Below are 72,089 nucleotides of genomic sequence, written 5' to 3'. Positions count from 1 at the left end.
CTAGGCTTGGTGCATGGTAGTCTTTCTATCTCTGTAGTTACTGTATGGTACCATAGCAGGTATCACTCTTCGAGTGCATACAGACAGAGCATGCATAGTCCAGGCTTAGTTGATGAGAAAAGTTTCAAGAAAAGAAAAGATAGTCAAGCAAAGAAAAAAAAAATAAAAGAGTAAGTAACAGTTTTAAGCTTAAGTATGATCATGTATGGGATGTATCAGGTACACAGAGTTGACAGTAGGCTTACTACGGGTCCCGGCGGCCTTAAGCCGATCTGGATCCTAGTGCCGGTGATGGTCCGGTAAGCGGGCTGTTACAACGTCCTTGGGGCATTGTAGTATCGAACAACTGTTGACTGCATTAAGACTTAGAGAAACCCAATTCTATCCTTGCCAACCGCGTGGTCAAGTTTAGATTATGCAATTTGATTAAATGTGTATTTGAACAACCTAAGCAATTACGGACCTAAATCATTCAAACAATATTACTTAAGCAATTTAAAAGCAATGGGCCCTTATTGATTCTAAAAGCAAAGTAATAATTATGGAAAGCTCAAATTGCATAATTATTGAGAATAAATAGAAGTTTGACAATGGAGATTTAAATCTCCTAATTCATAACAAAATCTGAAATTCACCAACTTCAACTAGAAAAGAAAGAGTTTAGCCACTCATGGTGGACTAAATACACAAAAAGATGAAAAGAAAAGAAAAGAAGAAAAATGCTGGAGAGTTTCTGGCGAGTTGAGTTGCTGATCACCAGATAATCTTTGCTGGTTTGGGGGCTCTCCTTTTATAGCTGCAGATTTCCATCCATCTAGGGTTTCAAAATCCCTTTTTGATTTGGTGTTTGACTCCTCTTTTGATGTTGATTTTAATTGCAATTGGAATTCCTTGGATGAGAGACTCTTTCGTGGCTCTTGGTTTTGTGTTGGAAGTGATTGGATTGGATTTGGACTTCTGAAAATTCGGATTTCTGTTTTCTGCCCATTTTCCCGCTCTGCTGTAAGTTTCTGCTGTCAAAGTGATTTGCCCGGTGATTTGAGTATTTTGGGCAAATCACTGCCCCAATCACTTCTCTGTGAGTCAGTCCTCTATGTCTCTGCGAGTGATTTGGCCAGTGATCTTCGAGTGTCTTGGGCAAATCACTTGCCATATCACTACTGCCTGTTGCCTCCGGGTTTCTGCTTCAGCTTGATCTGGGCAGTGATTGGAGCAGATTATCTAGTGATCTTGGGCAAATCACTGGGCAAATCATCCTTTTGTAAATTTTCTGCACTTTTTCTCTCATTTTCCAATTTCTTCCTTTTCTGTAAAAACAAGATAAAAACCATAAATTAAACTGAAAAATGTGTAAATAAGCAATAATAATTATGATAAAAATGTGGCTAAATTATGCTTGATCAAATACCCCCACACCTAGCTTTTTGCTTGTCCTCAAGCAACAAATAACTTAGCCAATCAAGCCTCCTTTTTCCTTAGAGCCTAAGTACCACTTAATCAGCCCCCCCTAGACTCCTAATCTGAATTATCACAGTATAGAGTACATGCACTAAGGTCATCCTCTCCTTTCCTTGTTTCCTTTCACCTACCATGGTCAAAAGAAAGGTTTTTGACTCAATCATGCTTGTTCCTTTATGTTAGTTTTAATGCAACCCCTAGGAGTGACTTGCCCCTTTTCTTCTCTCTTTCTTTTTGTTTTTATTTTTATTTTCAGCAGCATTTATTCTTATCCTTGCCTGAAAAAGTCACTAACCTTTTTACGCGATTGTGTACATAGGTGATACACCCCCGGTTACTCAGTTAGTCACTTGTTCAAGTGGCTACTAGCTCTGTTCATAGTCTAGACCATCAAAACTTATTTGCTTGAAAAAGTTACTGACCTTTTTACGCGATTGTGTACATGGGTGATACACCCCCGGTTACTCAGTCAGTCACTTCTCCAAGTGGCTATTAGGCTCAGTTCATAGTCTTAGACCATCAGAACATGTTTATGATTTGTGCTTTATGCTGGTTTTTCATGATATTTTGGGTAAATCAGCTCTTAGGGAGTTACACTAACTTTGTGTTTGCATGTATTTGTATTTTTATTTCCCTTGACCTTAGCAAATTTGAGGATTCAATTCAAGAGAAAAACTCCCTAAGTGAAGGTAACATACTGTGAATGATTCAATTTAAGCTTAAAGGGGTGGCAAATCAATGGGGTCATGAGATAAGGAAGCTTTTTTTTAACCTTGTTATCTATGCTGAGTAGAGCAAAAGCTAAGTCAAAATTCTGTGTGTGTGTGTGCAAAAAGTGAAAAAAATGTGTGAAAAAATTTTGGTGTGTGTTTATGGGGCAAAAAGATGCAAAAAGAAATAAAAAGAAACAATAAGAAACAAATAGAAATCAAAAGATGGTGTGATCAGTGAATAAATACTCTCCAGTACCCCCACACCTATCCTAAATATTGTCCTCAATGTTTGAATATATATATATAGAGAAATGAAGGAGAAAAGGGAAAGGGACTTCCTGGCCTGTGGGTGATTTGACCAGTGACTTGGGCAAGCACTAGGCAAATCACTGGGCAGATCGCTAGGTGTATCACTTGGCAAGTCCATGGGCGCATCAGTGGGCACATCGCTGGGCATAGCGCTTGGCACATTGCTGGTGAAATCACTGGGCGTACTAGTGGGCGCATCAGTGGGCAAATTGCTGGGCACATCAGTGGTTGCATCGCCTTCCTCATGACCTGCGGGATGTGTGGCAATGGTGGTTTCTGGTTCTGGCTCTGATCTCGGCGGTGGAGGTGGCGACTGAGTTCTTGGCCGTTTCTGGCCGTGATATGTCTGGACGGCCGGTGAGTCGGTGCGTCCTGTTGCTGTTTCAGTAGCCGGTGGCGTGTCGGTGCTGGTGGTGGCCGGTGGAGTGGTGTCCCACGTTTCATCTTCACTGTCAAAGGGGATGGGTTTCGGCAGCCCTAGTTTCTTCCACATGAACGGTCCACCGGTGGCCTTCATCTTAATTCTTACCATGGTGGTCTTGGGTTTGCCGGTGGGTCAGTGGTGGTCGGAGGAGAGAAATCTTGAAGAAGAAGAGATAAAAGACAATAAGTAGCGTAAAAAGTAAAAAAAATAAAAGAAAAGAACTACTTAAAGTGATTTGGGTATGTAAACTGCCCTGATCATTTAATGCTGGCCCTCTGGATTCTTGACAGGGTGATTTGACCAGTGATTTGGGCAAGCAGTGGGCAAATCACTTGGCCAGATCGCTTCTCCTTTGCAGTTGCTGGGCTGGTACTGTTCACGCCCTTTTCTGATGATGTGCTTGATTTTGCGATTGGACCGGTGATCTTGGTCAAATTATCTGGGCAATTGGGCAAATCACTGCCCCGATCACTTGTGACTATGGTATATTCAGTCGATTTGCCCGGCGATTTGGGCAAGCAGTGGGCAAATCACTGGGTAAATCACTACATCTGGGCTGCCTCCCAGTAGCGCCCTGTTTTCTGTCTTGGGCTGGACTTCAGTGTCTTGCTCAGCAGTCTTGGGAAGGGGGATCCAAGGGAACCTCCTCCACAACATGGACAATAAAACCTTCATAGAATCTCTTCAAACGATGCCCATTAACCTTGAAAACCTTGCTTGTTTGTGGACTCCGTATGTCAATAGCTTCATGTGCTGCATCCTGTCTCTGATTCTGGTGAGATGAGCCTCCACCGAATGGTCTTGAGGTGCCTTTTATGTCCTCCAAGGTCCACCCAATTGCTTTTTTGTGCTTCTTTAACACATCAAGGAGCTTTTCCTCTTCTTCTTGGCTGAGCTGGTTAGAAATAATGACTGGAAGTGAATTTCCAGCTCCCAAGTAGGCATATTTGAGGTGGCTTGGCAATGGTTTCAGTTCTGGTGCAGTTGCTGTCTGTGCTGATTTCTGCTGTTTGCTGTCTGATTTGGGCTGTGATTTGGGCAGATTATCTGGTGATCTGGGCAAATCACTCTCTGTCAAGTCTGTCTGCTCCAGTGATTTGGTCTGTGATTTGAGCAGATTATCTGGTAGTCTGGGCAAATCACTGGGCAAATCACCCACATCCAGCAAGTTACAGCAGTCTGCTGTTTTTTCTGCTTCATTGATGTTGCTGTCCACTTCTCCTTTCCTGCAAAGACCTTCATAAAGTAAGTTTTCTTGATCAAAATCAAAAATTTCTTGACTTAAATCATCAATAACATCAAGGCCATAAACAGGAGAAACATCATTGGGGAATTTCATGGCATCATAAACATTAAATTTGATAACTTCCCCTTCAAACTCCATAGTCAATGTGCCATCATGCACATCAATTTTTGTTCTTGCTGTGCTCAAGAATGGTCTCCCAAGTAAGATGTCAGAGGTGATTTTGCCCTTATCCTCCTCCATGTCAATCACATAAAAATCTGCTGGGAAGACTAGTTGGTCAACTTGTACCAACACATCTTCTAGCACTCCCTTGGGATGGACGACGGATCGATCAGCCAATTGGATCACAATACTGGTGCCCTTGAGTGTACCTGCATTCAACAAGTTAAAAATGGAAAGTGGCATGACATTTATTGAAGCTCTAAGGTCACACATGGCCTTCTTTATTCCCACATTGCCTATCTTGCATGAAACCGCGAACATCCCTCTATCCTTGCATTTGGTTGGAAGTTTCCTTTGGATTACAGCTGAAACACACTCTCCCACACTTACCTTTTCACGTTCAGCAAGTTTCCTTCGGTTGGTGCATAGCTCTTTGAGAAACTTGGCATACCTTGGAATTTGCTTTACAGTATCAAGTAGGGGAATGTTGATTTCCACCTTGCGGAGTGTCTCCAATATCTCTTTTTCCTCTTTCTCCTTTTGGGACTTTGCAAATCTCTTTGGGAAGGGAGGAGGTATCTTGAATTTTTCTGCTGGTTGCTGTTTCTGCCTTTGACTGGATTCTGCCTTCTCTGGTGATTTGGGCAAATCACTTTCTGCCTTCTCTGGTGGTTTGGGTAGATCACTACTGGACAGCTCAGTTTGACCAGCGATCGGGTCAGTTTCTACTAGTGAACTGGGCAAATCACTGCCCTGATCACTTTCTGGCAGAATTTCTTCCATGCCCTGTTTTTGCAATTTTTCAGCCCTATTGTCTTGCAACTCTTTTCCACTCCTCAATGTGATGGCACTAACATTTTGTCTTGGATTTATCTCAATTTGGGAGGGTAGCTTCCCTTGAGACTCATATTTGTTCATTGAAGTGGCCATTTAGCTCACTTGTTTCTCAAGATTTTGCACGATACTTGCTAAATTCTTCACAATCTCCTCAAGAGGTGCATTGGAGTTCTGAGATGCAGCTTGAGCTTGATTGTTTTGCTGGTAGTTTGGATATTGATTTTCCCTTGCATAACTAAAATTTGGATGGTCCCTCCAACCTGGATTATAAGTATTTGCATAGGGATCATACCTTCTTTGCCCATTGAAGCCTCCAACAGCATTGACTTGTTGGTCCTCCTCTTGAAGGGAAGGACATAGATCAGTTGGGTGGTTGTTGGCACATATTCCACATGTCTTGGGCTGCTGAATCTGCTGGACTTGTTGGGTTTGACTCACAACAAGGCTACGGACAGCATTGGTGAGTTCAGAAAGTTGGGATGATAAAATGGAATTACTCACCTCATTTACCCTTCTTGGTGGCTGCTCTTGATCTCCAAATTGCTGAGAAGCTGTAGCCATGGTGGAAATTAAGTCCCTCATCTCTCGAGGTGATTTTCTTTCAATTGACCCTCCACATGCTGCATTAATAAATTTTCTCTCTAAGGGTAGCAAACCTCCATAGAAGTACTCAATGAGAGATTGGTCAGAAATATCATGTTGAGGGCAGCTTGTGCACAACTTTTTGAACCTCTCCCAGTACTCATACAAGCCTTCAGAGTGCTTTTGCTTTATGCCACTTATTTCTCGGCGGATGCCTATGGCTTTTGAGGTTGGAAAGAATTTTCTCAAGAATGCTCTTACCATATCAGCCCATGATGTGATGGATCCGGGTGGCAAGTAGAATAGCCATTCTTTGGCATAGTCTTCAAGGGAAAAAGGGAAGGCTCTAAGCTTGATATCGTCTTCTGGAATGCCTTGGGGTCTCATGGTTGAGCACACAACGTGGAATGCCTTCAAATGCTTGTGAGGATCTTCATTCTCTAGGCCTCTGATGTAATACCCGGCTAGACTCCGGTACTGGAATTCCTACCGTCCGGTGGAATTTGGGTGTCGGAAACCTCTAGAAGGGTAAAAGCATGTTTTCATGTTTTTAATGTTTTAAGTATGATTTTAAATAAGTTTTTGCATGAAAATTCTTTAAGGAAAAACTCAGGTTCGGCCGCCGAAACTCACTTTCGGCCGCCGAACATGCATGGACTTTGGGAGGCACGTTAGGCCCCCGAAAGTCTAAGAGAGGGAAGTGCAGGTTCGGCCGCCGAACCTTATGTTCGGCCGCCGAACATTGCATGGATGCGGAGGCACATTCGGCCCCCGAACGTGGCCTGGCCAGCCACTATAAAAGGGTCCCCTAGGTCCGCACGGGCGAGCTTTTTCTCTCCCATTGTCGGCCAAGGTGAGTCTCCACCGCTCCTCCCTCGATCTTGAGTGTTTCCTTTAGATCTTTCATGGTTTTAACGAGTTTATAACTTCGTTTTGAAGATTTGTGAGCTTTGAGCAAGTTTTGAGCAAGTTTTGAGTGCTTGGAGGTTCAAAGAGCTTAATCTCTCCATCTCCAAGCTAGGATCACTTTCCTCTCGTTTCTTCAAGAGGTAAGGGTCGATCTTGAACCCTTTTTATGTTTTAAACAAGTTTTAAGTAAGATCTATGGGTAGAAATGCACGTTAGGACATATGTTGAGTTTATGGGTTATGTTGAGATTTTGAGCAATGTAGCTTGATTGTGTGTGTATGAAGTGTTGTAGATGGGGTATATGCATGTTTGAGGCCCCTAGGAACTTGTATGTATGTTTTGGTTGAGAAATATGCATGATCTGTGGTTTTGGGAGGCAGGAGGTTCATTTGAACCAAGTTTCTGCCGTTTGGCAGAAACCAGGTTCGGCAGCCGAAGGGAGTTTCGGCCGCCGAACCCCTCTTGTGAAGGCAGCTTTCGGCTGCCGAAGGTGCCCCCGAAAAGAGACTTTCGTCTCTGTCTGGCACTTTCGGCCGCCGAAGGTGCCGCCGAACCTAGCTGAGTTTCGTCTCTGTCCAGGACTTTCGGCCGCCGAAGGTGCCGCCGAAGGTGTCCTGTTCAGCCATTTCATGCATATTTTCTGTGAATGTTTTATCATGTTTCATGCATCATGACTATAATATAGGATGTTTGCATTAGAATCACGAATATGCTACATTGCATTATTATATTGTGGTTGATGAGGATGGACATTGCACGACTCACTAGCCCTGTGTACGAAGTCCTGTGGTGCCCATAATAGGGCCGGGCAATAGCTCCGAGTTACGAAGTCCTGTGGTGCCCATAATAGGGCCGGGCAATACGAAGTCCTGTGGTGCCCATAATAGGGCCGGGCATGGAGCTGAGGAATTTTTGAGTCAGTCCGTCCATGATGTGAAATGTTTGTGCAATGATGCATTCCATTATAGCATGTTTTAAATATTCTTTTTATAGTTCTACTCACTGGGCATCTAGCTCACCCCTCTCCCCTAATCCCCAGGTTTGCAGGTACGGGATTGATAGAGAAGAAAAGAAGAGAAAAGTCATATGTATGTAATAGTTAGATTGTGGACATGACAGTTGTATTATGATGAAATGTAAGAGTTTCAGTATGTTATGTAATGAGATTTTGAGGTTAGAATTGTGCTTGACCATAGTGTATTGCTAATCCCTTTTTATATACATGATCTTATGATATGATGTTTATGCAAAACTAACTCAACACATGATGTGTAGCCCTTCGAGGCTTTGATGAGATCCCACAGAGGGACTTTATTTATGTATATGTTCAGAGCATGCACAGGTTGAGTTGGTGATTGATCACATGTATAAAAGAAAAGTTTTAATTTTTATATATGATGGTTGATCATGTATGGGATTAAGCAGGTTTACAGGTATATGTTAGGCTTGCTACGGGTCCCGGCGGCCTTAAGTCGACCCGGATCCTAGCGCCGGTAGCGGTCCGATTTTCGGGGCGTTACAGAGTGGTATCAGAGCCCTAGGTTCATATGGTCGGACCTACAGTGTCGGGCTCATAGAGGTTATAGAAGGTCAAGCACAATAGGAAAGGTCATGTCCACTAGGATAGGATGTAGGGTCCTGTCTTGCTATGATGATGTGATATGCCATGACAATATGCATGCGCATAAATGATATGCTATGTTTGCCATGTATGTGATGTAGGTTCATGTGTCTCCACATGAACCATATGATGCTAATGCTTGCGAGTTATGTGCTGTTTTTCAGAGAACAGAACGAGAGGAACTCGTCGATCTGCACGATTGACAGGAGTCCCACCAGAGGATGAGGGCACGAGCGCCCGTCCTCCCACATTGCCTAGGGCAATGTCATGCAGAACAAACAGAGAAAGAGTATCAAGGGACCCTAGAAGGTCTTTTGATACTAGCAGAAGGGGGACAGAAAGAGGAGGAAGTTCTTCAGATGTGAGGGAGGTTATGGAAGAAGATCAGAGAATGGATGGGAATCTGGATGTTGGCATGTCAGAAGAAGGGACAGGGGAGTCACAAGGAGGCACTCAGGCCTCGGGGTATGGTTTTCCACCCTATTACCCACCCTATGCACAGAGTCCCGGGTATCCGATGGGAAGTACGTCGGATTACTCCAGCTTTAACCTCTACCCTACTTACATGCCTTATCCACCTTTCTATCCACCGTACCCACAGTATCCAGCCTATCCACCCTCATCCTTCCATCCTCACCCAGCAAACCCCACCTCGGGGAATGCTGCATCCCCACCTCCACCACCTACAGAACCAGTAGCCCTAGTTACTCAACCTCCTAGACCTAGCTCAGCCAGTGGGAGTAAGGTGAAGATGACAGCTTACCTTAAGCTGGATGCTCCTAAATACAAATCAGGAGATGATCCCTTTGAATACCTGAGGGCAGTGAAGATGATCACTGATGAGCTAGGGGCAGATGATAGAAGAGCCATTGAGATGGCAGGGTTCACTCTGAAGTGCAAGAAGGCAAGGGAATGGTTCAAGTGCTATGTAGACCCGAGACTAGACAGTATGACATGGGAGGAATTTGCTAATGAGTTTGCTGGATGGGCATTTCCAGATAGCTCCAGAGAGCTAAAGATGATTGAGTTTGAGCAACTGAGACAGACAGAAGACATGAGCATAGAGGAGTACACAGATAAATTTCTGGAGCTATTACCCTTCTCAGGGCAAGCTCTAGATACAGATGTGAAGAAGGCCAGGAGATATGTTATGAAATTACAGTCCAGGTACTCCTCATTGATTCAATCAGCTGAGAGGGAGAGTTTTCACACAGTGGTAGATATGGCTCGAAGAATGGAGGCCAGTGCCATAGTTGAGGGGTCAGTGAAGCAATCAGTGACCCAGTCTTCAGGGGTTAAGACCCCAGGCAGAGGAGGGCCAGGACCCTCTACTCAGAGTTCAGGTAGTAAAAGATGGAGTAGCACTAAGAAGCCCAAGAAGAACAAGTTCTGGAACAAGCTGAAATCCGGTCTAGGATTTGGCGGTGGCTCGAGTTCAGGCTCAGATGGTGCAGAATGCCAAAGGTGTGGGAGGCCACACAAGGGAGCGTGTCGATGGGGGACCAATGCATGTTTCAGATGTGGCCAGGAGGGACACATAGCTCGGGATTGTCCTAGAGCACCTTTCATGGGCCAGCCCCAACAGACAGCTTCGGGTAGTGTGGCACAACCAGCAGCTCCAGCCACAACACAGGGCAGTGGCAGAGGTAGAGGGAGAGGGGCAGCCTCTTCTTCTGGTTCCCGAGGTGAAGGTCCATCAGCTCCAGCCAGGATCTTCACAATGACTCAGCAGGAGGCGAACACATCCAACACCGTGGTGTCAGGTAATCTCATCATTGGGTGTTCTGATGTGTATGCATTAATGGACCCGGGTGCATCTCATTCCTTTATCGCTCCGAGGGCAGTTGAGAGGTTAGGGTTGATGGTCTCTGGGTTAGAGTGTCCCCTATGGGTCAGTGGACCCAAGTGTGACCCGACGGCGGCAGGGTCAGTCTGCCGGTATTGTCCAGTGTTTGTTGAGGGAAGATGCCTCTCCGCCGACCTTGTGGTTCTAGATTTGACAGACTTTGACGTCATTCTAGGGATGGATTGGCTATCTACCCATGGTGCTACCTTGGACTGCAGGGACAAGGTAGTCAGGTTCAGAGATCAGAACGGGTCAGAGGTTGTCTTCAGAGGAGACAAGAGGGGTACGCCTAGAGGTCTGATATCGGCCCTACAGGCTCGTAGGCTGCTTAGGAAGGGATGTCAGGGGTATGTAGCTCACGTGATAGAGCTAGATAGTCAGGTCAGGGAGCCAGCCTCAGTGCCAGTTGTCAGAGAATTTCTGGATGTCTTTCCAGAAGAGCTTCCAGGACTACCACCTGCTAGGGAGATAGAGTTCGAGATTGAACTGATGCCTGGAACTAGACCGATCTCTATCCCTCCCTACAGGATGGCACCAGCAGAATTGAAGGAACTGAAAGAACAGTTGCAAGATCTGGTAGATAAGGGCTTCATCCGACCGAGTACCTCACCTTGGGGTGCTCCAGTGCTTTTTGTGAGAAAGAAGGATGGATCCCTCAGACTTTGTATCGACTACAGGCAGTTGAACAAGGTCACTACCAAGAACAAGTACCCATTGCCAAGGATCGATGATCTATTCGACCAGCTAGCAGGAGCGGGTTGTTTCTCCAAGATAGATCTGAGATCAGGGTACCATCAGCTGAGGATAAGGGAAGAAGACATACCAAAGACAGCTTTCAGGACCAGATATGGGCACTATGAGTTCCTTGTAATGCCGTTTGGGTTAACTAACGCCCCTGCAGCATTCATGGACCTCATGAACAGAGTATTCAGACCATACCTGGATCACTTCGTTATTGTCTTTATAGATGATATCCTAGTGTATTCCAGGGATGCAGAGGAGCATGCCCAGCATCTGAGGATTGTATTACAGACCTTGAGGGAACATGGCTTGTATGCCAAGTTCTCCAAGTGTGAGTTCTGGTTAAGGAGCATATCATTCTTGGGGCATATAGTGTCAGAGAATGGGATAGAAGTGGACCCCAAGAAGGTTGAAGCTGTGACTAACTGGCCAAGACCCACCTCAGTGACAGAGATCAGAAGCTTCTTGGGTTTGGCTGGCTACTACAGGAGGTTCGTTCAGGACTTCTCTAAGATTGCAGCTCCTTTAACCAGATTAACCAGAAAGAATCAGAGATTCGAGTGGACCGATCAGTGTGAAGAAAGCTTTGAGGAGCTCAAGAAGAGGTTGACTTCAGCACCAGTGTTAGCTCTGCCAAACAGCAATGAGGATTTCACAGTGTTCTGTGATGCATCCAGAGTAGGCCTGGGTTGTGTGTTGATGCAGAATGGTAAGGTGATCGCTTATGCTTCTAGACAGCTGAAGAGGCATGAGTTGAATTACCCCACACACGACCTGGAAATGGCAGCAGTTATCTTTGCCCTCAAGATGTGGAGGCATTACCTCTATGGGGTAAAATGTGAGATCTTCACAGATCATAAGAGCCTGCAGCACATCTTGAACCAGAGAGAGCTGAACTTGAGGCAGAGGAGATGGGTAGAACTGTTGAGTGACTATGATTGCAAGATCCAGTACCATCCGGGTAAGGCTAATGTAGTAGCTGATGCCTTAAGCCGGAAATCACTTGGCAGTCTATCCCACATCACGGCAGAGAGGAGACCGGTGGTGAAGGAATTTTATGAACTCATCAATGAGGGTCTACTGATGGAGTTGTCTGGTACAGGTGCTTTGATTGCACAGATGAAAGTAACACCCGTGTTTCTGGAGCAGGTGGCTCAGAAACAGCATGAGGACCCAGAGTTAGTAAAGATTGCCAGGACTGTTCAGTCAGGCAAAAACAGTGAGTTCAGGTTCGACAGTAAGGGGATCCTCCGCTATGGGAACAGACTATGTGTACCAGATGACATCGGGCTAAAAGGAGACATTATGAGAGAGGCTCATAATGCAAGATACAGTGTTCACCCTGGAGCCACCAAGATGTACCAGGATCTGAAGAGAGTGTATTGGTGGCCAGCTATGAAGAGGGAAGTGGCACAGTTCGTGTCAGCCTGCGAAATATGTCAGAGGGTGAAGCTGGAACATCAGAAGCCGGCTGGAATGCTTAACCCACTGCCGATTCCAGAGTGGAAATGGGAGAACATAGCTATGGATTTTGTAGTGGGGTTACCGGCAACATCCAACAGACTAGACTCCATATGGGTGATCGTGGACAGACTCACCAAATCTGCTCACTTCATCCCTGTTAGGAGCAACTACTCTGTGGATAAGTTAGCGCAGGTTTATGTGGATGAAGTTGTCAGGCTGCATGGGGTCCCAGTTTCTATAGTGTCAGATAGAGGGCCCCAGTTCACCTCCAGGTTTTGGCGGAGTCTGCAGAATGCTATGGGTACCAGGTTGGATTTCAGTACTGCCTTCCATCCCCAGACTGATGGACAATCAGAGAGGACCATCCAGACAATAGAGGATATGCTCAGGATGTGTGTGCTAGATTTTGGCGGTTCTTGGAGGCAACATCTACCCTTGGTGGAGTTCGCCTACAATAACAGCTATCATGCTAGCATCGGGATGGCTCCATATGAAGCTTTGTATGGAAGGAAGTGCAGGTCACCTGTTTGCTGGGAAGAGGTTGGAGAGAGGTCCTTAGCAGGGCCTGAGCTTGTAGAGATCACCAGCAGAGTTGTGCCCATGATCAGAGAAAGGATAAAGACTGCCACAAGCAGGCAGAAGAGTTATACAAACATCCGCAGGAGACAAGTAGAGTTTCAGGAGGGGGATCTAGTATTGCTCAAGGTGTCTCCAATGAAAGGGGTGGTTCGGTTCGGAAAGAAAGGTAAGTTAGCTCCACGGTACATCGGGCCCTTTGAGGTCTTGCAAAAAGTTGGGAATGTATCGTACAAGCTGGACTTGCCTGCTTCTATGGAGAGAATCCATCCGGTTTTCCATGTTTCCATGTTGAGGAAGTTCGTGTCAGATCCGGGCAAGGTTCTTAGTGAGCCTGATGTGGAGATCCAAGAGGATCTCACTTATGTTGAACAGCCAGTGCGGATTCTAGACACTCAGATCAGAAAGCTAAGGAACAAGGAAATCCCGATGGTGAAAGTCCTTTGGAACCACCACAATATGGAAGAATGTACCTGGGAGACACGGGAGTCCATGCTCCAGCAATATCCCCATCTCTTTTAAGGTTAGTCTCTATGTGTTTTATATGTATGTTATGTTGTTTTGCTATGCATGTGCTAGTTGAGGAACATTCGGGGACGAATGTTCTTAAGGGGGGGAGAATGTAATACCCGGCTAGACTCCGGTACCGGAATTCCTACCGTCCGGTGGAATTTGGGTGTCGGAAACCTCTAGAAGGGTAAAAGCATGTTTTCATGTTTTTAATGTTTTAAGTATGATTTTAAATAAGTTTTTGCATGAAAATTCTTTAAGGAAAAACTCAGGTTCGGCCGCCGAAACTCACTTTCGGCCGCCGAACATGCATGGACTTTGGGAGGCACGTTAGGCCCCCGAAAGTCTAAGAGAGGGAAGTGCAGGTTCGGCCGCCGAACCTTATGTTCGGCCGCCGAACATTGCATGGATGCGGAGGCACATTCGGCCCCCGAACGTGGCCTGGCCAGCCACTATAAAAGGGTCCCCTAGGTCCGCACGGGCGAGCTTTTTCTCTCCCATTGTCGGCCAAGGTGAGTCTCCACCGCTCCTCCCTCGATCTTGAGTGTTTCCTTTAGATCTTTCATGGTTTTAACGAGTTTATAACTTCGTTTTGAAGATTTGTGAGCTTTGAGCAAGTTTTGAGCAAGTTTTGAGTGCTTGGAGGTTCAAAGAGCTTAATCTCTCCATCTCCAAGCTAGGATCACTTTCCTCTCGTTTCTTCAAGAGGTAAGGGTCGATCTTGAACCCTTTTTATGTTTTAAACAAGTTTTAAGTAAGATCTATGGGTAGAAATGCACGTTAGGACATATGTTGAGTTTATGGGTTATGTTGAGATTTTGAGCAATGTAGCTTGATTGTGTGTGTATGAAGTGTTGTAGATGGGGTATATGCATGTTTGAGGCCCCTAGGAACTTGTATGTATGTTTTGGTTGAGAAATATGCATGATCTGTGGTTTTGGGAGGCAGGAGGTTCATTTGAACCAAGTTTCTGCCGTTTGGCAGAAACCAGGTTCGGCAGCCGAAGGGAGTTTCGGCCGCCGAACCCCTCTTGTGAAGGCAGCTTTCGGCTGCCGAAGGTGCCCCCGAAAAGAGACTTTCGTCTCTGTCTGGCACTTTCGGCCGCCGAAGGTGCCGCCGAACCTAGCTGAGTTTCGTCTCTGTCCAGGACTTTCGGCCGCCGAAGGTGCCGCCGAAGGTGTCCTGTTCAGCCATTTCATGCATATTTTCTGTGAATGTTTTATCATGTTTCATGCATCATGACTATAATATAGGATGTTTGCATTAGAATCACGAATATGCTACATTGCATTATTATATTGTGGTTGATGAGGATGGACATTGCACGACTCACTAGCCCTGTGTACGAAGTCCTGTGGTGCCCATAATAGGGCCGGGCAATAGCTCCGAGTTACGAAGTCCTGTGGTGCCCATAATAGGGCCGGGCAATACGAAGTCCTGTGGTGCCCATAATAGGGCCGGGCATGGAGCTGAGGAATTTTTGAGTCAGTCCGTCCATGATGTGAAATGTTTGTGCAATGATGCATTCCATTATAGCATGTTTTAAATATTCTTTTTATAGTTCTACTCACTGGGCATCTAGCTCACCCCTCTCCCCTAATCCCCAGGTTTGCAGGTACGGGATTGATAGAGAAGAAAAGAAGAGAAAAGTCATATGTATGTAATAGTTAGATTGTGGACATGACAGTTGTATTATGATGAAATGTAAGAGTTTCAGTATGTTATGTAATGAGATTTTGAGGTTAGAATTGTGCTTGACCATAGTGTATTGCTAATCCCTTTTTATGTACATGATCTTATGATATGATGTTTATGCAAAACTAACTCAACACATGATGTGTAGCCCTTCGAGGCTTTGATGAGATCCCACAGAGGGACTTTATTTATGTATATGTTCAGAGCATGCACAGGTTGAGTTGGTGATTGATCACATGTATAAAAGAAAAGTTTTAATTTTTATATATGATGGTTGATCATGTATGGGATTAAGCAGGTTTACAGGTATATGTTAGGCTTGCTACGGGTCCCGGCGGCCTTAAGTCGACCGGGATCCTAGCGCCGGTAGCGGTCCGATTTTCGGGGCGTTACATCTGAATTTAGGAAGGAGATGAATCAGACCTGTCCTTAGCTCGAATGGTGCTGTCAATAGGGGATATTCAATGCATAAGGGTGCTTGATCTCCTGCTGGTTCAGCTAACTCTCCAAGAGTTCTCTCCCGTGGCTGTGGTGCTTGGATGGGCACGTTTCTTGCTTGATTTTCAGCTTCTACATGTGCAGCAGGTGGTGCTGCCATTGCTGGATTTTCTGCCATGACTAGAAATTCAGTTTCTGGTAAAAATTCTACTGTAGCAGGTGCGGTGGTGGAAGTTTCTGCTGGTGCAGAAATTTCTTCAGCAGGGGCAGTAGGTGGTCTGTGAGATGGTGTTGTTGATGAAGATGGTCTTGAGGATTGGTTCCTCAAATTTGCTTGCTTCCTTAAGCTCTTGGCAGTTTTTTCAATCTCTGGGTTGTAAAGAAGATTGTCTTTACGGCCAGACCTGGTCATAAAGGGAAAATACGTTAGTTAGATCAATTCCCCGGCAACGGCGCCAATTTTTGATAAGCGGTTGTCGAAGCCGTCAAAAATAAACCTATTAAACAATCAACAATAAACTTGTAGATAGTGGCAATAGGGTCGAACCACAGGGAATTGACACCAATGATTTTCCTAATAATGACTAGGTCAAGTAAATAACAAGTAATTAAAAGAGGGAGGTTTTGAGTTGATGGATTAACACTAAATAACAAAAGAAAGCAATAATTTAAAGATGAGTAAATCAATAAGAGAAAAGCTTCTAGTTGAAGTATGGATCTATTTCAGATTGTTTAGAATTGATCATTGATTCTTTAATACTCCTATTTATCTCAATAAATTAGTTTAGGATGTGGAAGACGCTTCTCACAATCCAAATTCCTCCTTAGTTTTAGTTTGATTAGGAAACGTTCGCTAATCAAACACTAATCAACAAGTTGCCAAGGAACGTCCTTGGGGCATTGTAGCATCGAACAACTGTTGACTGCATTAAGACTTAGAGAAACCCAATTCTATCCTTGCCAACCGCGTGGTCAAGTTTAGATTATGCAATTTGATTAAATGTGTATTTGAACAACCTAAGCAATTACGGACCTAAATCATTCAAACAATATTACTTAAGCAATTTAAAAGCAATGGGCCCTTATTGATTCTAAAAGCAAAGTAATAATTATGGAAAGCTCAAATTGCATAATTATTGAGAATAAATAGAAGTTTGACAATGGAGATTTAAATCTCCTAATTCATAACAAAATCTGAAATTCACCAACTTCAACTAGAAAAGAAAGAGTTTAGCCACTCATGGTGGACTAAATACACAAAAAGATGAAAAGAAAAGAAAAGAAGAAAAATGCTGGAGAGTTTCTGGCGAGTTGAGTTGCTGATCACCAGATAATCTTTGCTGGTTTGGGGGCTCTCCTTTTATAGCTGCAGATTTCCATCCATCTAGGGTTTCAAAATCCCTTTTTGATTTGGTGTTTGACTCCTCTTTTGATGTTGATTTTAATTGCAATTGGAATTCCTTGGATGAGAGACTCTTTCGTGGCTCTTGGTTTGTGTTGGAAGTGATTGGATTGGATTTGGACTTCTGAAAATTCGGATTTCTGTTTTCTGCCCATTTTCCCGATCTGCTGTAAGTTTCTGCTGTCAAAGTGATTTGCCCGGTGATTTGAGTATTTTGGGCAAATCACTGCCCCAATCACTTCTCTGTGAGTCAGTCCTCTATGTCTCTGCGAGTGATTTGGCCAGTGATCTTCGAGTGTCTTGGGCAAATCACTTGCCATATCACTACTGCCTGTTGCCTCCGGGTTTCTGCTTCAGCTTGATCTGGGCAGTGATTGGAGCAGATTATCTGGTGATCTTGGGCAAATCACTGGGCAAATCATCCTTTTGTAAATTTTCTGCACTTTTTCTCTCATTTTCCAATTTCTTCCTTTTCTGTAAAAACAAGATAAAAACCATAAATTAAACTGAAAAATGTGTAAATAAGCAATAATAATTATGATAAAAATGTGACTAAATTATGCTTGATCAATATTCAAATTTTGAATTTCAAAATCCAGCTTATTAAGGAAGCTAAATCCAAAGATCACATGCTTGCCACCTCATGCTTTGCACATTCAAAATTCAATTTGCAAAAGGAGGCTCCACCTTCCTTATTTGTGCATGGGCGGCAAGAAAAGTGTGAAGAGGAAATTGGGCAGCAACTCAATACATGAGCAGCATCTTGGAGACACATGGGCAGCAAGTAAGAGCAAGGACCCCACTCCTTGCACTTGAAGACCAAGCACACGCCTCCCCCACTTCACATGTGCATGGGCGGCACAACTTGTGCAAGCAACTTGGGCAGCACTTGGGCAACACGTGGGCAAGACTTGGGCAGCCACTAGGTCATCATCTAAACTCTATTTACACACCTCTTAACCAGCCGCACACCCCTTGGACTTTAATTCCCCATTCGGCCAAGAAGGGCGCAAGGTTCTCCAAGCTCTCCAATCGGTTCCTTCTTCATCTTTCTTCTTTCTTTTCTTTTATTTTCTATTTTGGTTCAGCCATGAGAGGCTGAAACCTTTTATTCTAGTTAAAGATTGATTGAAACTTTGGTTGTTTTATGGATTGTGAGATCTAAATATACGTTGTTTATCCTTTGATTATTCAATATTTATACAATTTCATACTTGATTTCATTATTGCTTTGTTATTATGATCAATGTGGCCACTTGATTCTTGATTGCAAGATAATATATTGTTAATTTGAATAATTTTGAGTCCGTAATTGCTTGAATTGTTCAAACACAAGAACACTTGGTGTAAAAAACTAAGGAAATTGTATGATCTAGTAACATCTCCATGCGTTTGGGTAGCTAGGATTGGATCTCTCTATTTCTTAATGTAATTGACAGTTGTTTTGATGCCTAAGGCCCAAGGACGTTCCTTGGCAACTTGTTGATTAGTGATTAATTAGATGACGTTTCCTAATTTGTTTATGATTAAGGAGAGACATGATGGTGAGAAGCGTCTTTCATCTCCATAACTAATCTATTGAATCTATCAAGGGAAACTAAGTGTCAATGATCGATCCCAACAACTAAAGTGGATCCAACTCTTCAACTAGATCTTTCTTATTATTGATTTCTCTTTATTTTTATTATTCGCTTATTTAATTATTTTCAGTAGTTGTTAAATTGAATCAATCTCAACCCCCCCTCCCATTTTACTTTCAGTTTATTTGCTTTCAGTTTATCTCGTTTCAGTTTATTTCTCTTTCAATTTATTTTTGTTTCAGTTAATTCTCTTGGTCTTGATAAGAAAAATAGGTAAGTTCTCAATTTTCTGTGAATTCGATCCTTTCATCACTATTTACAGTTATAAGATTGTTGATAACCAGAAATGTTATTTTTGACCGGTTTCGACAATCGCGAGTCAGTGCTCAACTTCTTGTTTTTGTTTTAAATAAAACATTTAAATCAAAATTCATTTATCAACAATAAATCAAACAAATAATAATAAACTATATAACAAATAATTTGAAATAATTCTAAATCATATTATTATTTCACATATATACAAATTTGAATTTCATAGTCTTTTTCTTTTTCTTCAGGTAAAAAGTTTTGTTTTCTCTTAATACTTTTATTTATTTATTATTTTTCTTTTGGCCCCTATAAATTTAAATGGGACTGTTAAGTCAGATAAGGAAACTGTATCTGTAGAGCACAAAGTGTCAAATAACTATATGACTCAAAAGCCGAATTTATAACTGTAGGGTACCTCATTGTATCCCAAAAATCAGTGTAACTGTAGCGCAGTACTGTAAGATTTGTATATGGCATGTCATACCCTTAAACTAACTCACAATTTCCACCAAACTTACTAGGGCCAGACTTTAAATAATTTATACATTTAAATATGGAGATAAAAACTTTCAATACAGTGTAACTTTCAATTATTCAAACTATAATACTTTATCATATTACAACTCTGCCTTTAAACATTGTCATATCATGTAAATCTATTAATTTAATTCTACTACATAAATTATAAATTTATAATTTAATCCTTAATTAATTAGCTATTATTATTTTTATTATTTTTATTTTTTTATAATCTAATATTTTTTTGTATTTATCACGATATACCATAGCTCATTTTTCTTTTTCTTTTAATTTTTATTTCTATCCAACAACTTTCTTTCAACCCTAATTTAACTAATTTACAACGCTTAACATAGTATTCCTTATTTAGACTAATAATTCATTTTTATTATTATTATTACTATATCTTAGCTAAATTACATCCTTAGAGATATTCCACTTGGTCCATAACTTAAATTTTGTTCAAATTACATATTAATTTTAAAATTTTCTATTTATCAAATTTATCATTTCTTCAAACTTTAATAATACTATATAACTAAAATATTATTCACTTGATCTAGTTCTACTAAGGTAATAAAATTTTCAAATAAAACCTAATTAACAAATTATTGAATTTATTCAAATAAAGTTTAACACAAACCTTAAACCTTCCAAAATCTTCCATAAACTTAAAATTTTCTAATCTTCCTTTCCTTTTCCTTTAGAGTTTCCACTCTTCCCTTCCACTTATTCTTCATGAAAAACAAACAAATAAATCTTATTAATACAATATTCTTTATAAATATTCACATAAAAATGATAAGAAACATTCCTACATCAAAACTCCTAACATACCTTTAAATTTTCAAACTCTTGGTTACTATTCACTCTCCCTCAACCTTGAATTTTCTCTTTGATTTCTCTTCTTTTCTTCAAATTCTACTTTGAAAATGTATTGGGAGAAAATGGGGAATTGATTGGAGATGAAAATTTGAAGGAATTTGATGCAGAAGAGAAAAGATGGAGAATGAGAATTTTTTTTTTTTTTGGTTCACGGCAGAGGAAGGAGAATTGAAGAAGATGGGTTCTTCTTCTTCTTTTTTTTTTTTTTTAATTTATTTGGTTAAGTGGCTAGCAAATTGCCACTTGTCCTTAAATTAATTTAATTTTTTTTTTCTTTCTCTCTTTTTTTTTATTCTTATTCTTTTTTTTTTTTGGATGTTACATTTTGAAGTAAGTTGTTAGATGGTTTTATGTATTTTCTTGATGAGTATGTTATGTTTGCTTGTATGGTTGAACATTCGAGGACAAATGTTCTTAAGGAGGAAAGAATGTAATACCCACATAAACTCCCGTGTCAGAATTCTAACTTTCCAATAGAATTTCAGTTGGAATTTGAAATCTCAAAATCAGAAACTTTAGAAGGGTCAAATGGGTTTTTATAAAATGAATTTGAAGTATTTTATGATATGTTAAAAAAAAAAAGAGTTTTTCAAGTCATTAGGATTCACCTGTTGAACCTCTCATATTCGATCGCCAAACATAAGCTGGCAGACCAAACTATAAAAGGGCCTCAACTCGATTTTAAGAGAAGTTCTTCTCTTTTCTTCCTAACAGAGGTAAACCTAAAGCCTCATGTCAATTTTTGCTTGAGTTTTCTTCAAATCTTCTAAAATTCATGAGTTTTCTTTTGTTTTGAAGAATCAAGCTTTGATTTCTGAGTTCTAGCTTTCAATATCTTCGAAACTCATCCCTTATTTTGTGAAATCTCTTCATTGTTGCTATGGTTGCATATCTTTCAAGAGGTATGTTGTCTGTCTCAAAAACTCATTGATTGTTGGGGAAAATGTGAGTTGTGTGTGTGGTTTGAGTTGATGAAATGAGAATGCATGCAAAGTTTGTCTTTTTCCCATTTTGTTTTGAATCTTAAATGCTAATGTGCTATAAGTGATTGCATATTGTTTTTGGGGAGTCTTCTTGTTGTTTAGAGACTCCTAAGTTGTTTTGGAGTATTTGTGAGCTGTTGCATGTAAGTTTGGGTGTGTTTTGGTGGCAGTGGATTGAGGTAGAATTAGATTTTGTCTTGCAGAAGAACCCACAAAGTCAGGTTCGGCTGCCGAACCTGCCTGTAAAGGCTGCCTTTTGATCGCCTAACCTGCCTTTAAAGGTTTGACCTTTGTATTTGTAAATGGACTTTAGGCCATCGAACCTGCCACCGAAAGTCCCCTATCCAGCCTTTTTCAGCTTGTTTTCTACATATTTTCTTATATGTTTATAGGGGTTTCTTATGTTAGTTTTAAGTGTTGCAAAAGTTATATTTGGTCCCTCATTTAAGTACATATGTGTAGGATCGAACTTGGGAGACCGTAGAAACTTGCAGTGAGATAACCACTTCATAGTTAGGCTTACGTCAGCTAGAGGTGAGTAGAACTAAACTAATTTATTATTTAAAGAAATCAAACGTTTTAAGCATGCTCATGCATCTCGAATGCTATATATATATAATTAGGTTGTTTGCATTAGAATTCACGAATATAATGCATTGCATAATTAGTTGTTGTTGTGGATGGACGATGGATGACCCACTAGCCCTCGACTATGCTAGAATATGTTATAACGGATATATAAAGACCAGGACTTACCCATTCTACACCCCTAGAACTATGTAAGGGAAAGACTAGGGTTGCCCATTTTACGCCCCTGGCACTATGGGTATGTTATGTATATTTAAGAGGAAGTTATGAGCAGCACCCGTTATGGGCCAGACACTATTGGAATTATGGAAGGTTACTGGTGACAAGTCCAGTTTGATGTGAATTGTTTGTATTGTGATACATTCATACGATCATATGTTTTATTAAACTGTTTTTGTTTATGTTTTTGCTCACTAGGCTCTTGTAGCTTATCCCTTTCCCTTAATCCCAGATTTGCAGGACCAACATTAGCTCGAGAGGTCAATAGAATTGTTTGGTATAGTTTTAATATAATAGTTAGCTGTGAACATGTAATTCTTATTATGGATTAGAATTGTGTTTTGTCCGAGATTTCTTTTATAATCCCTTATTTATGATCTTTTATGTAAAAATTTTAAAATTTAAGTTATGTTGAACCAAGTTTGAGGCATATAATGTTGACTATACTGAAGCATTTGATGAGGGCTCTAGTATGTGTTTTATGCTTTTCAATTATGGTATATGCGTATGTCGAGTTTCGGTTCTTGAGATGAAAATTTTTTTATATTTTTTTTAGGGAGATTTATAATTTAGTCCCTGGGTATTGCCATTATTAACAAGTCAGTCCCTGTATTTTTAGAAACCTATTAAAACGTCCTTATGTTTTCTCTCCGTCAACGAAATTGTCCTTCTGTCTATTTTTGCAATTAAAAATATAGTAAAATACTAAATTACCCCCAATTATTTTTCTCCTCCTCCTCCTTCCTTTTCTTCTTCATTAATTCTTCTTCCTTTTGCTTCTTCTTCTTCTGCTTCTTCTTCTTCTGCTTCTTCTTCTTCTGCTTCTTCTTCTTCTTCTGCTTCTTCTTCTTCTGCTTCTTCTCCTTCTTCTTCTTCTTCTTCTGTTTTTTATCCTTCTTCTTCTGCTTCTTCTCCTTTTTCTTCTTTTTCTTCTTTATCTTCTTCTTCTTCTTCTCATTCTTCTAATTCTTCTTCTTCTTCTTTTTCTTCTTTTTCTTCTTTCTCTCCTTCTTCTTCTTCTTCTCCTTCTTCTCCTTCTTCTTCTTTTTCTTCTTTCTCTTCTTCTTCTTCTTCTTCTTCTTCTTCTTCTTCTTCTTCTTCTTCTTCTTCTTCTTCTTCTTCTTCTTCTTCTTCTTCTTCTTCTTCTTCGGAGGAGGAGGAGGAGGAGGAGGAGGAGGAGAAAGAGGAAAGAAAAGATAGGGACTATTTTGTTGATAAAAAGAAACAATAAGGATGTTTTAATAGATCTGAGAAAAGATAGGGACTATTTCATTGACAAAAAGAAACAATAAGGACGTTTTAATATATTTCTAAAAATATAGAGAGGGACGATTTCGTTGACAGAAAGAAACGATGATGAGGGACTATTTCGTTGACTTAAATAAATGATAAGGATGTTTAATAGATGTGAGAAAAGATAGGGACTATTTCATTGATGGAAAAAAATAATAAGGACGTTTTAATAGATATGAAAAAAGATAAAAATATTTTAATAGATTTTTGAAAATGTAAGGACTAACTTGTTAATAATTACAATATACAAGGACTAAATAAATGGTTTTATTTGAGGGTAAAATTGGATTTTAAAAATTTTCTCTCTCCTCCTTTATCTAATTTTAACGGAAAATAGGACGGAAGGACTATTTCGTTGACGGAAATAAAACATAAGGACGTTTTAATAGGTTTCTAAAAATACAGGGACTGATTTGTTAATAATGGCAATACCCAGGGACTAAATTATAAATCACCCTTTTTTTTATAATCATGTTTGGGATTATATCAGATGTAACAAGATGTATAGTAGGCTTGCTATGAGCTCCAACGACTTTAATTCGATCTGAACCCTAGCGCCGGTAACGGTCCGGTTTTCAGGTCGTTACAACTACTATACTCACTGCATCTGTCCAAAACATTTTCAGCCCATCATGTAGCCTCATGCTTCTTGCTCGCTCATTCAATGTTTTGTTCATCCTTTCAGCAATCCCATTCTGTCTTAACTTGCCAAGAACTGTTCTGGTGCACCTGATTCCCTCATCAGCATAGAACTTTTTGAATTCTATATAGAACTTCTTGAATTCTATAAAATCATACTCTTCTCTATTATCAGACCTTTGACATTTGATCTTTAACCCACTCTGATTTTCAACTTCAGCCTTCCACCTTTTAAAAGTGGCAAACATATCTAATTTGTGTTTCAGAAAGTAAACCCATACCTTCCTACTAAAGTTATCAATGAAGGTAACATAGTATCTTAAACCACTAAGGGAAGAAAATAGGGATGGCCTCTACATGTCTGTATGTACTAGTTCTAACCATTCTGCCTTTGATTCTTTGGTAGCCTTTGTGAAATTGGCCCATTTCTGCTTTTCCAGAACACAACTCTCACATAGACCCATATCAACAAATTTCAACCCTTGCAGATACCCTTCGAAGCTAGCATCTTCATCTCCTTCTCACTCATGTGTCCAAGCTTGTTGTGCCACAAACTTGAACTCGATGTACTGTCAACTGCATCAATCATGTTCAAACATCCTGCAGTTGTGTATAAAGTTTCAAATTTTGTGCCCCGTGCTATCACCATAACTCCTTTCACAATTTTTCAAGAACTCTCCTTGAATACTGTTTTGTAACTCGTACTGTCCTACTGGCCAATAGAGATCAAATTTTTCTTTAAGTCAGAAATATACCTGACATCTTGCAGCTTCTACTTACCCCCATCTAAGGTCTAGATATACACATCCCCTTTTCAGCAATCTCTAAAGCTTTATTATCAGCAAGATACACCTTCCCATAATTTTCGGACTTGAAATTATGGAATAATTGTCTACTTGGAGAAGAATGGAATAATGCACCTGAATCAAGTATCCATAAGTCAATCGGACTGTCCACACTAAGAATTAAAGCATCAACAATGTCATCTGCAAAATATACAGAATCATCTCTTCATGAGACTTGTTCTTTTGACTTTTCTTCTTCTTAGGTTTAAGGCAGTCCTTTTTAAAGTATCATTTTTAACCACAACCCCAACAAACAACCTCGTTTCTGCCATGAGACTTCCCCGCCCCTTTGACTTCAATCGACCATATTTACCATGGCCTCCCTTCAACTTGCTTTTGCCCCTACCCTCAAAACTGAGTGCATTACTAGATGAATCTTCGATTTTTCTTTTGTGAATGCTCTTGCTCATTACAACATCCCGGACTTCATCAAACTTTAACTTCTTAGACCCACATGAACTACTAATTGTGGAAACAAAAATATCCCACGACTCAGGTAGATAGGACAATAAAATTAGGGCTTTAAACTCATCATTAAGATTAATTTTGACAAAACTTAATCGATTGATAATCATATTAAATTTATTAATATGATCCATGACAGATCCACTTTCAGACATTTTCAAATTTAACAAATGACACATCACATATACCTTGTTAACGGCCGACAATTTTCTCATATATGTTCGCCAGAGCCACCAACAATCATGCAGTTATTGTCTCCTTAACAATATTGAAGGCAATGTTTATTGCTAACATCAAACTGATCAACCCTAGTGCTTTCCGATCTTTTAAACCCCAAACCTCATGTTTATAGTTTCTGACTTCTCCCCTAACAGAGGTTCATGGAGATTATTCTTATACAGATAATCTTCAATTTGCATCTTCTAAAAATCAAAATCGGTTCCATTGAACTTCTCAATTTGAACCTTCGGACTTTTCATCATTTTTTCATATTGTTGTGATACGAATCAAAAAATCTGATACCAGTTATTAAGAATTGAACAATCACACAATTTAAAAAATAAGTATGAAAAAAAAATTAATACACAAATTTAACATGGTTCATCAATTTAGTTACGTTTATCGGCGGTTAAGATTTTTAAATAAAATATATTATAAAAATATTATATATTTATATTTTTAAGAAAAATAAAAAAAAATTAATTTTAAAAAATAATTAAACTCTACATCTTATCAGTACGAGCGTAGGGAAATAAAAATACCCAAAATTAAATATTCAGTTTCACTTTATTTCGGGAGATATAGTGAACATAATTATCAGAAAAGGTATTGGACTACGGACAAACCGATTTGACCAAAAATTATATGACGTTTTGATTCGATTTATGTAAAAAAAATATGTATTTAATAAAATCGATAAGCTGACCGGTGAGCGAACAAAATATTCATACTAAATCAAATCGCTATCCTCTGATTGAAAAGAAAATTGCATTTATAGGTACCACAGGAGTTGATACTGTGTACCCCTAGATGCAGTCATTGGCTTTTACAATGTGAACCAACTCTTTCACACGTGTTATTTTTCTCACCTAAAAAAATTAATATAAAAAAAACTAATAATTATATGCTACAGCTTACTATTATAATGAAAAAATAACTACCATTTTCATAATTAATATTATTAATACTTTTCTTTAATAGTTAAATTGTATTATTGCATTATTTTACTTTATTATTTATGTAAAGTAAAAATGTACATAATTTTTTTTATTAATGCAAAGTACATTACATGCTGAAGTGTATAAAAGGAGATCAGAACCAAAGCTAAATTTATATTATTTTAATATAGTAACATTCATTTTTTTATTTATTATAAAATTTTAATTTTAAATTTTTCTTTAATATTATCACTTAAAAATTTCAAATTATTATTTAGAAATATTTGTATATAACTTTATATCAACAATTATTTATAAAAACAAAAGCATCAATTATAATAAAAAAATGATTATTAATTTTATAAATTGATTTAATAATAAACCAGTTAAATCCATGTTTGACTCTAATTGAACATTATTTTATAATCCTGTGCGATAACTAATTTATTTAAAAATTTTGAATATAGAATTAAAAAAATTTAAACTAAATTAAATTAAAATCCATCTTAAATAAAAAAAATTAAATTGAAATTGACTCACGTGAAAATAATAATTATTCATTTATTTTATAATTTTTTATATTTATTATTATTATTATTTTATATTATAATTATTATAATCGTATTTTATTTTATTTTATTTTTAGTAAATTTTTTAAAATATTTTGTAATTTTAATAAAATTTAATATTTGTAAATTGAATATAATTAAAAAAATTAATAATTTTTTTTAATATGTATAAAAAAATAAAAATTATGGGCAGATAAAATAGTAATAATAATTTTTAATAATTTTTATTTTTAATTTTGCATGAACAAATAACAAGGGATTAATCATGATCAACTTGTCTCACTCGAACGGCTTAGATTCCATGGCATTTCTTTACCTTAACGGCAGGTGATGGGTGAAGTCATAGAAGTCACAGACCGCTGCATATAAAGCCACGTGTTAAAAGGTCAACATCCCACAATAAGACTTCGCTGTGCAAACATTGACTGCAACGGCGACTTAAACCGACTATTCCACCGCTTGTCCGCTGTCAAAAAAGCTTGGAACACCGAACACCTCAACCACCTCTCACTATCTCTTCGATCAAAATTTCATTTGCTTTTTGCCCAGGCTCTTCAGTTCTGGAATCAAATCCTCCATGGCAGTGGTCTCAGGAACCGCAGAGGGGATCGATCCACTGCAAATGGAGCCCTCTGCTTCAAAATCTACTTCTGAATTGCCCACCACATCGTCTTCCTCATCTCTCTCATCCGCTGCCGACACTCCTGATCTCACTGACCCATCCAATTCTTCTCCAAACCCTAACCGCGACGGCGATATTCAGGTACTTCTTCTTCAATTGGACGTAGTCGAGTTTTCTATGTGTTCTTCTCTAGCAGTTGGTTGTGTGTTTAAGTTTTAATCTAATTACAAAATTTAAATTAGATTCTTTAAGTTAGCTGCAATTCCTTCTTTATTTGTTAATCTAGTTTTACGATGAGAAGAGGTTGCACATTATCAGATTTTTGTCTGCCATTTCAGATATGAGAAGAGCACATTCAAGATGATTAACATTTTATGAAGCAAAATGGGGGACAACTAAAGCACTAGGGACTTGTTTGGTTAGATAGGAATTGAATAGCATTCTTTTATATTTTGAATTTGTATAATAATATTTTTAAAAATATTTACTTCATATGATAATGGGCATATTTTAAAATTTAACATAAAAATAAAAGTACGAAATTACTATTTCTTTCCGTGATATTCCATATTTAAATTTAAATAAAATCTTTGAATAACTCTTTATGTTGTCCCATTTAATACTGGGTTACTTTGACGCTCTCTCTAAATCATAAAGGCCTCTGTTGATTCTTTAATAATCCTATTAATATGTTATATAATTATGAAATATGGTTAGTTTGGCATGCTTGTCAATTCCTTTCCTAGAAAGGAGTAATTCGGTTGAATATAAGAATACCTTGATCCATTGGTTTTATGTCTATGGTTGCATTATATTTGCTATTATTGGTATGAAACAGAGATGCTTTCAGATCTCAAAACTCATAAAAATAGATGGGAGTAGCCTGTACCACAACTTCTATCAAAACTTCCTTGCGAGCATTTGACCGAGCTTTTCCTTCCGACTTCTGACCATCTTCCGTTACCTGAGCTTGGACAATAATTTTCTCTTGTTTTTGCTCTTCGTACAGCCATTGGCATTATTGAGGAGTGAAGAGTATCGACAACTTTTCCGTCTTCCATCTGAGGAAGTAAGTGATTTTAGTCTATGGATGATAATATTATCCAACTTTTTTTTTCCCTTGCAATTGAGTGGGATTGCTTAACTTAAATTTATCCATTTTGCTCTGTTGAATTTGCACTTAGCTGGAAAATTGTGGAGTATTAAAAAGAACTTTATAACGGGTAAAATCCATTAATCGATTTGAATTGAGATCTATGAATATCTGAAGGTTCGTGGTATTTTAGAAGAACTAGGTATTCTCCTTTTAATGGTAGCAATATTAAGGAGTTGCCATGATTATTTGCTCTTAAGTTGCTTCTTTCGAAATAGTAAATGATTCTGTTAAGCCAAAAAGGAAAAGAAAAAAAAGGGGAAGAAGTATAGTGTGCGTGTGTGTGCAGATGTGATAGTTTGCTGTCTGTCATATTAAAACCATTATAACATCTGCACTGTGGGGTGAATTGCTTATTTAATTTTAATGCCCTTAATTTTATTTTTGCTTTAGATCATGTTGTTTTTGTGAATATATGCATATTGAACTTACTGTACACATTGAGATGTGTAAATATGTATAATGGTTCTCAAGCTTAACGAGTTTCTATTCTACCACTATGTCTTCAATTGAATGCATCTGCCTCTCAATTTTCTAAGAAGGGTGCATCTAGAATAAGCTCAACCTCATATGAAAACGAGTTTAACGATTGTTATCTCAAATATTTATACCTAGATTTGTATAAAATTTTTAAATGTGCATATATTGAATGCATGAAGTTAAATGTAAATATTTAGTCCAATAGTTATTAAGCTAATTTTCATATGAGGTTGAGTTTACGGCAACTGCACCCCTCTTAGAATGCATTTGACTTAACAGTTCTGAAGGATTTTCTTTGTTCTTCTGAAGACTTGTCTAATATTTTCAATTTTTCTCTCTTTTTCTTATAGGCGCTTGTACAGGACTTTAATTGTGCGTTCCAAGAAAGTATTCTTCTTCAGGTAATTCTAATCATATTTATTTATTTTTTGGGGTGGGGTACACTATTTTACTGGACAACTTGCTTTATCTTCTGCATCTCAACTTTTAAGTAAGGACGGACAAACTGGGTTAATGATGGCATACTGAGGTTGTGCTTCAACTTTTGCCCTTCTTTTAACTTGTATGGTGAGAGGCTAACTATGTTTCCTAAAATTTATGCATTAACTAGTTATTTCATACTGCAGGGGCACATGTATCTTTTTACACATTATATTTGTTTTTACTCCAACATATTTGGATTTGAGACAAAGGTGAGTTTGAACATCGACTATATTTCTACTTACTTTTGACTGGTCTATGTGCTTTTATAGGTTCTATTATCACTTTATAATTACTGCATCCTTTTTATGAGTTTGCGCTCCAGAAAATAATTCCCTTCATTGAAATTACAAGTGTGAAAAGGGCCAAGACAGCTGGAATATTCCCTAATGCAATAGAAATTTTTGCCGGAGGAAGAAAGGTACTGCCTTATCCAGTGTATGTGTCCTTGGTATTACATTTTGAATGGCATGCCTTGAAGAAAAACAAAGTGGCTTGAAAGCTTTTCGCGTTGCTTATTCAGTTACATCTGCAATATCTAAATCCAGTTACTCATTTGGCAGTACTTCTTTGCGTCATTCCTATCCCGTGATGAAGCTTTCAAACTCATCAATGATGGGTGGTTGCAGCATTGCAATGGTGCCAAAGCAATAACAGAACATCAGGTGTTATAATCTTTGACAATTTCTCATATTCTTTTATGGTAGTACATTTATTGATAGATTCAAATGGAAAGGAGCTGTACCAAAGTACTCCACAATTAAACAAACGACCACCAACGTAGGAACAAATAAAAAATCAAACTTGTCCATCAACATAGGAACAAATAAATCAAACATTGGACTGCAAAGATTAGAGCCACAAAGTTATGCAAATGTGTCATGTGGAATGAACAAGAACATGAATGAATGCAAATAGCTAGTTGCACTTTGTAAAACACACACTCTCTCTCCAATTTCTTCAGCTGAGAAATTAGAGTATCACACTCGGTGAATCAATCTGATTTCATGAAGGCCGCATTTCTGTGAATATGAGTGAACATTAAGCACTATATAGTTATTGCATGAATTTTTCTTCTTTGCATAATTGGGCAATGAACCTTGTAGTAAATGTTGAGCCTTTTTTTAATTAAATTATCTTACATCAGGAATCAATATCTGGATCTAATTGCCAAGATAATGGACTTGTTGCAATTGAAAAGGTGGATAGCTTCAAAGAAATCAATGAATTGGATTCCAGTGCCAGGTATTTTACGAGCTATATAATATCTATATTTTTTCTATTTGTCTTGAAGAATTTATGATAGGTCAACTGCATTCGTGTGATTCAGGGATATGGATGCTCCTCCTTCAAATGACTATCAGCTTTCACCCCCTTCCCTTGTTGAGAATGACAGAGTCTCGGTAACACTTACAGAGATGCAAGATACTGTGGAACAGGATGTTGAACCAGTTGGATGCATAGAGACTTCTTCTTCAGTGAAAACTTGGACATGGAATGAGGAAGAAACTGATGCACCTGAGAGTTAGTCAAATTTTTCCTATAACTTTCAACTGTGACTTCCATTGTTTTCTTATAACTTGCTGGATCATTTTTTTTTTTCATGTTTATATTGTTATCATCATGATTATGGAGAATATAATTCTTCTTCATTCTCTAGTTTGCTTTATTGTTTCTTCAGTAATGAAAAAGGTTGGAAATTGCATCAAGAATTTTGTAGAGTTGATCTTTAGACCTATGGGATTTTTTAGTTTGTGGTGGAGGTTTGAAAATCGAGAAGACAGACTTTGAAGGGAGATTGTAGTCTCTCATAGAAATGGTGGGATGAGCATTCTGTGATACAGCTTTGGATATGGATCATGGGTTGTGTAGCTAGGTTCCATTTAAAGCATAGATTTTACTTCTTGGGGTATTGATTGATACTGAGAGTGTTAGATGATATTGTGTGTAAGCCTACTTTTTTTGTTTTTATATGTCACATTTTACCTCATTATAGGTTGTTTCTGATAGTCTGAACTGCCTGTTTCTGATGTGCAGTTCAAAAATCTTATACAAGAGTAGGGGAAACAAAATTTCCGGTATTGTAGCATTTGTGTGCTATCACTTTTATTTCTAATTGTACTTGATATAGTTACTAGTAATTCAATACCAGTTGGCATTCTGTTTTTCTTTTTTTTTTTTTTTTGTTTGCTGAAATTTTACTTTGTTTCGTGGACTTCAGATAAAGGTAGAGGAGTTTTTTAGCTTGTTCTTTTCAGATGATGCTATAAATTTTGTTGAATCTTTCCATAAGAGATGTGGAGATAAAGGTAATGTGCATGCTTTTCATGAGTATGGTAGATATCCTGTAAAATGCAACTTTCTTTTGCATCTTTAGTTGGTCAAGTAAACTTTGTAATTTTTCAGAATTCAGGTGCTCTTTGTGGTGCCCACTGGAGAAGTCCGGGCATACTCGTGATGTGTCATTTCAACATCCTATAAAACTTTATTTTGGTATGGACGTGCATTACCTGTTTGTTTATTGTCAACTCTAAATTTAAGTTTTGGTTTATGTGGATTGAATACTCTTTTTTTTTACATGAACTGAGTGTTTGCACATCAATTATTTTTGCTCCTCCACACAGGTGCAAAATTTGGCAGCTGCCAGGAAGTTCAGAAATTTCAAATATATAAGAACAGGTTCCTTTTTGTTGCGTTGCGGCATGTATTTGTTTTGAAGATTTTGTTGTTTCATTCTTTTGTTTCATCGGCCTATGTTTCTTAAATGGAAGTAGAGGTGCAGTACGATAGGGAAAAACTCTTAATGGTGCAAAGGCAGCATCTTCCTTTTATGGTTTGGATTAGGTTTTCTGAACCATTGAAGTGGTCATTTGTCTTACTGCCGCCTGAAGTTGAGACTGTTGTGCTCCTGACTACAAAAGAGCTTATCTTGTTTCACTTAACTACTGGATATTCAGACAATGGGTTTTTTTAAATGTCAATTCCTATGCTTATTTATGACTTGAGTAGCTGGCACGTTTTGATATACGATTAGTAGAAGTTTTTGCATAATTTGATGGCACGAAAGGTTTATTAATGAGCATTTAACATGTTATAGTAAAGAATCCTTGAAAGATTTTAATGTCACCGTCTCTTTTGTATGAGAAGATTGAGTGGGATCCTCAATGACTCTAATTGCGTGTGTTAATTCTTCTAAATTGTGCATTTTTATATCCAGTGGAAGTGATGATTCTTAAATTGATGACCATGGCAATTTGGTTGTCCGTCGTGGTGGTATATGAATAATGTTGCTGTAGTTAGATGCTTTGGGTTTAGTTGTTCAGAGACAAAAACGTATTGGCTCTTGGGATTAGCTAATAGGTCACATGGTTTATAAATTCAGCTATTAATTTTGAACTCTTTGCCCACAACAATGCAAAACCTACACTTGAAAATTCAGAGACGAGGTTTTCTCTATACCTTGAGAATATGCTGATAGTTTGTGTATTGCCACTTTTGGGCCAAGTCACTTGCAGTGCCATTACTGATCATATGCTGTACATGGACCTTGAGCACATCTTAATACTTCCTGTACTGCCACTTTTTGGCTGAGTTACTTGCAATGCCATCACCTGCCGTGTATGCATATTAACTCCACAGCTAATGTTTAGCATTAATATATTGTGTTGGTTGATGTAAAATTGGTTGAATTGAAATTGTGGGGGAAAATTCTGCTAGTTTGCATCGTCGTTTTCTGGACTAGGTATATGGTATGACTACTTTGTTCTTCTGCAACCACAGGAATAGGGATGGTGATGAGATATCAGCATGTGTTCAAGTATTTGCTACAAACTAATTTCTTCAGTTGTATTGTTGTCATTTATCTGTAGTCCCATACTAAAGCAATTTAAGAAGAAATGTAACACGGGAAAGGAATGATAATATACCAAATAAAAAGTTAACATCATTATTGTGCTTTAAATTCATTGATAGGATTAACTTATTATCAAGGAATGAGCCGTGAATAAGACCCTATTTATAATAAATATCTCATAATTAGGATCGAGTTCTATGGGCCTACCTGCTTAGATTTTGGAAAATACCGATAAATCCCAAGTAGCAAAACTGCAGTTCCGAAATGGGAAACAAAATGAACATAAATATATAGAAATTGGTGAGAAAATCCAAAATGATCTTTTCAAGCATAGAAATTGAAGAGGTTATTTCCTCTTCAAGCATAATTTTTTTTCACAATTATAATTGAATTGAAAAAGAGATCTTTGACATCTTGTCATCTTCATCAATTGGCATCTGTAATATTTTTAGGTGTCATGTGCGTCATGATTTATCCTGTTTATTTCCACTGCTTTATGATCTTCTGTTCTTTGGTTTTACCAGCCATTTGGTTATTGAGACATCACAAGAAATCAGTGACGTACCTTATGGAGATTATTTTCGCGTTCAGGTACAATCATTTACCGAGTCATTGTGACACATACTGAATGAATATAAGATTTTGGCTTCCCCTACTTTTCAGTATCCTTTTCAATATAATGCATTTGATTAACTGAAACATTCTGAAGAACTAGTGGAATTCTGACATATTATTGTATATGGTGTAATAGGGGCTATGGGACGTAGCTAAAGATGGTCATGGTTCAAATGAAGGCTGTATTCTGCAGATACATGTGGATGTGGCATTCAGCAAGAGAACTGTTTTCAAAGGTTAGGTTTCTTTTTTTAAAAAAAAAGAAAAACTTTTTTTTTATTACCTGTTTATTGATATGGATGATCTTCGATAACTTGGTGCATAATTTTCATTCAAAATTTATTGAATTATTATGTGCTTTTCTTTCCCTGATGATTATCCTTCTCTATTTCTCAATTGTGCGTCAAATGTGCTTGTACAAAATATATTTATGTGATGTGGCTGCTTTAGACATTACAAATTTGAGGAATCTGTAAAAACTGCTATTTTATTTTGTATGGTCATCATCGGTAAGTGTCTAAAAGGGATTTGGAACTATATTATTCGATGAAAAAGGACCGGAAGTCAACTCCTAAAAATGAGAAGTCTAAACAGTTTTCAACCTCATGTCTATAAAAAAATTTGAAACTTTAGCAGGGGTGACAGTTTTTAGCCGCATCTTTCAATTGGCACACTGTTGTTATTCATCGTTGTATTTGATTTGTTCAAAACTATAGATTGAAACATTTTTCTGTAAATGTTCAAGCATCTGTTCTTTCATTATAACAGTACAAGTACCAGGGGGAGAACTTTCATAATGAGCAAATTTTTTCTTTTACTTCATCTTAATAGCTACGAAATATATAATCTTTTGGGGTGAAGCTAGCATTTCAGGATAGAAGGGCCATTTTAAGACTGAAAATCTTAGTTGAAGCTTAAGATGTTGACCAGATATGATCTGTTTATTGGCATGTGTATGGAATATGAACCCAGCAGCATGATATGCATGCTTCATGTAATTTGCCACTGGTATATCTTTTTGTTTAATCTGCATTCTTTTTTGTATGGTTTATTTTATTGCTGGGTCTTGGTGTGCACACACCTGTAAACATGAAATGGTTGTGACTTTTGGTAAGCATCTCCGCACTTGTACAGGGAAAATAGTGCAATCTACCTTGGAAGAGTGTCGGGAAGCTTATGCAGTGTGGATAAATACGGTACTTGTCATTTCTCTAGGCGTTAAGTTGTTGAAATTTCTCTTTATTTTGGTTGGACTATGTGGTGAGTTTGTATATTCTTTCAGGCACATGAACTGTTGAAGCAGAAGAACCTTGAAAGACGAGAAGGTTGAAAGGGCAAAGTTTAATTTGAACAAGCTTCTAATGTGCTTGATGTTTTGTGTTATTGGGAGTATTGAAGAGAATGCTATCACTAACTTCTGATAATGTTGTCACTTGTGCAGAAGTTCCCTATACTAGGGTGATTCAGAATGGGGAAGTGAATTTGGAAAGAGAAGTGAAGACTGTGGAAGCCTCGGAAAGGTCAGCAAGCCAGTTAAATGAGCATGGAAGGAGGACAGCTGTGTCTGGTTCGTTGGATGTTAAGGAAGGGTTTGGTAACCTCGTGCGACGAAACTTCATGAATGCTACATCAGTTGCATCTCTGTTAGGAGAATATGTGACAAAATTCTGTACATATTTGAAAAGTCAGAGCCAAATTACCCTGATCTTAGTTGTTGCATTTGCCGTTATCTTCCTGATGCAGGTATGCAAATTACATCACCACGTCTTATCATGATGAGATGAGGGTTCTGTTAATCTCACGTTTTCATGTTATTCGTAGGTGAGCATAGTTGTCTTATTGAACAGACCGCAAAATGTAAATGTGGGTCCGCCGGGACAGTATTATATAGGTGGCATGGGTGGTGGAATAGGCGGAAGACCAGCTGAAGATGTGGCTTGGTTGGAGAAGCGGATGCACCACCTCAAGGGTGAGATGTATATGGTTGAGGCGCAACTGGAAAGGTTGCGGCATGAGCACAATTGGTTGAAAGTCCAGTTGGAAGACCTAGATGGTCTTAGAAAGCGTAAATAACCAAATTTGTACAGATCGCAATTTCTTGTTTTTTCTTTTTCATTTTTTTTTTTACCCGTGAAATTTTTCTGGTTCTATATTTGGACAGTTTTACAGTAAATAAATGACATCAGGAGTCCAACAATCTCTCTCTCATTTGATATATATATATATATATATATATATATATATATATATATATATATATATATATATATATATATATATATATATATATATATATACAGAGAGTGAGAAACTCTGTCAAATTTGATGATGAAGTCGCAGTCTATGATGACCCTAGTGCTGATTGAATTAAAATTCATTGATTCAGATGTTTATTAGTTTTATGCAAGTGGCATAGCCTGGGGGTTGTTCCATTTTGTAATTTTTCACTATTAACACTCTATTTAGACGAGGGTGAGGGTGAGGGTAAACAAAGATAAGGAGAGGTGAGTAACTTATGTTCCCTTGTTTGGGAAGGGGTGAGGGGCAAAGAGGGGTAAGCCTCAAATTTTCTTACACCCCAATTTGGGGTGTGGGGAGGGGAGGGGAGGGGAAGTTGTTTCTCTTCTTTTTTTTTCTCACTTCTTATTCTTTTCCTTTACCTCTTTACAAACATAAAATATATATCTATATATATAGTATTTCTCTTTATTTTTTATTAATTCATTACATTTCGAAAGAGGAGGAAGATGAGAAAGATGAAAAAGATGGGAGTATTTAGCTTTAAACGATGCGATGATATTGTTTTTTTAGACCATCTCTAATTCTGTGCATTATTTTTTTGCACTATTTTAATGTTTTGCACTAAAATAGTGCAGTATTATCTCTAATTTTTTGTATTGTTTTTAATATCAAAAAGAATATTTTATTTATATTTTTCTCTCTTTTTAATATTATATTATTTATTTTACTTTAATTTTATTTATATATTTCTCTCAAAAAATTTATATAATTTTATATATTCACTTTAAATATTTATATATTTTATATTTTCATTCAATATTCAAATATTTAATTATTATATAAATAAACAAATAAAAATATATTAATTATAAAAATGTATTAATTAAATAATAATTATAAAAAAACATTAATTAAAAATTAATTATAAACATATAATATTCTATATAATATATTATAAATAAATTAATTTATTTATATTATTCTATATAATATATTATAAATAAATTAATTTATTATAAATATTATTTATAATTGTAAATATATTAATTTAAATTAAATTTTAATAATTATAAAAATATAAAATAAATTAAAAATATAATAAATTATGAGAAAAAAATTAAATTTAAATGAAAATATATATAAATTTTGAATTATATTATAAATTAAAAAAATAAAAAAAAAAATAAATTTTAAATTATATTATAAATTAAAAAAAAAGAAGAAAATGATTGCTATATTGGAGGTAGAATTTGGCGCAGTATTGGAGATGGCCTCGCTTATTGGTTCATGGAAAAATTTAAGAATTGATGTCCGCTATTTTCTCATATTCTTTAAAGTTTACTTTCAGATATGAAATTAATATTATTTGTGAAAAATAATTTATAGTTAGAAAAATTTTAGAAAATCTGAAAAATGACTTTAAAAATTAACTCTTTTAAAAAGTTATTTTGATAAGAATATATTTTTTATTTATTAATTTATTTAGATGTTTAAGTAGTATTGTGGAGAATTTGATTTAAATTAAAATAATTAATTAAATTAAATTAAAATTTCAGTTCAGTTTAATTTTTAAAAAAATTAATTTAATTAATTTAGTTCAATTTTAAAAATATTATACTTAATTTGTAAGTCAATATACGTGGAAAATATTATTTATAATTGTATGGCATGGTAATTATAAGAGTTCAGTTTCAAATTTGTGACTCTGTATTGTTTTAATTTTTTATTTTTTAAATTTAATGTAAAAAATTTATTTTAATTAAAAAGATCTGAACCATTTAATAACCAACTATAAATTCATAACCTAACCCTCAAAAACCTAACACTCATTTTCTTTAATCGGTTGTTCTCTCCGACTTCCCATCTGCCGTTTTTTCCTCTACTAAATCTGCTATTGTTTTTGAAGTTGTGGAAAGGGAGCCTGAGGGTCCATAATTGTGGAAAATAAAAATGAAGAGTGTTAATATATAAAAGGAGGGATAGAGACATATATATATATATATATGTGGAAAGTGGAAACACAGAGATTGCGGCTGCATTTTATTTTATAGTTATAGAAAGTTGTAAACTCTGATTTACTGAAGATTCTGGACAATAGAGAGATTTTGTTTTTGTTTTTCAAAACAATGGATATGCAAAAGGATTTAACCAAATCTAAGCTAGCTATTAGATATATACATAAGCTTGAGAGTAAAAAGAAAAAAAGATATGCGATAGGGTGGGTTTTGGAATTTTGTGGTGGAAACCTATCTCAAATAGTATTTATATACTTGTCCTTGGACAGAGACATTCATCGATTACAATATTTTCTTAAAATTCTTCCTTTTCCTTTATGTATATCTAACCAAAAAATAAAACACTGCTGCCTTGTCAACAAAATCTTCACTATTCTAATTATATATGAATCTCATTAATTATATCATGTCTATGTTAAATATCTACACTTTTGCCTTCTAATTACTTTCAATTCATCATCTCATTAATCCCAACTTTTCTCTCTCATGTTTATTTAGCATTTTCTTTGCAGTCGTTTTGAATGGACACGTGGAGCTCACAAATCCGTTAACCAACTCTAGATATGTGCTCAGCTCGTGACACGTCGCAACATCTCTTTTACTTAGACTCTTGCTGCTCAGCCGCAACTCTCGTCCAACATCAGCATACACCCATTCTGTGCTTTCCACGCTCTTCTGCAGCCAGCTTGGCACTCCTGCCACCCGGACAGCCTGGCTTTCCGACACATCATTGTTGTCAATCACAAATCCTGGTACTTTTGTAATGAGATCATCTGAGTTCACTATTCGTAGTATCTTTGTCCCTCTATTTTCTAGCTGGAATCTGAAGCTTCTGTTTCCTACACGTGGCCCACCGAACGAAATTACTGTCACCATTGCTGCATTTCCACAACTACACTTTATATCGTAAGCTGTTAATGTAGCTAGTGCCGCACCCAAACTGTGACCCGTGATGGTGAAACTCAGCGGCTCATCACCGTACATTTCCAGGACTCTCTCTACCTCCCCCCTCACCATATTTTGTAAACTGGGACCCGTCCCTCTGCATGATGTGTAGAGGCTCAAAAATCCGCTCTCTACCATGGGAGCTTTACTTTCCTCAATACCATCCGATAAACAACTTAGCTTCACTCGTAAATTCTCAACCCATTCTAAGCATGTAGCGGTTCCCCTGTAAGCAATAACCACGTCGCGGCGGCCGAGTCTAGTGATCACTTCCTTGTCTTGGCAAACGGCCACGTATCCAATCCAGCTGGATTGGGTTGACGCCCAGCTGGGAGCTCTGTCAACCCAATGAGGAAATTGTATCCCGCATGTGGCACGAAGATTTTTGGTCATGCGATAGCCGGTCTCGCCTATTCCGGTCTTAGCCAAGAGTGAGTTTCTGGAGAATTTAGAGGTGGCATAAGTAGGAGAAGAAGGGTCGAAGTCAAAGGAGCGATAGGCCGCTTCAACAAATTGACCGTAACGTAAAATCTCACTTCGCAGATTATCATCAAGCGGGTCAAGCAAGCCCTCCCAGTTGTTGATTCCTTGATATTCCATCCATTTCTTGCCAAGTTTGGCAGAGTTACTGGTGATAGCGCAAAGGACATGGGGCGAGTACTGGCTGTTGGGCTGCTGGGAATATGTGAGAACTGGAAATTTGGAACTAAGAAATCTCCGAAACAAAGGGGTAGGGAAGTGAAGTGGCAGGTGTTTTGAAGCAGAAGGTGAGGTGCATGGCCTAGCAATTCCAAGTGGAAGCCTCATTTTGTAATTAAGGTGGTGGGTGGTTGGAGGCTTCTAATTTGCTGCTTCATTTGGCAGGACTATATGCCGACATTTATAGGAAGATGATAGAGTGTAAATTATGCAAGGACGATAGGTATAGAGGGAGATGAGTGGAGGGCGGTGCATGCACGACACTGATATATACTCATCATATAATTAGCAATGGAAGTAAGGAAGAAATATAGATCGATGACTGGGATCATTACGGAAGGAAAGGTGGGGAAGATCTATTGTTTTGTCTGTTATTTTATTTTATTTAAGGATTGATTTGATTGCATAAAAAATAACAGGAAAAACGGCTACAGTCCTCGATCTTTTTTTAATAAACTGCGGTCACTCCTCGATCTTATTGAAAGGGTCTTCACATCCACATATAATTTCCTTTATAATCACAAGATATAGGATGATTGGACAACAAAACTTATGTTGAAGAAGAAGATATTGACTTGGGACCCCATTACCAAAACATTTTAGGAAATGACAAATTTGTCTTTCCGACCAATATAACGAAGCGTGTTTTCTGGCACGTGCACTTCACAGGGCCCGCTTCCCTCTTTTCTTTTATCTCACCTTTGTATTGTTACCTACCTATGAGACTTAGCCGAATTACTGAAGCCCATAGCCCAGCCAAATTTTCACTCCAGCACTTAAGATGCAACTTTTCTTTTTTGGGGATCAAGCTAAGCCAACAAGGCAAAGCAGGAAGTGACACTCACAATGAAATACCTCATTATCGAACTTGAAATGTGGTAATGTTTTCCTCGTGCATTTCTCCCCCAGGTCTCCAAAGAAAAGGTGAGAAATTGGGTTTGGATATTCCAAAGATATTGTTGGTGGCCTCTTTGGTTATAATCTTAATAAGGTAATAATCTAGAGAATTCTACCTCTGGCATGGTATTATAAGAAATGAAGGGCAGGAAAGCCATGTCCTTGCACATCCATTTCTCTAGGTACGTTAGCAGCAGAAGCTCATCAAGTGATCAATCTGTCTCTAATAATGGAATGGAGCATACCAGCATCCGCAGTGTTTTTTTTACCGCACACATATATAAAGGTAGTGGACTGGAATATCTGATATTACTTATTTGCGGGTAAAGGGGTGGGGGATTTCACACACTGTATTTGGAGAAGAATATATGTTTTCCTTTGATAAGAGAAGTTTTCTCTTTTTAGAATTGGAAATTAATATCTGAAGCTTCCTAGCCAAAGAAAATTCCTCACAAACTATGTCTTGAGGTTTTGTTTCCCATGTGGTAAGTAGTATCCTTTGCACTGTTACTGCTGTCATATCTTTGTCCCTGTCTCATGGAATAGAGTTTTAAAATATCAATTTTATTTGTCTGGCTTAAAATTATTCTTTAATTCTTATTAAAATGTGGGTGGTATTTTATACAAATTTATCTTCATAATAATAACAAATAGTTTAGGAATTAATTTATCTTCATAATAATAATAATAATAATAATAATAATGCTCAAGCACACAATCAGTCCAGACAAAACATATATAGGCCCCAAAAAGAAAATATCCTAATACAATATGGGCATGAGCCAAAGGTTTTCCTTTGCAGCGCTGCATCAATTACTGCGTCCAACCAGAAGAACCAACTCATGTTTTTTCTTTTTTCTTTTTTCTTTTTTCTTTTTTCTTTTTTGTCAAAGTTATAAAGAGATGAGATGGGATTGACACTTACCACCATACAGACCAAAATACGTACTCTACTTGGTGTGGCTTCATAATAAACGCAGGTAATGAATCATATTTATTTATTTATTTCTAGAATTTTTCCTAAAGCAAAAAATTCAAGAAAGGTTTCTTGAAAAGTATTTTCAATAAATAATATTTTAATTTATTAATTAATCCAATCCATATATACTAACTAAATAAACTATTAGCCCACCATTTTAATATTTCAACCAAATTTAATAATATTTTTAAATCTACAAGTAAAAGATAAAAAATTTATCAATAATTTTTTTAAATGATAAATATTTTAATTCCCGAGCATGAAAAATTATATTACATTTGTACTAGAAAGATAAACCTACAATTATTTTCACATTAATTAAGAAAATAAAATTATTGTAATTAAAATAATAAATTTTATATTATATTTTTTTAATATTTAGTTATGAGTAAAAATATTTTTTAATCAGATAAAATTAAATTAAATTTATTTCACCATCGAATAAAAATGTATATAGAAATTTAAGTAGACTTATTTTGAAAAGAAAATGCACGGGATTCACATATCATTTTCTTGGAATGAAGGAATAATTAAGTGTTTGGTAAGAATTATGTTTGTTCTAGGCTTAGGTATGGTATTGGCAGTCCGTTAGGCTTCTCCTACAGGCTGTGGTGTGGGGCTGGCCTCCCTATCATTAGGTGGGGTGTAGAGATCTTATGGATGGATCATGTGTTTGCTTCTCTGCGTGCTATGTATCTTTGATGCCGCCAACACTCTACTTCTCCACCTGCCTATTAAGCTTATAGGGTCAATTTGGGTTTTTTTTTTTTTTTTTTTTTTGTTTAAACTAGGGCTTAAGCTTTTCTTCTCAATGCAATATCTTTTTTTTTTTAAATATACATATGTAAGAAGGGATTGAGAAATAAGAGGTGAGCGAGCAAAGGATAATTAATAAATATATGATGTAATTGAAATTAGTTGAATCAGGAAAAGGTATTTTGTTAGTATGAACGGCTGTAAGGCGAAATGATAATGTGGTGGAAAGTGGAAGGGACATCTCCTTCAGCCATAGGTGAACAGATTTGATTTAGACATGTGATCTTCCGAATTCAAAGGCTAGTGAACTGATGATTGGGGAGAGAGGACTTCAGCCCCGCTCAATGCCAATTCATATCTTTGAAGCCGCATTTTTTGCCTCCTATTTTCTTGCATTTGGCCTTTTTCTGCTCTGATTTTTCCTTCATTTCTCTTCTCAAAATATCAACGCATCATATTTTATCTTAGCTGCTTCACTTGAGCTTGGCTCACTCTATACACCAATAAAAAAAAAAATTAAAAAAAAAATCATCCAACTCTCTTTCTCTCTCTCCATTTATCCATCTCTTCCCTAACAATCTATCATTTTCTTCCTTTCTTGATCTCTCTTAATATTTTTCTTACGCACTCATTTTTCATCTCCTTCTGCACGTACTTCTTTTTACCATGTAGTATTGGCAATGAATTCATCTATTTTCACGGGACGTTTCTTTTATACTTCATTTGCAACTATTTATTTTATAAATAAATAAATAAATAAATAAATTTTTGTAAAATGGCAAATCCATTATTATAAAATTTTTATTTCAAATAAAATTTAAAAATAAAGTTATAGAAAATGGTGGGGCACGTTGATTCTATCAATATAGTGACATTGTCATATCTCATCTAGTCATCCATATATTCTTAAAATATCTCATCTAGTTATATCTCATTTATTCATTCATATACCATTTAAGTTTGATTTGGGTCCAACTAAAACAAGCTTAATAATTTTTTAATTTATTTTCAGTTGATTCAAATATGAATCAAGACATATAAGAGTGCCCTTCATAAAAAAGACGTATAAAACTCACTTTTTTAATATCTCTTCGATTATATGATAGATCGGATTTATCTAATAATTTCTGTTTTTTTTAATTGAATTTAAATCAAACTGAAATTGCACTAAAAATTTTTACTAATATTTTTTAAAAATTAGAATAGTTGGTAACAGAATTATCAATAGGCCTAGTCTTTTTTCTTTCCCTCAAATATAGAAGATCATCCATTTAACCAGTTAAGAGAGCATAGTCAAGGCCATACTTAGAAATAGTCACACTTTTATATATTTTATTTAACAACACCATTTAAAATTGCATAATCCAGTTACCCAAAAATGGTGGTTGAGAATGAGTTCCCGAACAACACCACTTCATCGTATTGGAAGGATTTTATTAGGTATTAAAAAAAAAAGAAATAACTGTATTCAATTTCTGGACGGTGGAAGCTTGCAAGGATGTCAAAAAGAAACTGAATTTAAAGTCACGCATGGGAGACCCATATCTCACGGCTGGACAAACAAATCCTACGTATTTGAACCTGAGGAACATCCCAATTAATTGGCCTGTACTTTACATTCTGATTTAACTTCTTCATGGGAATCTCGTTAATATTGTGTTATTAATTACAGTATCTAAAGAAGAATGATGGATTGCCTAAAACCTTAGCTAGTTACTTAGATGTTTTTGTTATCTGGCATGGTCACTGAGAACCCTCTTTTGCTGTGGCTCTGAACGGACAGGAGGAACTCACAAATCCATTCACCAAGTGCAGGTAGGTTTTGAGCTCATGACAAGTAGCAACATTGACGCTATTTATGTATGGACAGTCCTTGCTACTGAGTTTCAGCTCTCTCCCAACCTCCGCATAAGCCAACTGCGTTTCCTCAACCCTTTTCTGAATCCATTTAGGGAGGCCTGCAATGTGCAGATACTCCTCGTTATTTGCTACCTCACTGTCTCCGTCGACTACAAACCCAGGTACTTTTGTTATTAGGTCATCAGAGTTAACTATGCGTAGAATGTTTATGCCTTGTTTCTCCACAAGTTGGCGAAAATTACGGTTTCCTACACGTGGACCGCCGAAGGAAACGACAGTCACTAGTGGTGAGCATTTGAAGGTTGCTTTGATGTCATAGGCAGACAGAATAGCCAGGGCAGCGCCCAAGCTATGGCCTGTCATGGTCAAGCGAAGAGGCTCCTTGCCGTAAGTTTTAAGAATTCTTTTGATCTCTTCACGAACCATTTCTTGTAGGCTTGGGCTCATTGTGGTTCTAGAAGTGTAAAGGCTCAAAAATCCGCCTTCCACCATTGGTCCCTGCCTTTTAGGAGTCCTGTCAGAATCTACTTCGGGGAGGCGAGCCAAGGTGGCCCGTAGATTTTCTAGCCACTCTAGGCAAGTAGCAGTGCCTCTGAAAGCTATTACCACGTCTCTTCGTCCTAGCCTCGCGATCTCATCTTTGTCCTGACACACGGCCACGTAGCCAATCCAACTAGACTGAGTAGACACCCAGCTGTTCGTTTTTTCTATCCAGCATGGAAGTTTGACACCACACGTAGCACGGAGGTGTTTGGTTACGCGATAACCAGTTCCAGGCAAACTCGATCTCTCCAGTAATGTGCTTTTGGGGAATCGGCAGGCGGCATAGGTGGGTGAAGAAGTATCAAAATCGAAGGAATTATATGCGGCTTCAACAAAACCTCCATATCGAAGAATCTCAGTACGTAAATTATCATCAAGAGGATCCAGCAAACCTTCCCAGTTTCTAATACCTTGATATTCCATCCATCTATTGCCCAGCTTAACAGGCGTGTGGGTTATGCCTGGGAACCATGAGGGCATTGCTATGGGCTGCTTGGTATTGAGTCTTATGGGTTGATGAGTATGAGTGAGGGTACAGGACTGTGTTGATGAGGATGGTGGAGAGAGTGTGCATGGCGATCCTAAAGAGAGCCTCATTTTTAAATTATTAGACTCCCCGTATAAGGAGCAACGGAAGGGGGGCCGAAGTAATTGGGAAGAGAGTAGTTGAATAATTGTTATGTCTCTCCCTGAGGAGATTGGAAAGGCTCTTTATAGGGCAGAGAAGTGTGAGAAGCGGCCATTGTAGTATTCGAAGAACCAAAAGGTAGAGATTGACAGTTTGATGAAGGAGACATTATCCGGTAATACCGATGTTCCACGTAAGCAATGGAATACTACATAGAATGATAAATCAATAAAAATTTGATAAATATAATTTATAATTAAACTACAAAAAAAATAATAACTAACTACTATCTTCTTTTTAAAGAAAAGTTTTATTATTTTCACATAAAAGTTAATTTGTGAATATTGGGTGTAATTAATAAATAAATAAATAATTTAAGACAATAAAATTAATTTAAATATTTTTTTTATTTATGTTCAATCAAAATAGTCTTCATAATTTTGAAATGATAAAGCTTTACAAAAGAGGTATAAGCATGTTATTTATTTTACAAAAATATTGACTTTGGTAGCTTGGTAGGTGAGTTGCGATTCAGCTGTGTCTTGTAATAACACACAACTGGCATTCTTAGACTTGACCCTCGATTTTGGACTTTAATCGATGATTTAGTGTTAAATGGTGTGATCTAATAAATTCCTGGTTGATTTGATTTTGGGCCCACCAATTCCTACTATCCTGGGAAATCAAGATTCAAGCCATTACATCTTTATATTTGTAATTCATATTTTTAGGTATAATTCAAATATTAATTATATATATATATTGAATGGAAACATTATTTGATTGGAAATTATTAAAAAGAAAAATGAGGACGAATAAAAAGAGGGTGGTCAAAGCTGCAAGGCATTACTTTTTGTAGTAATAAGAAAAAGGCCTTGGAATATAACCTTTGTCGGTCTGACCAATATATAATAATAATAATAATAAGGGGAAGATTTGTCGGCATTGCCAAAACAACAACTCCTCTTGTTCAGTTTGTGAAGTGAATTATCCCATCATAAGCTTTATTATTTGGCTCTATTTTTCATATAATTGTTACTACCTAATTAGTTTTCTGAATTACTAAAATTTCAGTTTCCTCTATTTAATCAATTTTCACTCCCATTTTCTATTTTTTAAAATTAGTATATTTAATTAGCTCGGCTGTTACTATAATACATAGTTATATTATTTTAAAATATATCACAATTTTAAATATACACTTAAAGTGGTTCTTTTATTTATTACTTTTTCACTTAATTAAATTTATATTTATATATACATATCTTGTTCAATAATATTATACTGTGCATTAAATATTTTAATAGTAATTAATTAAATATTATAGAAAACAATAATATATAAATTATATACTCATAAACAATAGGTGATGACCACTGGATTTCTTCACTCCGGTATGGGGCCAGACCCACGATACCAGCCCATTATCTAGAAGCCCTCAAGCTTCGTACATGCATCAAGTCCGATCCACTCAGTCTAGAGACCGGACTCCCATCAATCTCCTCAATCAGGCCGGCCTAGCTCTTTGGACCCTACGAACAAATCCTCTCTGGGTTCAGCCCATATCATATCTTCCGGTCCAGCCCGGAATCAGGAAGGAGACCTATCCATCCTTCACGTGGGACCACCCGCACGCGCGTCCGGGAGAATCAGGGGCCGTTACGCATGGGACAGCGATCTGATTTCCTCGTACATCCATATCAACGTGACAGGGACAGGTGACCCAATGACATACATTCTGTTACACGTCACTAGCGGACAAAAGGAAATAGATAAAAGGAGAAATACTCCCCTCTAGGTCTAAGTTTTCTCTCAAGCTTACAGAACCCTTGTAAAACCCTATTTTTCTGAATCTCAGATCATCAATTGGCGCCGTCTATGGGAACGAAGGAGATCTTTTCATCACTGGAGTTCCATTCTTACAATACCCACTGAGATCCACAATGGCTAACTACAACGAAAACGTCACTCCAAATGACCTGAGCTCTGCCCAAGAGGGGCAGCAGTTCTCCTTTTCCAGTCCTACAACTCCAAACAATCAACCACCTATCCCTTTCAACCCCTCGCCAAGCTTGGCAGGGAATGCTTCCGCCGCTACCTTGTCCAACCAGGACCTCCAAACCATCGCCCTTCAACTACAAAACACCGCCCACTGGTTGAGGCAGATAATGCAGCAACGGGGCCTTAGCACCCCAGCAAACGTATTGCCAATGATAAAGGAGCCCCAGACTAATGAACCTCAACCTACCCTTAACCATCCCCAAACAGTTAGCCGAGAAACCGGAGAAAGGGGGAGAAGAGCTGAGGAAGAAGAAGAACCGGAGGCCAGGGTTCATGGAAGGAGGGTGAGAGAGATGATTGAGAACGATGAGGCCGACAGTTATTCTGCCGGAACAACCAAGTGGACGAGAAGCGAAGCGGAAGAAGAGGAATACCGTCTGGAGAAGAAACCCAGGCAGGAAGATGAAAGTATAGACCAAAAGCTGCAAAAGATGAGAGAGCAGCTCTTGGCCGAGCTGGGAATAAAGGATCAGAACCAAACTCTCTTGCCCACCTCTTCACCCTTCTCGAAGTGGGTGCAGCAGGAGACTATTCCCAAGAAGTTTATGATGCCACCTATGGTTGCGTACGATGGAGCTGGGAACCCCCGGGAGCACGTCTTGAACTATAAGACCTTCATGAAGCTACAAACTCTTTCAGATGCCTTGATGTGCAAGGTATTCCCTACGACGCTCTCGGGGCCAGCACGGGTGTGGTTCAACAGTCTTGAGGCCGGAAGTATCAGCAGCTTTGGAGATCTGGCCACTCGCTTCATCAGCCGATTTATCGCCGGGGTGCCCGCAGATAGAAAGATGAGCTACCTGGAGACGATCATGCAGAGGAGAGATGAATCGCTCAGGGAGTACGTCGCTCGTTTCAATACGGAGGCCCTGCAAATTCCTGAGCTCAATGAGGGAATGGCGGTGGAAGCCATGCAGAAGGGGACGACCTCCGCCGAGTTCTTTGGCTCATTGAGCAGGAAGCCTCTAGAGCCGAAGTGCTCATGGCCGTCCAGGACAAGGAGTTCCTCCAATGGCCCAAGCCTATGAAAACGGAAGCAAACCAACGAGATCCTGACAAATATTGTCAGTACCATCGTACGCACGGCCACGACACTAATAGCTGCTTCCAGCTAATCACAGATATCGAGAGGCTGATAAAAAGAGGGCACCTCAAGAACTTAGTAAAGAAATCGGACGGACAGAGGCCTCAGCCCAATCCGGCAGCCCAAGTGCCAAAGAGAGCGGGAGCTGGACTAATGAATGATGGGTCTAGTGGGACTATCAACATGATTGTTGGGGAAAGTCCAGCCCATGGCTCCGGTGTGTGAGCCCGGAGGAGGCAATAAAGGTGATGAAAGAGATACACAGGGGAATGTGCCGAGCTCACGAAGGAGCAGGAACACTGGCCAATAAAATATTCAGGCAAGGGTACTACTGGCCCACTGTTAAAAAAGAGCGGCAATAGGCAAGTTGGCACCGACCTGAGAGGGCCCCTTCAGAATAGCAAAAGTGGTCAAGTCAAGAATATACCGAATTGAAGATATGCACGGAAACCCTGAGCCCCATGCCTGGAACATCTAGCACTTGAAAAGGTACTTCCCCTGAGGTATCGTCAAATGTAAAAGACCTATTGTATCTTAAAGCATGGTAATAAAATAGACATTGATTATCCTCCCTATTCATTATTTGTCTCTACTCACATTGCTTTCATGAAAGAAACAAAAAAGAAAAAAGAAACAGGCAAAAATGCCCAAGACCTCAGTTAGGTAAGTGGTCGAGCTCCCAAAAGGCCCCTGGCACCACAAAACCGGCTGAGGCGACGAAGCGACAGTAAGGACAATGAGCCTGAATCTTGCGCAAGACCTCAAGGAGGTACAAGACCAGGAGCAAAAACGGCCGGCGGGATCTCCAAGATCTCCCCGGAGCAAAAACGGCCAGGATCCCGTAAGATCTCCTAGAGCAAAAACGGCCAGGATCCCGTAAGATCTCCTGGAGCAAAAATAGCCGGCGGGATCTCCAAGATCTCCCCGGAGCAAAAATAGCCAGGATCCCGTAAGATCTTCTGGAGCAAAAACGGCCAGGATCCCGTAAGATCTCTTGGAGCAAAAATGGCCAGGATCCTATAAGATCTCTTGGAGCAAAAACGGCTAGGATCCCGTAAGATTTCCTGGAGCAAAAATGGCCGGCAGGATCCCCAAGATCTCCCCGGAGCAAAAACGGCCAAGATCCTGTAAGTTCTCCTGGAGCAAAAATGGCCGGCGGGATCTCCAAGATTTCCCCGGAGCAAAAAATGGCCCGGATCCCTGAAACACAGCCCGCATAAGGCTCGTCAAGAAAGCAAGAAATTGAGTATTGACTTCACAGTGAGGAAGACAAAATTCCGAACTCCTGAGCCCGTCACACAGATAGCGCAAAAGCTTAAGCAAAGAACAAAAATCTGAGCTCCTTAATCCGCTGAATGGACGGACTCACGACAAAAGTAAGAGACCCTGCCCACAGCTCGGATTAACTCACAGTAAACAAACACTTAGCAAAAATGACCCTGGGAGAGAAAAACGATAAAAAGCTAAACTCCCCATCCCAGTGGAGCATACAGCCCAGACCGCACCGACTGACAAAGGGTCACTTCCAGAGGGACCAGATATCCGAGCTCATAACCAAAAAGAGAGATAAAATAGTCTAAAATGAAGCCGCGCAGTTACAAATAAAGTCTAGGGATTTACCCCCTCACCACTCATGTAATAAATGCTGAGGAGGTAAAGGGGCAACCCGAGGAGAAATCTAATGGCGTGAGCATATGAGACCCCAGCTTCAGTTCCTGTCAAATCAGAACTAAAAGCAAAAAGGCCAGCCCTGCTCATCACCTTTAAAGGTACATGATCTGACTTATTGTTATTAAACAAAGGCTGTATGCCTGAGCTCATAGTAACGAAGTAATAAGAGAAAAATGAGGATGTCCTTACAAGAATCATAAAAACTCGTAGGTCGAGAGTTTAGCCCACTGTTAAAAACAGAGCTCATGGGTACAGCTAGTCCAGCTCGGAAAGAGCTTACAGATAAGAATGCCTTAGTGAAATAGATAAATTTATAAGTCAAAAGTTTAGTCAATTGATAGAATTTTAGTTCTGACGGACTTGAAGGCAAAAAGGAAAAACAGTATAGTGGATTCCTTAGAAAAATTACGAAGCACATAGTTTAAGTGTTTCATTTTTGACAAGTAGAGGTAAGAACACCTCAAGTACAAATGATAATCAAAAATAAAATTTCATTAAAGGTGAAGGGAAATTTACAATCTAATTATCTAAGATTACTGGAGGGAAGATTGTCCTCAAGGGACTTACATTTCTAGGCGTATCACTATTTATATTGCTATCACTATCTACATTGCTATTCTCTATACTAGCATCTGCATTACCGCTTGTGGGAGGTCTAGCGCCCTCTTGCTCAGATCCCCCATCACCCACATAAAGTACCATCTCCTGCCCCTGAGGCCCAGCACCTTCCTCTCCTAGCCTTACATCCTCCTCTTGAGCACCGGAGTCATCCCCCTCAGGTTCGAGGACCTCCACATCTTCACCATCCAGCTCGGTGTCTGCCTCAGAAGCCCCAACCACGGCGCGAGAAGCCCCTTTTGGCAAAGGTCTGTCATCCTCCCCATAAATCACATCCTCGCCATCGGAATCCTCCTCTCTAGCTCGGAGTTTAGCCAATGGGATGGACGGGTTATGTCTGGCCTCCCTCAAGCCTCGATTGAAACTCGAGACGAACATACGAAAGCCTTTATTCCATATTTCTATCTTCATCTCGTCAGAAGCCTTATATTCCGCAAGTCGTCTCTCGCAGGCCTCAGCCATCTCGGCTTTGAACTCAGAAGAGTCCTTATAATCCTGGAGATGAACTTCACAGGCCTGCTTGATCTCGTCCTTCAGCTCAGGGGACTCCTTGTACTCCCTCAAGCGCTCCTCGCACTCCAGCTGGACCTATCTTCAGCCAGCTTGGCCTCTTTGAGCAAGGCCGAGCACTTCTTCTCCAGGGATTCAACTTGTTGGCAGAGCTGTTGATTCTGAAGTTGAGACTCCTCTACCGCCAATGTCAAGCCCTTAACGTTGTCAGTTTGCTTGCTCAGCTCTTGCTCCAGAACCACGACCCGAGCTAGAGCTTCATTCCTTTGAGCCAACGTGGCATCAAAATCTGCCTTTAACTGCTCATTCCGGTGCTGGACCTCCTCCTTCTGGCTCACGGCCTCGTCCCTCTCACGCAGAGCGTCCACCGTGGAAGACAGCTGCTTTAGAACTTCCTCACAACGGACCTCTACTGCAGCTGCCCTCTCATCAGATTCCTTGAGAACCCTCCTGGCGTGAGACAACTCCGCTTCCAGGGACTGGGCATGATTTTGCCCCTCAACTGTCTCCCCCTCAGCCTTCTTACGGGCCTCCAAGGCCATGTGCAAATCAACCTGGAGGGACCTGTAGTCTTCCCGGATAGCGGCGAGATTGCCCCGGGCATCGCTGGTCGCTGATAAGTTCTCCTCAAGGCGCGCCTCTTCGATATGACCAGTGAGGCCCATTCTACGCCCCTGGTACGATGTAAGAGAAAGACTAGTGAGGCCCTTTCTACGCCCCTGGCACTACTAGAATATGTAGTGGGCTATTGGTGACAAGTTCATCCTTAATGTGATTTGTTTGTGATGTGATGCATTCCATGAGATCATATGTTTTAAAAATAATGCTTTACTATTCTTCTCACTGGGCTCTAGTAGCTCACCCCATTCCCTTAATCCCTCAGGTTTGCAGGTACGGGATAGACCAGGAGGTCAACAGGAGTAAAGTCATGATTTATGTAATAGCTAGATGTGGACATGGAAATAATGTAATGTGAAATATAGTACAGTAATGTAATATAATGATGTTTATTGAGTTATAGAGTTGTACTTGACCCTAGTATGTATGTTGATCCCTTTTGGATATATGATCTTTTTAAGGAAAGGTTTTATTGATGCCTATGTAAACCAAGCTTAATGTATGTTATGTTACCCCATTGGAGCATTTGTTGAGGGCTCCAGTGTGGGGTTTTATGTTTATGAGTTGGTGCATGCACAGGTTAAGCTTGGTAAAAGAAAAGAAAAAGTTTGCAGTTTTATGTTTATGTGTGATCATGTATGGGATTAAACAGGTTTACAGGATGTATGTTAGGCTTGCTTCGGGTCCCGGCGGCCTTAAGCCGATCTGGATCCTAGTGCCGGTAGCGGTCCGATTTTCGGATCGTTACAGATTGATATCAGAGCCCTAGGTTCATATGGTCGGACCTATAGTGTGTCGGGCTCATAGATGTTCTAGAAGGTCAAGCATAATAGGAAAAATCATGTCCACTAGGATAGGATGTAGAATCATGTCTTGAATGATGATGTGAAATGCCATGATGTTATGCATGTGCATTAATGATATGCTATGTATGTGATGTATGCGATATGGGTTCATGTGTTTCCACATGAACCATTTGATGCTAATGTTTTGTGTGCTGTTTTTCAGTAAACAAGATGAGAGGAACTCGTCGATCTGCACTGTTGACTGGAGTACCACTTCAGGACGAGGGCACAGATGCCCGTCCTCCTGCATTGCCTAGGGCAATGTCCTGCAGGTCTAGCAGGGAGAGAACGTCAAGGGACCCTAGAAGGTCTTTTGATGTGAGCAGAAGGGGAACAATTCAAGGTGGAATGTCAGAAGATGTGGGGGATAAGATGGATGTGAATCAGAGGAGGGATGGCAGTCTTGGTGTAAGCATGTCTGAAGAGGGCATGGGAGAGTCTCAAGGAGGCACTCAGGCCTCGGGATTTGTCCAACCACCCCAATACCCACCCTTTTCACAGAATCCCGGGTATTCGATGGGAGGTACTTCGGATTACCCCAGGTTTAACCCTTATCCTTCTCACATGCCATACCCACTTTTCTACCCACAGTACCCTATGTACCCACCCCCATCCTTTTATCCAGGTACAGCAAACCCTAACCCAGGGGATGTTGTACCTCCTCCACCACCGATAGAACCTATGGTCCCAGAAACCCAAGTACCTAAACCTAGCTCATCTAGAGGGAGCAAGGTCAAAATGATCGATTACATGAAGTTGGGTGCTCCCCAGTATGAAACAGGCGCTGATCCGTTTGAGTACCTCAATACGGTCAAGATGATTGCAGATGAGCTAGGGGCTGATGATAGTAGAGCCATTCAGATGGCTGGGTTCACATTAAAATGCAAGAAGGCCAAGGATTGGTTCAAGAATGATGTGAACCCGAGAGTAGATAGTCTTTCATAGTTGGAGTTTGTAAATGAGTTGCAGGATGGGCTTTCCCTGATAGCTCAAGGGAGTTGAAGATGTTAGAGTTTGAACAGTTGAGGCAGACCGACGAGATGAGTGTAGAAGAGTTCACAGACAAGTTTTTGGAGCTGTTGCCGTTTTCAGGGCAAACTTTTGATTCAGATCAGAAGAAGGCTAGGAGGTATATCATGAAGCTACATTCCAGATATTCCTCCTTGATCCAATCAGCAGATAGGGAGAGTTTCCATGCCATAGTGGATATGGCCCGAAAAATGGAGGCTAGTGCCATCATTCAAGGAGCAGTTAAGCAGTCAGTGGCACAACCTTATGGTTCCAAGACCCCAGGCGAGGGAAGGTTAGACCCTTCTTCTTTGAGTTCAGCAGCTTCAGGCAGTAAGAGGTGGAGCAGTACCACCAAAAAGTCAAAGAAGAACAAGTTCTAGAACAAGATCAAGTCAGGTCTGGGATTAGGAGGTGGCTCGAGCTCGGGTGCAGACAGTGCAGTATGCATGAAATGTGGGAAGCAGCATAAGGGAATATGTCGGTTTGGGACGTCAGCCTACTTCAGATGTGAGCAAGAGGGACACATGGCACGGGAGTGTCCTAGAGCAGCTTTTATGGCACAGTCCCAGCAGACAGCTTCTGGTAGTGTGGCTCAGCCAGTAGCTCTAGCCTCGACTCAGGCCAGTGGCAGAGGCAGAGGGAGAGGGGCAGCCTCTTCTTCAGCGGGTTTCAGGGGTGAAGGTCCATCAGCTCCAGCACGGATCTTCACGATGACACAGCAGGAGGCGAACACATCTAACACCATGGTGTCAGGTAATCTCGTCATTGGTTGTTCAGATATTTATGCCTTAATGGACCCTGGTACATCTCATTCTTTTATTGCTCCGAGAGCCGTCGAGAGGTTGGTTTTGATGGTCTCTGTGTTAGAGTGTCCCCTATGGGTCAGTGGACCCAAATGTGACCCGTCAGTGGCAGAGTCAGTCTACCAGTGTAGTCCAGTTTTTGTTGCGGGGAGATGCCTTTCAGCCGACCTTGTGGTTCTAGATTTGGCAGATTTTGACGTCATTCTAGGGATGGATTAGCTATCTACCCATGGTGCTACCTTGGACTGCAGAGACAAGGTAGTCAGGTTCAGAGGTCAGGATGGGTCAGAGGTTGTCTTCAGAGGAGACAGGAGGGGTACACCTAGAGGTTTGATATTAGCCCTATAGGCTCGTAGGTTGCTCAGGAGGGGTTGTCAGGGTTTTCTAGCTCATGTGAGAGAGCTGGATAGTCATGTTAGAGAGCCCGCCTCAGTGCCCGTGGTCAGTGAGTTTTTAGATGTTTTCCCAGACGAGCTGCCAGGTTTACCACCTGCTAGGGAGATAGAGTTTGAAATATAGTTGATGTCGGGAACCAGACCGATCTTTATCCCTCCCTACAGGATGGCACCAGCTGAGTTGAAAGAGTTAAAGGAGCAGTTGCAAGAGTTGGTAGATAAGGGTTTCATCCGACCGAGTACCTCACCTTAGGGTGCTCCGGTGCTGTTTGTGAAAAAGAAAGATGGATCCCTTAGACTTTGTATCGACTACAGACAGTTGAACAAAGTCACTACCAAGAATAAGTATCCGTTACCTAGGATAGATGATCTATTCGACCAACTAGCAGGAGCGGGTTGTTTCTCCAAGATAGATCTAAGATCCGGGTACCACCAGTTGAGAATAAGAGAAGAAGATGTGCTGAAGACGGCGTTCAGGACCAGATATGGGCATTATGAGTTCCTTGTGATGCCGTTCGGGTTAACCAACGCCCCTGCAGCATTCATGGATCTCATGAACAAAGTTTTCAGCCAGTATCTGGATCACTTCGTTATTGTCTTCATAGATGATATCTTAGTATATTCCAGAAATGCAGAGGAGCATGCCCATCATCTGAGGATAGTTCTGCAGACCTTGAGGGAACACGGCTTGTATGCCAAGTTCTCCAAGTGTGAGTTCTGGTTGAGGAGCATTTCATTCTTGGGGCATGTTGTGTCAGAAAATGGAATCGAAGTGGACCCCAAGAAGGTGGAAGCTGTAGCTAACTGGCCTAGGCCCACTACAGTGATATAGATCAAGAGCTTCTTGGGTTTGGCAGGTTACTACAGGAGGTTCGTTCAGGACTTTTCTAAGATTGCAGCTTCTATGACCAGACTGACTAAGAAGAATCAGAAGTTTATGTGGACTGACCAATGTGATGAGAGCTTTGAAGAGCTGAAGAGAAGGTTGACTTCAGCACCGGTGTTAGCTCTGCCGAGCAGTGATGAGAACTTCACAGTGTATTGCGACGCGTCCCGTGTGGGACTAGGTTGTGTGCTAATGCAGAATGAAAGGGTGATTGCTTATGCTTCTAGGCAGCTGAAGAAGCATGAGTTGAATTACCCTACACATGACCTAGAGATGGCAGCTGTAATCTTTGCACTCAAGATGTGGAGGCATTACCTTTATGGGGTTAAATGTGAGATCTTCACAGATCATAAAAGCCTGCAGTACATCCTGAGTCAGAGAGAGTTGAACCTGAGACAGAGAAGATGGGTAGAACTGCTTAGTGACTATGATTGCAAGATTCAGTACCATCCGGGTAAGGCGAATGTTGTGGCAGATGCCTTAAGCCAGAAATCACTTGGCAGTTTGTCCCATATCACAGCAGAGAGGAGACCAGTGGTGAGGGAGTTCTATAAGCTCATGAATGAAGGTCTACAGCTAGAGTTGTCTGGTACAGGTGCTTTGATAGCCCAGATGAGAGTAACACCTGTGTTTCTAGAGCAGGTGGCTCAGAAACAGCACGAGGATCCAGAGTTAGTAAAGATTGCCAGAACTGTTCAGTCAGGCAAAAACGAAGAGTTCAGATTTGACAGCAAGGGGATCCTCCGCTATGGGAATAGATTGTGTGTACCAGATGACGTAGGTCTGAAGGGGGACATTATGAAGGAAGCTCATAATGCCAGATACAGTGTTCACCCTGGAGCCACCAAAATGTACCAAGATCTAAAAAGAGTTTATTGGTGGCCAGCTATGAAAAGAGAAGTAGCACAGTTTGTGTCTGCCTGCGAAGTATGTCAGAGGGTGAAGCTGGAATGCTTAACCCACTACCTATTCCAGAGTGGAAATGGGAGAATATTGCTATGGACTTCGTGGTGGGGTTACCAGCAACGTCCAACAGATTGGACTCTATATGGGTGATTGTGGACAGACTGACCAAATCTGCTCACTTCATCCCTGTCAGGAGTGGCTATTCTGTGGACAAGTTGGCGCAGGTGTATATTGATGAGGTTGTTAGGTTGCATGGGGTTCCTGTTTCAATAGTGTCTGATAGAGGATCCCAGTTCACCTGCAGGTTTTGGCGGAGTTTACAGAACGCTATGGGTACCAGGTTGAATTTTAGCACTGCTTTCCATCCACAGACTGACGGACAGTCAGAGAGAACCATCCAGACTATAGAAGATATGCTCAGAATGTGTGTGCTAGATTTTGGCGGTTCTTGGAGGCAGCATCTACCTTTGGTGGAGTTTGCCTACAACAACAGCCATCATGCTAGCATAGGGATGGCTCCATATGAAGCTTTGTATGGGAGGAAGTGCAGGTCACCTGTCTGCTGGGAGGAAGTTGGAGAAAGGGCCTTAGCAGGGCGTGAGCTTGTAGAGATCACCAGCAGAGTAGTGCCCATAATCAGAGAAAGGATCAAGACTGCTGCCAGTCGGCAGAAAAGTTATGCAGATATCCGCAGAAGGCAAGTAGTGTTTCAGGAGGGGGATTTAGTATTGCTCAAGGTGTCTCCTATGAAAGGGGTGATTCGGTTTGGGAAGAAGGGTAAGCTAGCTCCACGGTACATCGGACCCTTTGAGCTCTTGCAGAAGATTGGGAATGTATCGTATAAGCTGGACTTACCTACTTCAATGGAGAGAATCCATCCGGTTTTCCATGTTTCTATGTTACGAAAGTTCGTGTCAGATCCGAGTAAGGTTCTTAGTGAGCCTGATGTAGAGATCCAAGAAGATCTCACCTATGTTGAACAGCCAGTGAGGATCCTAGACACGCAGATCAAAAAGTTGAGGAACAAGGAAATCCCTATGGTGAAAGTCCTTTGGAATCACCACAACATCGGGGAGTGTACCTGGGAGACATGGTAGTCTATGCTCCAGCAATATCCTCATCTCTTCTAAGGTTAGTGTTATGTGTTTTATGTGTATGTTTATGTTTTATGCTATGCATGTGCTAGTTGAGGAACATTCGGGGACGAATATTCTTAAGGGGGGAAGAATGTAATACCCGGCTAGACTTCGGTATCGAAATTCCTACCGTCCGGTGGAATCTCGGATGTCGGAGACCTCTAGAAGGGTAAAATCATGTTTTCATAAAATGTTCTAATGTATTTTAAGGTTTTAAGTAAGAAAGAAATTGAAATTTGAATGAAAAAGACCATGGAGGGAAATCCAGGTTCGGCCGCCGAACTTGCATGAGTTTTGGAGGCACTTTAGGCTTCCGAAGGTGGCCTGGCCAGCCCCTATAAGAAGCTTCATGGCCGAAAATGGGCGAGTTTCTTCCCCATTTCCGGCCAGAGGTGAGTCCATGCCCTCCCATGGTTGATTTTGATGATTTTCCTTAAATCTTTCAAGTTTTAACAAGTTTTATCTTGGTTTGAAGATATTTGAGCAAAAAGAGTGAAGTTGTTAACTTGGAGACCCCAGGAGCTCGATCTCTCCCATCTCCGAGTTGGATCGCCTCTCCTCTCGATCTTCAAGAGGTAAGAGTAGATCTTTAGCTCATTCCATGTTTTAAACAAGTTTTATGAGATTTGTGGGGTAGAAATGCATGTTTAGGTTAATGGTGAGTTTGTGGTTAATGTATGCCATTTTGAGTTGTTGTGTGATTGTGTTGGGGTTTAGGTTAGTTTGAGACCCCTATATGCTTGTTGGCTTGAGTTTGCATGTTGTAGAATAGCTAAATGTGAGTTTGGAAGGTTTGGGAGGCAAATGTGCATTGCTTGGCTGAGTTTTGCTACTTTGGAAGAACTCAGGTTCGGCAGCTGAAGGGACTTTCGGCCGCCGAACCTGCCTGTGGAGGCAAGCCTTTGGCTGCCGAACCCTGCCCCCGAAAGTGGACTTTTGGCTCTGGAGGGGAGTTTCGGCCGCCGAAGGTGCCGCCGAACATGCATGAGTTTCGGATCTGGAAGCAACCTTCGGCCGCCGAAAGTGCCGCCGAAGGTGCATGACTTTCGGCTCTGGAGGGACTTTCGGCCGCCGAACCTGCCGCCGAAAGTGCCCTGTTCAGCCTTCCTTTGCATGATTTTCTATGCATATTTGTGATGTTTTAGGGGGTTTTGGGGGAGTAGTTTAGAGTCATGTTCATGTATGTTTGGTCCCTCATCTGAGTCCACCTGTGTAGGTTCGGACCCGAGGAACCGAGGACCCCAGCAGTGAGTTAGCTGCTTCAGTGTCTTTCAAAGCTAGCCTGAGGTGAGTAGAATAACTCCTTATGTTTCAAAGTAAATAATGAAAGTTTTCACGCATCATGAATGCCATGAAATATATTAGTGTAACGACCCGGAAATCGGACCGCTACCGGCGCTAGGATCCAAATCGGCTTAAGGCCACCGGGACCCGTAGCAAGCCAAACATTCATCCTGTGAACCTGTTTAATCCCATACATGATCAACAATATACATAAAAATTTTGAACTTTTCTTTCATTCAATTACCAAAGTCAACCTGTGCATGCACTATATATAAATATAACCATAAACATTGACCCCTCTTTGGGATCTCATCAATGCCCCAATGGGTGACATAACATGTATTGAGTTGGTTTACAAAAACATCATAAAACATCTAAGATCATGTATTAAAAGGGATAACAACATTCTATGGTCAAGCACAATAGGAAGATCATGTCCACTAGGATAACACGGGAGATGATCCATTTGAATACCTCAGATCAGTTAGGATGATAACCAGTGAATTGGGAGCTGATGATAGTAGAGCCATTGAAATGGCGGGGTTTACACTTAAGTGTAAGAAAGCTCGAGAATGGTTTAAGAATTATGTGGAGGCATTACCTCTATGGGGTTAAATGCGAGCTCTTCACTGATCATGTATGAGATTTACAGGTACCCAGAGAGTATAATAGGCTTGCTACGGGTTCTGGCGGCCTTAAGCCGACCTGAATCCTAGCGCCGGTGACGGTCCATTTTGGGGTCGTTACAATTAGGGTGCTTGCATTAGAATTCACGAATATGTCGCATCGCATATTATGTTGTTGATGTGGATGAATGTTGGATGATCCATTAGCCCTCATATGATGACATGATGTGGTACGATACGGTATGGTATGTATGACCAGTGAGGCCCATTCTACGCCCCTGGTACGATGTAAGAGAAAGACCAGTGAGGCCCATTCTACGCTCCTGGCACTACTAGAATATGTAGTGGGCTATTGGTGACAAGTTCATCCTTAATGTGATTTGTTTGTGATGTGATGCATTCCATGAGATCATATGTTTTAAAAATAATGCTTTACTATTCTTCTCACTGGGCTCTAGTAGCTCACCCCATTCCCTTAATCCCTCAGGTTTGCAGGTACGGGATAGACTAGGAGGTCAACAGGAGTAAAGTCATGATTTATGTAATAGCTAAATGTGGACATGGAAATAATGTAATGTGGAATATAGTACAGTAATGTAATATAATGATGTTTATTGAGTTATAGAGTTGTGGTTGACCCTAGTATGTATGTTGATCCCTTTTGGATACATGATCTTTTTAAGGAAAGGTTTTATTGATGCCTATGTAAACCAAACTTAATGTATGTTATGTTACCCCATTGGAGCATTTGTTGAGGGCTCCAGTGTAGGGTTTTATGTTTATGAGTTGGTGCATGCACAGGTTAAGCTTGGTAAAAGAAAAGAAAAAGTTTGCAGTTTTATGTTTATGTGTGATCATGTATGGAATTAAACAGGTTTACAGGATGTATGTTAGGCTTGCTACGGGTCCCGGCGGCCTTAAGCCGATCTGGATCCTAGTGCTGGTAGCGGTCCGATTTTTGGATCGTTACAGACCACACTCGCCGGGGACTGGTGGGTGATGTCCTCTGCATTCAAGATGTCATTGTTAGAAGCGGACAGCAGGGGCACCACCGAGGTCTTTTTCTTTTCGAGTGGAGGCAAAGTAGGGTCCGGGCGTCTGGGAGCTCGAAACTTCTTAGGAGCTGGGGCAGGAGCATCTGAGTGGAGAGGACGCTTGCTCGCCATCCTCCCAAAAACTTCTTCAGGAACACCTGAGGACTCCTTTTGGGGAAGAGCATCCTCAGCCGTTCTAGTCTCGGTAGCCTTCACGAGGATATCTCTAATAACCAGAGCATCCTCACCAGCAGCTTCTCTTACATCCTCATCCACAAGGATGATCCTCGCTTCATCTCCAGGAGCCGTCTCTTCAGTTAAGGGGGTCTCGATTCCCCCCTCAGGGGCCTCCCCGGAAGGCAAAGTTGAGTCTGCTCTCTCCAGCTCGACACCCACGAATGACCCAGCGGTATCTTGTGGAGCTTTCTTCGCTCCCTCAGCGGAAGTTCATTGGGACCGAGAAGCTCGAGGGGGCTGAATAGCCGAGCTCGGCCTGCTGCTGTGGGACCTAGCCCAATCTGGTTCCTTGGGTACTCGATTTGGGAGCTCGGGAGGAGGGTGGAGCAAGAGGCTTACCCACCATCCTGGTAGAAATAGTCCTGGCCACCTCTTGGGTAGCCTCTTTCACCGATCACCCAGCCCAGAGGGCGTCCAGAGCCGTGTTCATGCTTTCGCGAGACAGTATAAGGTTCTTCGGGGGGCTTGATCTGGTCCATCTTCGCATTAGAAGCTGCAAAAGTCCAAAATCAATACAAAGTAAGACATCCTACCACACAGATTACAAAGGCAAAACGACACAACTAAGTGGAGTAAAGTACCCGCTTCTCTAATATCACGAAGATTAGACACAAACATACACTTCTCGACATCATACTTCTTTTCAACAGAAGTCAATCGAATAAACTCGACTTGCTCGGTAAGGCTCAGCTGGGGCAGGTCATTGCAGTTCAGTGAAACATCCTCCCAGGAGAGTTCTAGGTCCCAAATGAGCCCGGACTCCTTCTTGAGCTCCACTACTGCAAAGCCCTCCATCCAACCCTTTATTGAGTCCTTATGACCCGAAAATATTGAAAGCTCCCCACGAGGGGAAAAATAATAAAAACCCTGGATTGCTCTGACTAATCGAAAGAAGGAGATAAACAAATGCACTGTGGGTGTGAACCCCCAGCTCAGACATACAGATTCAAAAGAGGACATGAACAGAATGGAATTGGGAACTAGCATCCGAAGTGTAACGACCCGAAAATCGGACCGCTACCGGCGCTAGGATCCAGATCGGCTTAAGGCCGCCGGGACCCGTAGCAAGCCTGACATATAACCTGTAAACCTGTATAATCTCATACATGATCAACAGCATACATAAAAATTAAAACTTTTCTTTCCATACTCATCAACCAAACTCAACCTGTGCATAAACATTAACATAACATTGATCCCTCTGTGGGATCTCATCAGTGCCCCCAAATGGGTGACATAACATATATTGAGTTGGTTTACATAAACATCATAAAAATCTCTAAGATCATGTAATTAACAAGGGATAACAACAATCTATGGTCAAGCACACCTCTAACATCCATATACATCATCTCATTACATAACTATACTGATTAAGACATTACATTACAATTCGATCATGTCCATTACTAGCTATTACATAAACATGACTTCTTTACTCTATCCGGACTCCTGCTCTATACTGTACCTGCAAGCCTGGGGGTAAAGGGAGAGGGGTGAGCTAAAAGCCCAGTGAGTGAACTATAAAACATATTAACACTATGCTCTAATGAAATGCATCATAACACAGACAATTCACATAAGGGTTGGGTGAACTTGTCACCAATTAGTCCAAGCTAGCATGGTGCCAGGCCGTAGCATGGGGTCCTGGTCTTCCTGTCATACATACATTACTTACCATTATCCCAGGGCCTCCTCTGGGCTCCTGGTCTTCGAGTCCCACAATCGTGCCAGGCCGTAGAATGGGGTCCTGGTCTTCCTGTCATGGACTAATTGGGTCATCCAACATTCACCCACATCAACAACAATCGATGCAATGCGGCATATTCGTGAATACTAATGCAATCATCCTATAGCATAATCATGATGCATGAAACATGATAAAACATTTAATTTAAAAGATTAAGTTTAGTTCCACTCACCTCAGGCTGACTCTGACAACACCGAAGCAGCTGAACTCACTGCTGGGGTCCTCGGTTCCTCGGGTCCGAACCTACACAGGTGGACTCAAATGAGGGACCAAACATACCTGAACATAACTACAAACTACTCCCCAAAAACCCCCTAAAACATCATGAAACAACCAAGGAAAAACATGCAAAGGAAGGCTGGACAGGGCACTTTCGGCGGCAGGTTCGGCGGCCGAAAGTCCCTCCAGAGCCGAAAGTCAGGCAGGTTCGGCGGCACCTTCGGCGGCCGAAACTCCCAGACAGAGACGAAACTCATGCATGTTCGGCGGCACTTTCGGCGGCCGAAACTGCCAGACAGAGACGAAAGTCTCCTTTTCGGGGGCAAGCTTCGGCAGCCGAAAGGCTGCCTTCCCAGCCATGTTCGGCGGCCGAAAGTCCTTCGGCTGCCGAACCTGGTTTCTGCCAAAGGGCAGAAACTTGGCTCCCAATGCACATTTCGCCTCTAAACTTATCAAACATGCATCAAACCTATTCTACAACACACAAACACAAGCATACATGTTCCTAGGGGTCTCAAACCATCATAAACCCCATCTATAACACATCAAGCAACTCACATTGTTCAAGAACACACATTTATACCCATAAACATAACCATAACCTAAACATGCATTCTAACCCATAGATCTTGCATAAAACTTATTTAAAACATAAAACGAGCTTAAGATCGGCTCTTACCTCTTGAAGATCGAGAGAGACGACCAAAAAAAACTCGGAGTTGGGAGAGATTTGGTTCTTGAACCTCCAAGCTCCAAAACTTTTCTCAAAAGCTTAAATCTTCAAAACCAAGTTAAAACAAGTGAAAATCTTGAAAGATTTAGAGGAAGAACATCGAAAATGGGTGAGGGACGGCGGAGAGCTCACCTTGGCCGAAAATGGGGATAAGCTCGCCCGTTTTCGGCTAAGGGACCCTTTTATAGTGGCTGGCCAGACCACGTTCGGGGGCCGAATGTGCCTCCGCATGCATGCCATGTTCGGCGGCCGAACCTGGACTTCCCTCACTTATGCTTTCGGGGGCCTAAAGCACACCCGCAACGCATGCATGTTCGGCGGCCGAACTTGAGGTTCGACGGCCGAACCTGAGTTTTCCTCCAATGCTATTTTCATGCAAAAACTCATTTTCTTTCATACTTAAAACATAAAACAATTTAAAACATTTCATAAAAACATGGTTTTACCCTACTAGAGGCTTCCGACATCCGAGATTCCACCGGACGGTAGGAATTCCGATACCGGAGTCTAGCCGGGTATTACATTCTCCCCCCCTTAAGAACATTCGTCCCCGAATGTTCCTCAACTAGCACATGCAAGCCATACATATAACAACACACAAAGCACATAAACTCACAAGAAACTAACCTTAGAAAAGATAAGGGTACTGCTGGAGCATAGACTCCCGTGTCTCCCAGGTGCATTCTTCCATATTGTGGTGGTTCCACTGGACTTTCACCATCGGGATTTCCTTGTTTCTCAGGTTCCTGATCTGAGTGTCCAGAATCCGTACCGGCTGCTCAACATAGGTGAGATCCTCTTGGATCTCCACCTCGGGTTCACTAAGAACCTTGCCTGGATCTGACACGAACTTTCTTAACATAGAAACATGGAAAACCGGATGGATTCTCTCCATTGAAGCAGGTAAATCCAGCTTGTACGATACATTCCCAATCCTTTGCAGGACTTCAAAGGGTCCGATGTATCGCGGAGCCAGCTTACCTTTCCTCCCAAACCGAACCACTCCTTTCATTGGAGACACCTTAAGCAATACCAGGTCCCCCTCCTGAAACTCTACTAGTCTTCTGCGGATGTCTGCATAACTCTTCTGTCTGCTTGCAGCCGTCTTGATTCTCTCTCTGATTAAGGGTACCACCCTGCTGGTGATCTCTACTAGCTCAGGCCCTGCCAAGGCCTTTTCTCCAACTTCTTCCCAGCAAACAGGTGACCTGCACTTCCTTCCATATAAAGCTTCATATGGAGCCATCCCGATGCTAGCATGATGACTGTTATTGTAGGCAAACTCCACCAAAGGTAGATGCTACCTCCAAGAACCGCCAAAGTCCAGCACACACATCCTTAGCATATCTTCTATGGTCTGGATGGTCCTCTCTGACTGTCCATCTGTCTGTGGATGGAAGGCAGTACTGAAATCCAACCTGGTACCCATGGCATCCTGCAGACTCCGCCAAAACCTGGAGGTGAACTGGGGCCCTCTATCTGACACTATAGAAACAGAAACCCCATGCAGTCTGACTATCTCATCAACATACACCTGCGCCAACTTATCCACAGAATAGCCACTCCTAACAGGGATGAAGTGAGCAGATTTGGTGAGTCTGTCCACAATCACCCATATGGAGTCCAATCTGTTGGATGTCGCCGGTAACCCCACTACGAAGTCCATAGCTATATTCTCCCATTTCCATTCTGGAATAGGTAGCGGGTTAAGCATTCCAGCCGGCTTCTGATGTTCCAGCTTCACCCTCTGACATACTTCGCAGGCTGACACAAACTGTGCCACTTCTCTCTTCATAGCTGGCCACCAATAAACCCTTTTCAGATCTTGATACATCTTGGTGGCCCCGGGGTGAACGCTGTATCTTGCATTATGAGCCTCTCTCATAATGTCTCCTTTTAGCCCTATGTCATCTGGTACACACAATCGACTCCCATAGCGGAGGATCCCCTTATTGTCGAATCTGAACTCACTGTCCTTGCCTGACTGAACACTCCTAGCAATCTTCACTAACTCTGGGTCCTCATGCTGTTTCTGAGCTACCTGCTCCAGAAACACGGGTGTCACTTTCATCTGAGCAACCAAGGCACCTGTACCAGATAACTCCAACTGTAGACCTTCATCAATGAGCTTGGAAAACTCTTTCACTACTGGTCTCCTCTCTGCCGTGATGTGGGATAGACTGCCTAGTGACTTCCGGCTTAGGGCGTCTGCCACGACATTCGCCTTACCCGGATGATATTGAATCTTGCAATCATAGTCACTCAGCAGCTCTACCCATCTCCTCTGTCTCAAATTCAAATCTCTTTGACTCAAGATGTACTGCAGGCTTTTATGATCGGTGAAGATCTCACATTTTACCCCATAGAGGTAGTGTCTCCACATCTTGAGTGCAAAGATTACTGCTGCCATCTCAAGGTCATGTGTGGGGTAATTCAACTCGTGCTTCTTTAGCTGCCTAGAAGCATAAGCAATCACCCTCTCATTCTGCATAAGCACACAACCCAGTCCCACTCGGGATGCATCACAGAAAACCGTGAAGTCCTCATCACTAGATGGCAGAGCTAACACTGGTGCCGAAGTCAACCTCTTCTTAAGCTCTTCAAAACTCTCTTCGCACTGGTCGGTCCACAGAAACTTCTGATTCTTCCTGGTCAGTCTGGTCAGAGGAGCTGCTATTTTCGAGAAGTCCTGAACGAACCCCCTGTAGTAACCTGCCAAACCCAAGAAACTTCTAATCTCTGTCACTGAAGTGGGTCTAGGCCAGTTAGCCACAGCTTCTACCTTCTTGGGGTCTACCTCTATTCCATTCTCCGACACTACATGCCCCAAGAACGAAATGCTCCTCAGCCAGAACTCACACTTTGAGAACTTGGCATACAAGCCATGTTCCCTCAAGGTCTATAGAACCAACCTCAGATGATGGGCATGCTCCTCTGCATTCCTGGAATACACCAAGATATCATCTATGAAGACAATAACGAAGTGATCCAGGTACTGGCTAAACACTCTGTTCATGAGGTCCATGAATGCTGCAGGGGCGTTGGTTAACCCGAACGGCATCACAAGGAACTCAAAATGCCCATATCTGGTCCTGAAAGCTGTCTTCGGTACGTCTTCTTCTCTGATCCTCAGCTGATGGTACCTCGATCTCAGATCTATTTTGGAGAAACAACCCGCTCCTGCTAGCTGGTCGAATAGATCGTCGATCCTTGGCAATGGGTACTTGTTCTTGGTAGTGACTTTGTTCAACTGTCTGTAGTCGATACAAAGTCTAAGGGATCCATCCTTCTTTCTGACAAACAAGACTGGAGCACCCCAGGGTGAGGTACTCGGTCGGATGAAGCCCTTGTCTACCAGCTCCTGCAACTGCTCCTTCAACTCTTTCAATTCTGCTGGCGCCATCCTGTAGGGAGGGATAGAGATCGGTCGGGTTCCAGGCATCAGTTCTATCTCGAACTCTATCTCCCTAGCAGGTGGTAAACCTGGCAGCTCGTCTGGGAACACATCTGCGAACTCTCTCACCACTGGCACTGAGGCGGGCTCTCTAACCTGATTGCTAAGCTCTCTCACATGAGCCAAATACCCCTGACATCCCCTCCTGAGCAACCTACGAGCCTGAAGAGCTGATATCAGACCTCTAGGTGTACCCCTCCTGTCTCCTCTGAAGACAACCTCAGACCCATCCTGACCTCTGAACCTGACTACCTTGTCCCTGCAGTCCAAGGTAGCACCATGGGTAGATAGCCAGTCCATCCCTAGAATGACGTCAAAATCTGTCAAATCTAGAACCACTAGGTCGGCGGACAAGCATCTTCCCTCAACAAACACAGGACTACACTGGCAGACTGACTCTGCCATAGATGGATCACACTTGGGTCCACTGACCCAGAGAGGACACTCTAACCCAGAAGTCATCAGACCCAACCTCCCCACGGCTCTCGGGGCGATAAAAGAATGAGATGCACCAGGGTCCATCAAGGCATATACATCTGAACAACCAATAATTAAGTTACCTGCCACCACGGTGTTAGATGCATCTGCCTCCTGCTGTGTCATTGTGAAGATCCGCGCTGGAGCTGATGGACCTTCACCTCTGAAACCCGCTGAAGAAGAGGCTGCCCCTCTCCCTCTACCTCTGCCACTGGCCTGAGTCATGGCTGGAGCTGCTGGCTGCGCTACACTGCCTGAAGCTGTCTGCTGGGACTGAGCCATTGGGACTGCTCTTGGACAATCTCGAGCCATATGCCCCTCTTGACCACATCTGAAACAGGCGTTCGTCCCAAACCGACATACTCCCCTGTGTGGCTTACCACACCTCGCACAAACTGCATTATCCGCACCAGAGCTTGAGCCACTCCCAAATCCCAGACTGGACTTGACTTTATTCCAGAACTTGTTCTTCTTACCCTTGGGCTTACCCCATCTTTTACTGCCTGAAGCTGCTGCACTCAGGGTAGAGGGATCTAATCTTCCCCCACCCGAAGTTTTAGAACCGGAAGACTGTGCCACTGACTGCTTAACTGTCCCCTGAACGATGGCACTGGCCTCCATTTTCCTGGCCATATCTACTATGGCATGGAAGCTCTCCCTGTCCACTGACTGAATCAAGGAGGAATACCTGGAATGGAGTTTTATGACATACCTCCTTGACCTCTTCGAATCTGTATCCAGACTCTGCCCAGCAAAAGGCAACAGCTCCAAAAATCTGTCGGTGTACTCCTCTACACTCATTTCGTCCGTCTGCCTCAACTGTTCGAACTCTATCATCTTCAGTTCTCTTGAACTATCGGGAAAAGCCCATCCTGCAAACTCGTTTGCAAACTCTTCCCAAGTCATGCTATCCACTCTCGGGTTCACATAATTCTTGAACCACTCCCGTGCCTTCTTGCACTTAAGCGTGAACCCGGCCATCTGAATGGCTCTACTGTCATCAGCCCCAATCTCATTTGTGATTACTTTAACCCTTTCAAGATACACAAATGGGTCATCCCCTTTTTCATACTGGGGAGCACCCAATTTCATGTAGTTGGTCATCTTGACCTTGCTCCCACTGGCTGAGCTAGGTCTAGAAGGCTGAGTAACTGGGGCTGCTGGTTCTGCAGGTGGTGGAGGTGGTGCAACATTTTCTGAGGTAGGGTTTGCTGGACTTGGATAGTAGGGTGGAGGTGGATACATTGGGTACTAAGAGTATGGTGGGTAGTAAGGTGGGTATGGCATCTGTGTGGGATAAGGGGTAAAGCTAGGGTAATCCGATGTACCTCCCATCGAATACCCGGGATGTTGTGAGAAGTGTGGGTAGTGGGGTGGTTGAACAAATCCCGAGGCCTGAGTGCCTCTTTGGGACTCTCCCATACCTTCCTCTGACATGCTAACTCCCAGACTGCCATCCCTCCTCTGCTCTACATCCATATCCTCCCCCATGCCCTCAGACATTCCTCCCTGAACTGTTCCTCTGACTGATCTGCTTCTACCCAGATCCAAAGACCTTCTAGGGTCTCTTGCTGCTCTTTCTCTGTTAGACCTACTAGACATTGCCCTAGGCAATGCTGGAGGACGGGCGCTCATGCCCTCATCCTCAGGTGGTACTCCAGTCAATCTTGCTGATCGACGAGTTCCTCTCATCCTGTTTTCTGAAAAACAGTGCACAGCACATAAACATTAGCATCATATGGTTCATGTGGGCACACATGAACCCGCATCACATACATTACATATCATAAATGCACAAGCATACTATCATGGCATTTCACATCATTATTCAAGACAGGACTCCACATCCTATCCTAGTGGACATGATCTTTCCTATTGTGCTTGACCTTCTCTAACATCTATGAGCCCGACACTCTAGGTCCGACCATATGAACCTAGGGCTCTGATACCATTCTGTAACGACCCGAAAATCGGACCGCTATCGGCACTAGGATCCAGATCGGCTTAAGGCCGCCGGGACCCTTAGCAAGCCTGACATATAACCTGTAAACCTGTATAATCCCATACATGATCAACAACATACATAAAAATTAAAACTTTTCTTTCCATACTCATCAACCAAACTCAACCTGTGCATAAACATTAACATAACATTGATCCCTCTGTGGGATCTCATCAGTGCCTCCAAATGGGTGACATAACATATATTGAGTTGGTTTACATAAACATCATAAAAATCTCTAAGATCATGTAATTAACAAGGGATAACAACAATCTATGGTCAAGCACACCTCTAACATCCATATACATCATCTCATTACATAACTATACTGATTAAGACATTACATTACAATTCGATCATGTCCATTACTAGCTATTACATAAACATGACTTCTTTACTCTATCCGGACTCCTGCTCTATACTGTACCTGCAAGCCTAGGGGTAAAGGGAGAGGGGTGAGCTAAAAGCCCAGTGAGTGAACTATAAAACATATTAACACTATGCTCTAATGAAATGCATCATAACACAGACAATTCACATAAGGGTTGGGTGAACTTGTCACCAATTAGTCCAAGCTAGCATGGTGCCAGGCCGTAGCATGGGGTCCTGGTCTTCCTGTCATACATACATTACTTACCATTATCTCAGGGCCTCCTCTGGGCTCCTGGTCTTCGAGTCCCACAATCGTGCCAGGCCGTAGAATGGGGTCCTGGTCTTCCTGTCATGGACTAATTGGGTCATCCAACATTCACCCACATCAACAACAATCGATGCAATGCGGCATATTCGTGAATACTAATGCAATCATCCTATAGCATAATCATGATGCATGAAACATGATAAAACATTTAATTTAAAAGATTAAGTTTAGTTCCACTCACCTCAGGCTGACTCTGACAACACCGAAGCAGCTGAACTCACTGCTGGGGTCCTTGGTTCCTCGGGTCCGAACCTACACAGGTGGACTCAAATGAGGGACCAAACATACCTGAACATAACTACAAACTACTCCCCAAAAACCCCCTAAAACATCATGAAACAACCAAGGAAAAACATGCAAAGGAAGGCTGGACAGGGCACTTTCGGCGGCAGGTTCGGCGGCCGAAAGTCCCTCCAGAGCCGAAAGTCAGGCAGGTTCGGCGGCACCTTCGGCGGCCGAAACTCCCAGACAGAGACGAAACTCATGCATGTTCGGCGGCACTTTCGGCGGCCGAAACTGCCAGACAGAGACGAAAGTCTCCTTTTCGGGGGCAAGCTTCGGCAGCCGAAAGGCTGCCTTCCCAGCCATGTTCGGCGGCCGAAAGTCCTTCGGCTGCCGAACCTGGTTTCTGCCAAAGGGCAGAAACTTGGCTCCCAATGCACATTTCGCCTCTAAACTTATCAAACATGCATCAAACCTATTCTACAACACACAAACACAAGCATACATGTTCCTAGGGGTCTCAAACCATCATAAACCCCATCTATAACACATCAAGCAACTCACATTGTTCAAGAACACACATTTATACCCATAAACATAACCATAACCTAAACATGCATTCTAACCCATAGATCTTGCATAAAACTTATTTAAAACATAAAACGAGCTTAAGATCGGCTCTTACCTCTTGAAGATCGAGAGAGACGACCAAAAAAAACTCGGAGTTGGGAGAGATTTGGTTCTTGAACCTCCAAGCTTCAAAACTTTGCTCAAAAGCTTAAATCTTCAAAACCAAGTTAAAACAAGTGAAAATCTTGAAAGATTTAGAGGAAGAACATCGAAAATGGGTGAGGGACGGTGGAGAGCTCACCTTGGCCGAAAATGGGGAAAAGCTCGCCCGTTTTCGGCTAAGGGACCCTTTTATAGTGGCTGGCCAGACCACGTTCGGGGGCCGAATGTGCCTCCGCATGCATGCCATGTTCGGCGGCCGAACTTGAGGTTCGGCGGCCGAACCTGAGTTTTTCTCCAATGCTATTTTCATGCAAAAACTCAT

General features: G+C 40.7%; 3 protein-coding genes and 1 pseudogene across 3 annotated transcripts; 1 reads left to right on the top strand and 3 right to left on the bottom strand.

Moving 5' to 3' along the window:
* The first annotated feature begins 27,400 nt into the window (after positions 1–27,400).
* Positions 27,401–36,585, top strand: LOC110616922 (protein VASCULAR ASSOCIATED DEATH 1, chloroplastic). The gene is made up of 19 exons (XM_043950148.1): positions 27,401–27,750; positions 28,619–28,678; positions 29,593–29,643; positions 29,869–29,934; positions 30,048–30,143; positions 30,286–30,387; positions 30,870–30,967; positions 31,053–31,246; positions 31,760–31,800; positions 31,944–32,031; positions 32,129–32,215; positions 32,347–32,401; positions 34,100–34,166; positions 34,327–34,426; positions 35,325–35,386; positions 35,473–35,515; positions 35,632–35,933; positions 36,012–36,402; positions 36,467–36,585. The coding sequence occupies exons 1-18, from the start codon at positions 27,565–27,567 to the stop codon at positions 36,261–36,263; spliced, it is 1,950 nt and encodes a 649-aa protein (XP_043806083.1). The 5' UTR covers positions 27,401–27,564; the 3' UTR covers positions 36,264–36,402; positions 36,467–36,585.
* Positions 36,586–38,848: 2,263 nt separating this feature from the next.
* On the bottom strand, positions 38,849–40,025 carry LOC110601893 (phospholipase A(1) DAD1, chloroplastic). Its single transcript, XM_021739286.2, has one exon. It carries the CDS (start codon positions 39,989–39,991, stop codon positions 38,903–38,905), a length of 1,089 nt encoding a protein of 362 aa, XP_021594978.2. The 5' UTR covers positions 39,992–40,025; the 3' UTR covers positions 38,849–38,902.
* Positions 40,026–44,452: 4,427 nt separating this feature from the next.
* LOC110617422 lies at positions 44,453–45,566 on the bottom strand (annotated as a pseudogene).
* A 6,181-nt stretch (positions 45,567–51,747) lies between these two features.
* LOC110611205 (tropomyosin-like) lies at positions 51,748–52,362 on the bottom strand. Its single transcript, XM_021751384.1, has one exon. The coding sequence runs from the start codon at positions 52,360–52,362 to the stop codon at positions 51,748–51,750; it is 615 nt and encodes a 204-aa protein (XP_021607076.1).
* Between the last annotated feature and the right edge of the window lie 19,727 nt (positions 52,363–72,089).

This window comes from Manihot esculenta, chromosome 1 (genome assembly GCF_001659605.2).
Source record: "Manihot esculenta cultivar AM560-2 chromosome 1, M.esculenta_v8, whole genome shotgun sequence".
In the NCBI taxonomy this organism is placed as follows: Eukaryota; Viridiplantae; Streptophyta; class Magnoliopsida; order Malpighiales; family Euphorbiaceae; genus Manihot; species Manihot esculenta.
This window is presented reverse-complemented; position numbering and strand designations above follow the sequence as displayed.

Coding starts and splice junctions, on each gene's coding strand:
- LOC110616922 (XM_043950148.1), top strand. CDS start 27,565: ATGGCAGTGGTCTCAGGAACCGCAGAGGGGATCGATCCACTGCAAATG. Junction 32,216..32,346: donor TCCTATAAAACTTTATTTTG/GTATGGACGTGC, acceptor TCCTCCACACAG/GTGCAAAATTTGGCAGCTGC. Junction 35,387..35,472: donor ATGCAGTGTGGATAAATACG/GTACTTGTCATT, acceptor ATATTCTTTCAG/GCACATGAACTGTTGAAGCA.
- LOC110601893 (XM_021739286.2), bottom strand. CDS start 39,991: ATGGAATATCAAGGAATCAACAACTGGGAGGGCTTGCTTGACCCGCTT.
- LOC110611205 (XM_021751384.1), bottom strand. CDS start 52,362: ATGGGCCTCACTGGTCATATCGAAGAGGCGCGCCTTGAGGAGAACTTA.